The sequence below is a fragment of the Heterocephalus glaber genome, unplaced genomic scaffold (genome assembly GCF_053883595.1).
Source record: "Heterocephalus glaber isolate CG9 unplaced genomic scaffold, H.glaber_assembly_v1.0 deba00001472, whole genome shotgun sequence".
NCBI classification, from domain to species: Eukaryota; Metazoa; Chordata; class Mammalia; order Rodentia; family Bathyergidae; genus Heterocephalus; species Heterocephalus glaber.
This window is the reverse complement of record NW_028258315.1, coordinates 4,604,471-4,676,370: the sequence shown is the minus strand read 5'-3', so window position 1 is coordinate 4,676,370 and position 71,900 is coordinate 4,604,471. Positions and strand designations below refer to the sequence as shown.

The window sequence follows — 71,900 nt, the reverse complement described above, 5'->3', positions numbered from 1 at the left end:
AAAGAGAAAAAGAAAGGGAGGGAGGGGAGAGAGGGAGAGAGAGAGAGAGGAAAATGGAGGCCAAACATTGAAACTATATCTCCATCTCTCAGCCTGTACAAAAATCAAATCAAAATGGATTGAAGACTTTTGTTTAAGACCTGAAACTTTGAAACCTCTGAAAGAAAACAAGGGAAAGGCTTGAAGTCATAAGCCCATGCACAGACTTCCTAAATCAGACTCTAATCACGTAGGAAATAATACCAAGAATCAACTTAAAGGAAGAGAAGTTAACGATGGCTCAGGGTACAGTCCATGGCCAGCAGGCTCCAAAGCAGAAATAGCACACAGAGGGGCCTGGTGGAGCAAAAGCTACTCACGTCATGGTGGCCAGGAAGCAGAGAGTGAAAGAAGGAGCTAGGGAGGAGGTCAGGCCTCCAGGGGCCTTCCCCCAACCACGCTCCACCTCAGAGGCTCATCAGCTGTTAGCAGCCCATAATTCAGTCACCCTCCCAAAGCCCTGCCTCGGCCATGAGGCCCTGGGGGATGTTCTGTAAACCACGGGAGTATTCGATGATCACAGGGTTGGACTCTTACATCGGAAACCCCAGAGGTCAGTCCACTGTAAACCGACAATCATTGACCTAAATAAGTGGCACGAACCCTGTGGAGACCAGGAAGAAGCAGGGAAAATGGGCAGATCCTGCCCAGGTCTCTGCCGCGTGGGAATGAGGGCTGGCAAGTACCAGATCTTCAGATTCATTTTTAAGCTAGATTTGTATGTACAACTCTTTTAGTTTTTAAACTTTGTGTTTTTTTTTTAAGGCTCGTGCAAGACAAAAGCAAACCAACAAACCCTCTATGAGCCATCAGTTGATGACATCTCCATTTATGGTTCCCTTCTAACTCATATCCAATATCACCATGGCTCTATTTTCAGAAAAAAAAATACCTCTTTCAATCCATCCGCTCTCCATACTCAGATGCCTCATCCCAGAGTAGTTCTGTCTGTTTCTCTGTATAGAAGCCTCTCTCTCTGACAAGTGCTTGATTCAGTCTTCCCTGAGATTTGCCTTTCAAATCAGCTTTTTTGGCTTGGCCCACAGCGGTCTTTGGGTGGGTGACAATTCTACCTCTGTGTTTGACCTGGGTATCCACAGCATATGCTCCAGTGTGGGCCTGGAATCCCTTCCACTGCTGATATGAAGAGAGATTCTGTGCTCTGTGTGTGTACATGTATGTGTGTGTGCACACACATACGTGATTAGTATAAGAGTGCTAAATTGAATTGAAAGAAAAGCATTTGAAGTCCCAACATACAGATTAGTGTCTGGAGATTCTCTCTCTCTCTCTCTCTCTCTCTCTCTCAGAGAGATTAATAATAAGAATAGTGAACTGAATTGAGAAAAGGGGATTTGTCCCAACACACAAGGCAGGCTATGAATAACATGGGACCCTGAAGATTAGCATTTAGTAAATCAAGACTATGTTCTCAGTCATGCTGCTTGATAATCACGAGCAGTGGTTCTCGACCTTGGCTACACCATGATTCCCGAGGAAGGCTGTGCAGCACAGAGATGGTTGGGCGCCACCCCAGAGAGCCCAGGCCTTTCATCTGGATTATGCACTTTCGCAAAGTTCCCCAGGGATCTTAATATATGACAGGGTTACAGATCACTGAGAGGGAAAGACAGCAAGACCACAGGGCTTTTCCCGGATACAGTGAGACACCTGTCACCCCAGAGCTTGGGAAGCTGAGGAATGAGATTGCGAATTCCAGGCCAGCCTGGACAACATAGCAAGACCCTGACTCAAAAAACAAAACAATACTACAGCAAGAACACGGTCCAGGGAGTTAGCTGAGCTTCCGTTCCAGCTTCATCCCCTATTGCTGCGTGACACTCAGTGTGGCTCAGTGACTGCAGCTCCCTCCGCCTTAAAACACAGCAACATTCAATGCCTGTGTCTCGAGGCTGTGTGACAACTGAATGAAGCAGTGTTTGTAAAGTGCCTAGCAAGTATGGCATAAATGATGGCTTTTATTATTATCAGTAGGTGTGATGGAGAATTTGGTGGCCATTTATTATTTTAAAAGATTTTAAATAATCTTGTTATTTAAAAGTAATGCTTTAATCGTTCATTTTAAAATTCTACTAAATGTATTATTTATACATAAATGTGTTTATGTATAAATAATAAATTACATGCGGGCCAGGAATTTAGCTCAGTGGTTTTGCCACCTGCTGTGCAAGCTCAAGGACCAGAGTTCGATCCCTGGTACAAAAAAAAAAAAAATTACATGCACTTACATATTCATTTATACATCTAAATTAACTTTGTAAAATATGTACTCATTTAAAAATATTCTTCAGTAAATCACTTTGCCGATGACAGAGAAATTACAGTCACAGCAGCCCTTTGAGCACTGTGACACATAGATGCCCAGAGAGATTAATGTCATACATTTATGTAATACAGTTTGCTACTTTGACATCTGCTTCTAGGCCTGTCAAAAGTTTGAAGCCCAGTTTAAAACTCTGTCATCTAAGTTCTTCGATTCAAATAATTCTACTTCTAAAAGTTAATCCTGAAGGGAAAAGTCCAAATTACAATACATGAAGTGTTGTATAGAAGCATCTTTCTTGAAGTGATATTTAAAGTAACAGAAAGGTTGGAAAATAATTCTTTTTCTTTTTTTTATTTTGGTCCCAGGGATTGAGCTCAGAACTTTGCACTTGAGAGGCAGGCACCACTGAGCTAAATCCCCAGCCCCAAGGAAAATAATTTAAACAATCGATTACAATAGGCATAAACTATATGACATCCATATAATGGAATATTGCACAGCCATTAAAAATTATGCTCTCAAAGATTACTCAATGGCATAGAAAATGTTCACTAAAAAACTGTAAGAAATTCACATCTAAACAGAAAAAAATATTAAGGGAAAAATCCAAAATGTTAAGAATGATTAATTTTGAGTGGTGGTATTGGAAAAAATTCTACATTTTTTTCAAATTTCCTACAATTTCTTGTACTATTTTTAGAATAAGAAATATATGCCATAAACTTTTAAAATATAGCATCAAAAGATAGGAGAAAAGAGGGCCAGGGATTTAGCTCAGTGGTGCCGTCACCTGCCCCGCAAGTGCAAGGACCTGAGTTCGAACCCCAGTAAAAAAAAAGAAAAAAAGATAGGAGAAAAGAGTAAGTAACTGTCAAAAAGATCCTGTCTCAGTCAAGCTTGCTTGTGTCTTTAGGTGAATATCACAAGCAACTTCTACCCCAGATATCTTGGGACAATGAGAGAAACTCTTCCCAACAGCACTGAATTACCTGGAAAACCAAACCCTTCTCAAACAGCGCTCTTCCTAGGGAAAGGAGCAGGTGTGCGGGAGGGGGAGGTGTGGTAGGAAGGTCTGTCTTCGGTGCTCACAGGGCATCTGAGGAAGGGCGCGCAGTAGCAGCAGAAAACAGGGACCAAAGGTCACGAGAAAGGTTATGACTGGAAATATGATGCTAGGGCTTGAAGCCATAAGCATAAAACCAAAGGATGGGATGAGTTCACTCATACATAGAAAAGGAATAGCGTCAAGGACTGAAATCTGAGTTAAACCATATTTAAGAAATGGAAAGGCCAGGTGCGGTGGTGCACACCTGTTATCCCAGCACTTGGGAGGCTGAGGTAAGAGGATTCCATGGGTTTGAGGCCAACCTGAACTACATACCGAGACCCTGTCTCAAAAAACCAAAGGAAAGAAAGAAGGAAGGAAGGAAAGAAGGAAGGAAGGAAGGAAAAAGGAAAGAAGGAAAGAAAGAAAGAAAGAAAGAAAGAAAGAAAGAAAGAAAGAAAGAGAGAGAGAGAGAGAGAGGAGGGAGGGAGGGAGGGAGGAAAGAAAGAAGGAAGGAAAGAAAGAAAGAAGGAAAGAAAGAAAGAAAGAAAGAAAGAAAGAAAGAAAGAAAGAAGAAAAGAAATGGAAAATATTAACAGTGGTAGCAGCATATTTGTTAAATCTTGGCACCCTCCATAAAAGTAATAAAGTAGGGTGGAAAAACAAAAATCTCATGGACAATATCTATAGTATAAATAGGTTGACAAGATGTCCCATAGAGTCTGAAATCCAAGCAAGTATGTGGCAACCACTAGTGGATACAAGATCTGTTTTGCATCCTGTGTGCCAAGGAACACTGAGGGAAGCAGCAGGACACTCGGTGGACCACAAACTCTGAAGTAGTCTTCAGCAGCTCTCCTGAAGAGTGATGGAGGTGATGGCAGGAAGACTGGAAGGAAACTAGAAGAGGCTTGCACACTCCAATAGCAGTGGAGTTCAGGGGGCTCAAAGGGAGGTTTAAAGGGGCTGGAAGGGCCCATGAGCTCTCAAAACACAGGACAGAGCTCCTTGCAGGTCAGGTTCCCATTCTGAAGAAAAACTTCTGAGAACAGAATGCAAGCTGAGCAGAACATGGACAACAGACACAAAGAAAACAGAAGCTGCAGAGGTAGGGAGAGAACAGAACTAGAAAGTTTAAGGAAGCAAAAGTCTACACTTTTTAGGCCTAGGCAAAATTGATAGAAAAGAGGAGTCTGAGAAGTTAGAAATGCTCTCCTGAACCCTACCTCATCTGAAAAATTCAGAAAAACTAATTTCATATAAAAATGATCCATCGAAAATGATTGAGGTCAAACAGATAAAGAAGTAGAATAACAACCCTCAGAGAATCCCAGGTCCCAAAAAGACAGGAGAAAAATGTAGCCCATTATTTCAAAATGAGCAAATAGAAATAAGAAAATGTATAAAGGGAAAATATACATCAAAAATAGACAATCTCAGAAAGATAATAATAAAGCTCAGTAAAAGGACTAGAAATATTTTTTTAAAACCATCTCAGAAATATAGTTTAAACTATAAGGAACACATAAATAAACATAGGCAATGCTCTAAGAAAAATAAAATATTAAAATTAAAAAGGAAGGGAAAGATAAACTTAGAAGATGACAAATACAGAGACAGGTTTTAAAAATGCAATAAATAATAAGAGCCCTACAGAAGAAAAGTATAGCATGAAAAACAGAGCAAATACTCAAAATCATAATTCAGGAAACTTTCTTTCAGAAAAAGAAAATTTGATGCAACCTATATACTTATAGGGGTATCCCCCAGGCCTGAGAGAACTGACTTTGAATAATCAAGTCAAGTGCAAGATGTTCTTATCTTTCTCCCAGTCCTATTGCAAACCCCCTGTAACTATCCACTCCACCCTATCAGGCTGCTCTCCCTGAGTAGTAATTCCAATCAAAAGGGGAAGACAGGACTCAATACTGTCACCAAACCAGGTCCATTTTGCCTATGGCACAGTATGCCAATGACTGAAATGACAAATTTTGCAAAAAACAAGGAGTTCATTCTCCAGGTACCTGTCATGCCTCCCTGGGGGTAGGCTTAGCAATACTTATGGCTAAAGAAGCAAGGTTGTCTAAGCTGTGGGGAAAATCAATTAGGAGTGAGGTCCACAGTGGCCTGCACACATGTAATTGCATTTCATGGCTCTTCATGGGACACATGTTCAGAAAATGGTGGTGTTACCCTGCTCCAAGCATGGAGTTTTGGCCCTCTTAATATACAGAGTACAATTGGGATTATGGGGCCACTTCCCTCCACTCACCACTGGACCACTCCCCTCCACCTGAATCTGAGCAATGCCCCAGAGCCAACTCCCCAACCCTTGTCCTAGGGCTTGCTTCAAGGAGGCAGAGATAAGAAAACCAAAGATCCCTGAGCCTGCCTTGGAAAATTCCAAAATTCCAAACCAGGTGCACTAGATCTGCTGGCATGATCTGCTGTAAGTTTTCTTGGCCTGGAGCTCACTGAAAGTTCATGCATATGGACTGCATCTCATACATCCAACTATAACAGAGTGAAGTATGGGAAAGGACAGTTGCATTAGATGCAGCTGACATGACTCAGAACCCTGTCAATCACGTTTTCAGTCCTGCTCTGGAAGACCCAATGTGCGGTGCCCTAGACTCAGTGCAACATTTTAAACTGCTACACTTTACAGCCCCAGCCCTAGTGCCATTTTCCTTCTGCAAGGGTGAGCCCACTCTCTCTGAGTCTACTAATGATACAGGGGGAAGAAATGTAACTCCCAAACCTGCTAGGTATCCCAAACTCAAGTTTGAGTTCTCTAAAATCAAAGAATGAATTCTAGTAGCAATGGAGGTTAAGAGTAGGAAAAATTAGGGGCTGGGGATTTAGCTCAGTGATTCTGCCACCTGCCTCGAAAGCACAAGGTTCCGAGTTCAATCACCAGTACCAAAAAAAAAAGAGAGAGAGGGTAGGAAAAATTTATTGAGAGAAAGATAGCTTCTGTCTAAGAGAGACAGAAGAGGGACCAGAAAGTGGTCACTCACCCAATTTCTCAAAGGTGTTTTATGGGACAAAACCTTGAGGTGAGGCAGATTCAAGGTGGGACAAAACTGTAGTCAACTAGTGAGATTAGAAGTATAGTAGCTTAGGTAATATTGATCCAATGAGAAATCACAAGGTGGACAGAACTATGAACGACCAATAAGATTATGACGAGCACAGTCACTTAGGTAATACTGATTAAATGGGGATCCAATAAGATTATGACGAGTATAGTCACTTAGGTAATATTGATTAAATGGGGATCCAGTGGGGAAACCAGTGGTGCAGTGAGCATACAAGGAGGGAGCAAGGACTTTGGGTGGTAAGGGCGGTCAGGGATCTTTCCTGGAAGCCCTTGGCCCCCAGCCAGGTGATTGATACCTGTTTAGAATGTCAGTCACTGCTGTTCTTCCTACATGGGTGTGCTCATTTCTCTCCTTCTACAATGCTGGCCTTCAGGGAATGTGTCTTCACTCTCCTCCATGCTGGCTCCTCCTGGGCCGGCCCTGTCTAACTGCCTACGAGATATCTAATTAACCTACCTATCTACAATGCTATCGCCTTATTAAATTTTGCTGCTTTTTCCTTACTACTGCCTGCCACATCCAATGCTGTTTGTCAAGCACAAGAACCTGAGAACAGTCCTGACCCTAGCACCCGCGGTAACACTGCTACCCAGTGTGTCCCATCCCCTGGGAGACTTGCACTGGCCCAAGTGAAGAGCTCAATGGCTTCCACTGGTTTGAGCTACACAAAGCTATCTCCAAATTCCTGAAAAACATTTTAAACAGTCCTTACCTTAAGGACCCCCCTTCAGAGGTGTTATCTACACCAAAGCTAGGTGCTGTCTATTACTCTATTGTTTATCTAAGTGACTTCTAAAATCAGTGATGAAAACAAGTAACTAGAGGCAAACAAAGGCAGAGAGTTTACTTGGGTTTGCCCTCAGTTTCAGCACTCCTAAAAATCACACCAAATAAATAATTCCTCACCAGCTGCAACAAGCTATCACCCAAGCCAAGGAAAATCAGTATGCCTGTGTGCCAGTGATGTTTCTTAGCCACACATTTCCTATGTCTACCACCAGAAAACATAAACACATTGCCCCTTTATGGGTACAAGTCGATGATTGTCAGAAAACAGAACAAGTTACCTAACAAGGACTGAGGAGGGCCAGAGGGGACAGGCCCTGTGTTGTAACTGACACACAGAGCCAAGTTCTGTTTTCATGACCCCGGGCCCAGATATTGCTCCACAAACCTCGGGCAGAATCAGAATCCCAGCTGGCTGAGGGAAACAGGTTGAGGGTCAGACAAATTGCAGCAAATTCCAAATCCATTGCAGCCCTGGAGTACCTCACCCCTTCATTAGCACGTTGGACAGGTAATGAGGTTGGGCCTATTGAGTTTGAGTATTCTGAAATCTCTTCCCTCTCCGTTTATATTTAATCCATTTTCTACAAAGCTGAAAAATTTAAAAAGTGTGTGTGTGTGTGTGTGTGGAGAGAGAGAAAGAGGGAGAGAGAGAGACAAAAGTTGGAGGTCAAAGGTGCTGGAAATAGAGCAGCTGGATGTGTTGTTGCCCACCTGTGATCTCAGCTCTTGGAAGAAGCAGGAGGATTGACATGAGTTTTAGGCCAGCTTGGGGTACATAGTGAGTTCAAGATCAGCCTAAAGTATACAGTGAGATCCTGTCTCAAAAAGAAAGAAGAGGTGGTAGGAATAGTCTTCCTACTGGTTCTAAAATTTGGTTGCACAGTACAATCATTTGGTGAAACCATAAAAATCCCAGTGCCCAGGCTTCAGAAACCCATTTTAAGTTCAGCAGCAGCTCCAGCCGGTGGCAGAGAGCAGCGTTTACAACTCCCCTAGTGAACTGCCTTGTAACTAAGATTGTAAACCCCTGTCCTCTCCAGGGTCACCTAACCCTTGCTCTTGGGTAACCCCAAGACTGCAGACCCAGGCCCTCCGCTCTCCCACATTTCAAACTCCCCCTTTGGCCAGGGCTGAGAATCAGAGTTATAGATTCCATTCCCTGAAATCCACCCTGATATAGGATCTTGCTCTCCTCTCTGCTTATTTTAATATAATGGAGCATCCGACTTAAGAAGGGGCAGGGGGAGAAGGAGACCCGGGGAACTGGGCAGCCTCTGGCACAGCTGGTGGGTCCCACTCATTCTGCGCTTCCGTGTTCAGTCGTCCCGTGTGAACAGCCTCCCCTAAGAGGCTGCAAATTCCCGGAGGTGGGGCCTCACCTCCCAGCGCTTTGCAGGTGACTTGCACCCAGTAGTGCCCTGCTGTCTCCTGATTTTCCCAAGGCCCTTCACGCCCACGGACCAGCAACAGCTCCAGTCCGAAGCACGTTCTAAACCGAGCGTGCTTTCCTGCGGCCTCTGAGACCCTGTCATCCCCCCCACCCTCTCGGGGTGTTTGCCAGGCTTCCGAACTCAGCCTCTCAGCACCGGTTCCTCTAGGTTTGGTTTCCATGGAAACCTGTCTCTGGGGAGAAACGTGTTTGTCAAAGGAGCACCATCGAGGCCCGCTGCCTCCTGGTATAGAAAAGCCACCGACAGAGGTGCAGAGAGCGCCGGGCAGAGTCCTGCCAACTCCGGAGGAGGCTGACGCGGCCTGCGCCCGTCCAATCCGGTGTCGGCAAAGAGGATGTCGAAAAGCTCAAGGCAGAAACCAGTGACAGTCAGCTGGTCACATAGACTCGGGCATACTCCTTTGGCACACTCCTACCCAGGTCACTCCATCTCCAAGGGCTGAGGCCAGGAGGCGCCGGAAGGGGATTACGCCCAAGTTTGGGGTGAAGAACAGGTGACCAGCCCTAGGCACAGCGGCCGCGCTGTTAAGTGACAGAGGTTGGATGCGATCCCCAGGCTTGCCACAAGGGGTCACAGTGATTCGGCATAAGGCCATTTCTCACCGAGAAAAAAAGTGATCCTTTCTAGCTAGCAATATTCAGATTCAAAGGCACCCTCAGAGACGCCAAGAAAGTGGTTAACACAGTTGGCCCCACTGTTTAAGATGTAACACTGTAGAAGTGCTTTCTGTCGGGAGGAGGAATTGGCGAAGACACTGCAACAGCTGTCACAAATTTTAATGTTTCCATCTGTGAGGGGTTTTTTTGTTTGTTTTGCTGCGGTTGTTACTGGTTTGAGACTGGGTTTCACTATGTTCAAGGCTGGCCTCGAACTTATTATGTAGCCTAGGCTGGCCTTGAACTCTCAGCCCTCCTGCCTCCGCTTCCCAGAGTGTCATCTATGTTTTAAAATCTGTCTACAGATTTAATAACTATTCTTAAACTTAATAACTTGCTTTCAACTGGAAAGTCAAGAATATTTGGAAATAAACTGTCAGAGCGTGTGGAGGCAAAAGGACATGATCATCCCAGATCTGAAGCAGAAGAGCCCATCTCTGAGCCGTCCGGCTTCTCTGGCCCCGGTGTCAAAATGTTCCATGCACCAGCCCTGTCACACGGAGGGGCTCTTCTTCTCCCCTGTGATCGGCCATTTAATATGTGCCAGGCTTCCTCTTAACCATACCTGGAATGCAAGACCTTGAGGGGTCCAAGATACACAATACTGGAGACCTTAACCCGAAATCCGGGTGTGGAGATGGTTTATAACTGCACGGGGCAGTGGTTTGGGGACCACCAACTTTTGGGGTGATCTGCCTGTCTGCATGAGTCCTTCTGGGAGTGCTCAGTGCCTTTGAGCACTCAAATTTTCTTCCAAGCAGTCCACAAGGAGTGCCCCTAATTTGGGGGCAGACCCTTAGAAAGAAAGCACACTTGCCTTTAATTGATGCAAAGATTCATAGCTCTGCTCAGACAGGAAGTCTTGCGCTGTTCCCTCCAAGCTGTTGTTATTCTAACAGCGTCATTACAAGGGTCCATTGAGCAACCCAGGACTTAGCATCAGCAGACACCACATCTGTCAAGCCCCAGCCTTAAGTGCCAGGTACCATTTGAGGCCAAGGCACCTTAGCAAGTGTAGAAATTAAAATGCAATTTATTATGCATTATACTATGTAATCAACCAAAGAGGCCTCAGATTGACTCTAAATCTCTAACGCTCAAATTCCAAATCCTGGCGCTAGATTTTAATGCAACCAATTCTACCTCTTTTCTCAAACGTCTCTTCCTCCTCTCACTGTTGTATTGACATTCCTATTCCAAAGGTAACTGTGACTGTTTGTTTTAGTTTATTAGAATGCTGGCTCTTTCATTACCATCTCAGCACTTCACTGTTGAGATGTCTCCATGGTGATCCTAGGACTCATCCGCTGAGGGATTCGGTTTCAGTAAACTGCTACATTCTCAGCGTGCCACCTGCCGTAGGGCCTATTCTGTCTCTGAGCGCAGTAGGCATAGACAGCGGCCGTGCATCTTTTCATCTCCTACACATGTGTGGCTTATGAGTGAAGAAATGTTGAATCCATAGATTTGAGCTCAGAGCCATACATGGTGTGAGGGATACTAGAAATATTTGAAGATATCCTTGAAGACATTTTTTTATAATGAGCCTGACTGCTTAACATATTCACAATGGCTTCCAGTTATCATGGGGTTGAAAGATAGATAGTTCTTAGAATGACCTTGGGCAGTGTTACTCCAAAAGCCTCCAATTCAACACTTAAGAAAATTTATTGTGTGGGCCAGGGATTTAGCTCAGTGGTGCCGACACCTGCCTCGACGCCTTCCTTTAATTAATTTGCCTGTACCAAATTAATTAAAATTTTTTAAAAACGAAAATTTGTGGGGATTTTGGGGTTTTTTTCTTTTGGTACCGGGGATCGAACTTGGGTCCTTGGGCTTGCGAGGCAGGTGGCAGAACCACTGAACTAAATCCCCGGCCTGAAAATTTGTTTTTGCTGTCAGATGAGGTTGCCCAAAGACAAGAAGAGACTACTATGTGAAACCTGCTCCTGCCAAGAGTTCTGACCTCCTGAGATTCTTAGAAGAATTACACTTCCTAATTTGAAAGCAAAATTTCCTACAAATCATTCCCGTGGTGATAAGTAGAGCGAGTAAATAAGTACAAAGATAACACCATCCAGGCCTGGTGGTGCACACCTATCATCCCAGCCCTCTGGGAGGCTGCAGCAGAAGGATCACAAGTTTGAGCCCAGCCTGGGCAACTCAGTGACTTAGGGAGATACTGTCCTGAATCAAAAAGTTAAAAAGGCTAGGTAGGGAGTGTTGCTCAGTAAGAAGGTCCTGGGTTCAATACTTGTACTGCAAATAGTAATAATAATTACAATCATGCCAGAGCTCTCTCATTTGTCCAATTATGTTTATTGAAGGCCTACTGCACACCAGGCATGGGACAGCTACTGACGGGGGCGTGACTGTCATTTTTGGCTGATGAGAAGGTGGACAGCAGAAAGGCAATGACTGTTCAACCGGAGCACTTTGCAGGCTGCAGAGAGAAACCATAAGCAGAACCAAAGGTAAAAAGAAGGGTGAGAAGGGCTTAGGAAAGCTGTAACCCCATGGAGCATGGTACCATTGTCACCCACGAGTGTGCCCATGTGGCCAGGGGAGATGGGAGAAAACTGGGTAATTACAAAATGGTGGGGCGGGTGCTTACAGAGGCAGGAATAGGATAGTGCAGAAGCACAGAGAAGTTTCTTCCTCATTCTCAAGAAAAAGAAATTAAGATAGGACTGAGCTCTGTACATAATAGTGACTGACCCTGATGGCCCCCTGGAAACCCAGGAGACAAATGAAACGTGTTCTGAAAGCTGCGTAGGAACTGCAGCCTTGTGCAACGGCTGTATCCCTGGCAGAAATGACCCACACTGCCCCACTGAATGAATTAACAGCAAGTAGGAACCAAATTGCACCATAGGATAGGTCTGGGTTGCATCAATGGCCAACACCGGACTGGTAAATAGCCCTACAGAGATCCTCAGGTGAATGCCAGCTGATGGATTCACACTTGTATTGAAATTGCTCTTGCTTATCCAAGAAAGTACTGCCAGGCAAGGAGCATAGAGAGAAATGAACATACAACATGACCTTTCTGGTCTCTGCCACCACCTTTCAGTCATCTAACAAGAAAGGTCATGTTGTGTGCTCATTTCTCTCTATGCTTCTCTACCAGCCTATTCCTCCCTCTATAAATAGCACTCACCCCACCATTTTGTAATTACCTCAGAGCTTTTTGAAACAACACTGTCTCGCTTAGAACAGGGCCCTTCCTTGGGATGAAAATGTCATTAAAGCACCCAGAACAGGAAAGAGAGCTAAAAAGCAATGGGGCTGAAGCTGCTCCACATCTGGGATGGGACCGTGGCCGCACCCAGTCCTCCCTGCTGTGCCTGCCACCAAAAAGTTCTCCTCTGGTCCCAAGCCACCAGCTCCCTACAGAGGAAACTCTTCAGGTTAAATCTGACTAATGAGCCTGCTATCGGATGGGGAATCTTGGGGGAATTGTTCCCAAGTTCTTGGTCCCCTGAAAGAATAACTGAGCAAGACATTCATAAAGAGTAGCAAGAGTAAAATTTATTAAAAAGAGAACAAGAATAGGAGAAAGAAGTGAAGATCCACTGCACAGGGTGGGAGCAGGCCAATGAGAAGAGCCCACATAACAATAGGAGCCAGCTGGGGCTTTAAGGTCCTAGGAATATGGGAATGTCCATAGTTGGGGACTGATCAGAGTCATGGCCCGTGACACCCAATCAGCCTACCCATCCAGAGAGGGAGTTTCTAATCATACAAAATTTTTCCAGGAAGTGTCATGGCACCCAAAGCCCATTGGGTGTTGGGGTTAAAATTCCAATGCAAATAGGCTGGAACACAGGCCAAGACTATGTGTTTTGGGGTTCACGCGTGCCTGGGGGTCTTGCAGGGCAGAATGACTTTATCTGTCGCTGCTCTGATATTTTGACATGGTTGTCCTTGCTCTGTCCGGTTTCTCAATTCTTGTCCCAAGGCTGTCTGTTGTTTACTTGTCCTTGCTCACCATCCTGCTTCAGGTCAGCACCAATCAACTTGCTCTTTAGATTTAAACAATACTTCCAACACTGCAACAGAGCTCCAAGCAGGAATAAGTGAAAATCTTTTGAAAATCTCAAAAGGACTGTGGAAAACAAACTGGATTTGTAATCCCAGCAAAAGTTGGAAAACTAGAAAATCCATGTCTGACGGTGACCTTAGAAACACATAAAATAAGTTACATCCTGTTGTCTGCAGTCAAGGGTAATATTTGTCATATGTGACAACATAGACACCTGCAAACACAGGTAGCAGAGGCAGCAGCTGTGCTGGTGCTCGGCAGTTCTCATCACCGTCCTCTATGAAGGACCCTGCAGAACGGGTCCCAAACTTTGGCCTTGCTACAGGTCATTTTCATCCCCGGAAAGTGATCAGTACGAATGAGTGGATTTGCTAAGCTCAGGGTAAACCGATCTTACCATACGTGATTGTGTCACTAGTAATTAGTCAAATGGTAACAGCCAATACAACTCCTCCAACGTGTGATTTTTGACTTTACGGTCACGTGGAAGTAGAAGCTACATGTGGAACTGTGAATTTTGATCCTTCCCAGGCCAGCAGTGTGCCACACAGTCCTCCCACAGCCATGGGCAGCCACGGGAGCACAGCTCCGTCAGGCCCATAGTTATGGGGAAACAACCCAGCCCGTACGGAGCACTGTGTTGCTAAGCTTGGATGTTCCCTAGGTTAAGGATATTAAATGCATTTTCAACTTACAATATTTTCAACTTATAATGAGTTTACTGGGATGCACTCCTAAGTCAATGAGCATCTGTCATATTATATACAATTTTATTTTTTGACTAGATGTATAATTTAATTATATTTTTTAATTGATAAATCATAAGTATAATTTTTAAACTTTTGTGTTTTATACTTTTATTTATAGAAACAGAATCTTTATAAGATTGTGTAAAATTATTATAGTTTCTTCTTATCCTTATTTACGAGTAGGTAGACCATACCTGGGGAGCACAGAGCTTGGTCAGGAGGACTGGGGGCCAGCTGGGATTTAAACTGCAATGGGCTGTTCCCCCAAACCAGAGTCCCCTACTTTAAGCCAGGCTGCTCTGCAGAAAAAGCACTCAGAGACCATCCCAAAGTTCCAAACTTCTATCTCAGTTTCTTGCTACTCTATGTTCTTTTTTTAATTTGGGAGGCATGTATTGGAGGGAAAATGAAGGAGTGTGGCAAAATGTGTGAAGAGCTCCTAGGGACATGTCTCAGCTTAAATTGTGGCTGCTGTGATTATATCCATCGTGGGAGCTGGTCCTAAAATGATAATTTAGCAGTTAACATCTTAATTATCTGGGTGTGGCTTTTCTTCGGAATTCAGTTCCTCAGCCAAAGCAACTGTGCTACGGGCATCTCCCATAGCCAGGCAGGGCCACTGGTGCCCTGGGACGCTGGGCTCAGAAGAGGGCAAGGACAAGGACCTGGTCTGGACGCACCTGCATCTTAGAACCGAGCCCTGCTACGTGGATTAAATGACCCCAAGCCCATGGGCAAACACCTGAAAGAATAAGTGATTGTCTTCTAAACTTTGCCACTTTGGACAACTTTGGAGTGATCGGTTCTCTAGCTGCAGTGCAAAAGTAGATGACGGATACCAGAGAGAAGACAGCAGAAAGATCTGGACGTGTAAAGGCAGATGGGAAGTTCCACTTTGGTGACAGTGTAAGTCCAGACCAAATGCAAGTTCTAGGCTGAAAAATAAAGCAGCTGACATTTAAAATGCAACACATAGGTAGGAAAGAAGACCACTGAATTGAAAGAGAGGTCAATAGAAAAATATCAAAACCGAAGCAAAGAAAAAAGAAAAATACAGATAGTCCCCAACTGATGATGGTTTCACTGGGTGATTTTTCAACTTCATGATACTGCAAAAGCAACACACACTCAGTAGAAACCACACTTCAAATTTTGAGTGCTGACTTTTTCTCCTGGGCTTGTGCTGAGACAATAAGACGTGCCCTTGCATTACTGGGCGGAGGCAGCAAGCATGGTTCTGGGGAACCACGGATCACGCGGGGAAACGACCCACACCCAACAGCACTGTGCTCCTAAGCCAGGCTGTGTAAGTGCATTTTCCATGTGTGATATTTTTAACTTACAATAGGTTTATCAGGACATAACCCAAGCATAAGTCAAGGTGCATTTGTAAGGGACACGTGTATGAGACATGTGGGACACAGATAAACCGCCTAAAAATAGTGTGATCAAAATCTCGGCTGAAGAGAATAGCAGATGAGCAGAAAACAGATTTGAAGAGAATTTTTGCAAAATGGAACAAAAACATCATCCTCTTATTTAAGACAATCAGGAATGCCAAGCAGGATGAAGTCAAAGAGAAACTGCAAAGAAACACATGGAGATAACATGGCTAAAAACCCAAGAGGAGAGAAATCTAACTGGCAGCTGGGGCGGGGTGAAGCATGCCGGGAGCACATTGCTTTTCAGTCAGACTGTGAGCTGAGGCTTGTTTCTCAACACAAGTGCAGGAAGTAGAAAAAAAAAGTTTAAAACATTATCTGAAAGTATTTTGAATGAAAACGTTTGCCGAGTTTCAATTCTAAATTTGACTCCCCAAAATCCTTTACAAGTAAAGCAAAATAAACAAACACACATAATTCATCACCAGCTGGCCTGTGCTAAAAGAAAGCCTGAAGGGAATTCTTCATTCCAATGATCTTAGAAATGCAAAGCTGCAGGCAAGAATGGGGAATCCTGGAGATGGTTGGGCTTTTAAAGTATAAATGAATGCGGGCCATGTAAAGCAATGGTGGTTATGACTTTTGAAGTTTAAAATAGAGTAGATTAGCCTGCTAGGGCTAATAACACTGACTGAGTGGCTGAAACAGGACTTTATTTTTTCACAGTGCTAGAGGCTGGACATCCAAGATGAACCTGTCAGCAGGTTCGGTTCTGCCTTTCTGCCCGGTTTGGAGATGAACACCTTCCTGCTGCTTCCTCTCGGGTTCTTGTCTCTGTGCATTTCTCTCCCTGCTGCTTCTGTGTTTTCAGAAGGGCATTGCTCCAGTTGGATTTGGTTCTTTTATGACTTCTTTGAACCTCAGTAACCATTTTAATGGTCCTATCTCCCAGTATAGACACATCAGGGATTGGAAAGTCCAATCTGAATTTGGGGGGTACATAATTTAGTCCATGATACATATCTAGATTTAAAAATCAAAATGAAAGAAGGGCAAGGAATAAGTAGAGTTAAAATATATTCAAGTGCTAGCATAAGCAGGGAAAACATAAAAGTACTTGACTGCAATTAGTCACAAATATTTATTATCAACTAGTACAGCTACTAAAAGATGTATAATTCATAAATAAAAATAAAACAATAGAAAAATTAATTCATCAAAAAAGTAACATCACCATCATTGTCCTCTCCATATCCCAGCCAAGTGTGTATGCTTACGTGTGCTGCTGTGTCCTTACATACATGTGCTGCTGTGCTTTTACATACATGTCCCATTGTACAAGCTAATCCTCAACTTGGACGGATGGGATAGGTAAGTGTGGAAACTGAGGCTCAGAAAGGTTAAGAGCTGCTGTGGGAGCTCCAGTGGTGAACGGCATGGCCCAGGATTCCACTGCAGGTCTGATAACTTCTGTGCTCACCCAGCCACTCTGCTTGTGCCCACTTCCATTGAGAAGGGCAGCCTGGATCTCTGGTGGAAACTAGAGTGAGGTGGGATGGAGACTGTTCTGGGATCGATTGTGGATGTCTGCCATGGACAGGAGAGTGTGGAGCTGGGTTATGTGTGCTGGGCAGATGCCACCCAGTGGGCAGAGCTCTACACAGAGAGTCCAGAGTGTCAGGTAAAAGTGCCGAAGACCAAGACCAGACCAGGCCACAACAAGCCTTTATTAGGGGAATAGATCTGCCGGGCTGTCTCTGAACAAAGGAGAGACAAAAGCAATATGGCTGGGGCAGGGAGAGTCTTTTATAGAGACTGGGGTGGGGCTTGTAGGGGCTGAGGTGGGGTTGAGTGAGGTAGTGACTAGGGAATGGAGGAGCCGGTGACGTCACTAGGTGGTAGGAGGTGAGTGAGTATTAGGTTACTCTCTAGGTGGGACCAGGGGCATGCTGGGAGGAAGGGTTTATTCTTTGGTGGGAGCAACCATCTTGGCATGACATCACCCAGGGGAGGGGCAAGGCACGATAGGAAGAGGGCAGCTACTATACATAATAGCTGCTGAGGTAGTGGAAGACCTATCACAGAGAGCTGGTTCCAGGCCTGGCTGGGCTCAGCCATCTTTCTGTGAACCAATGGCCTCACTCATAAAACATAAAAAATGAAGAGACTTAAAGTAAAATAAAAAACAAAGAAAGAAATTTTTTAAAATTTAAATTCCTTCTATAGTTCCTGTAAAAAATAATTGAGTTGCTTCTCTCTCCTGAAGAACAATTTATAAATGTATAAATTTACATATTTTTATACAAAAAAGATATGTATAGGGGAAAAAATCTGAATACTTCCTCTTCCTCCTCCTCCTCTTCCCCCCTTCCCCCTCTTCCTCTTCCTCCTCCTCTTCCTCCTCCTCCTCTTCCTCTTCCTCCTCTTCCTCTTTCTTCTTCTTCTTCCTCTTCTTCTTCCTCTTCTTCTTCCTCCTCTTCCTCTTTCTTCTTCTTCCTCTTCTTCTTCCTCTTCTTCCTCTTCTTCTTCCTCCTCCTCCTCCTCCCCCTCCTCCTCCTCCTTCTCCTTCTTCTTCTTCTTCTTCCATACAGGGAATCAGACTCAGGGCCTTGTGCTTGCAAGGCAGGCATGGCACCACTGAGCTAAATTCCCTGCAAAAATCTGAATACTTCTATCTGAACAGAATTACCTAGAGAGGATGCAGGACCTTTTTCCCAAAAGATGCTGAGGTTTGTCCAATGGTGGGGTCCTAGGCAGGAGCTCTGGGAGCCCCACTGACACCCACCAGCCCCAGCAATGAGCTCTGCCTTCTTCGCTCTTCAGCATGGGGATGGATGGGCCCAGATGGGAAGCTGTGTTCATCTGAGCCATTCCATGGTGTTCATTTCACAGCGGGGCCACAGGACTGATGACTGTCTGGCCATGTCACAGTGGTGAAGCATTTTGTAATCCTTGAGGAAGACACCAGACACGTGTAAGATCATTGGCAACCTGACATACAACATCATCTCCCTCTCTCTCTCTTTCAGAACCTGCCAAAAAACTCTGAAAGAATTTCAAAGAGAAGCCATGGGAAAATCTCCCAACCTTTCCCCCTGCAATTCACCATCATTCTTATCATGAATGTGTTTTTGTGTCTTTAATGCCCACAGCTTGAGAGCTTTGGCCAGAATCTTGCCACCTGGAAGTCAGCATCTCCCCTACTCCGTGGGCACCTTTTGTTAAAAGGGCCATCACCGAAGGGGGGCAGCTTCTTCCAATCTCCCTCCCATTAGCTCACTCCAAGCAGACAATAAAGTGCAGGAGGCCCAGAGCTGAAGGAGCAGGAGGGTAGGGGGCCAGTGGCTCCACCTGCTCAGGCTTCTCCTGCATACACCTGAAGGCCAGCGCCAGCACTGCAGCCACAGTGACCAACACTGCGCCCTATGGGCACTGACCACGGCAATGAGAGCTACAGAGGGCCAGGTGACTTTGGAAAGGAAGAGCAAAGCTGGAGGATCAGCACCACCTGATCTCAAGACTTTTTCTGAATCTAAAATCATCAACGCCCTGTAAAGATGCACAAATGGAATAGGACAGAAAACTGCAGAGACAGATGTGCATGTAGGTCCTCCAGGGAGTAACTCAGTGGTGGGGCTCAGGCCACCGGTTCAGGCCTCACATGCAACAGCCAGTGGCGGGGGGAACCACTCATCTGTATCTACTCCTCTCTCTGCGTCTCTCTGTCCCTCTCTGTCCCTCCCTCCCTGCCTCTCTCTTTTTCCCCCACTACACACACACACACACACACACACACACACACACACACAAATTTTTATTCCCAAAGAAATTCAGTGGAGGAGGAATAATCCTTTCCACAAATGGTGCTAGAACAATTACATATTCATATGCAAAAGAGTCAACCTCCACCTTTACCTGACTCCTCATACAAAAACTAACTGGAAATGGATCATAGACCTAAAGATAAGGGTTAACTCTATAAAACTGCTAGACAAGGAACAAAGAGAAAATATTTCTGACCTTGGTTTTGGCAAAAATTTCTTAAATATGAAATGAAAGTACAAAGTACAAAAGAGAAAAAAAATTTGAGTTTATCAAAGCTAAAATTTTTACCCTTCAAAAGAAATGAATATGAAAATTAAAAAGATAGAGATGGTTAAAAAATACTTGAAAACATATGTGCAACAAAGGATTTTTATCTGATTACTTAAAGAACTCTAAGGAACCATTAATATATGTGCTACTGAAGCAAGCACTCTAAGGTTGCTCAGGTAATTGTTATACTATGTTGTTTTGGGAATTGCAACATGTAGTCATCCCTCCACATGTGTGGGCTCCACATCCACAGACTGAAAATACAAGAAAAGATATCATCTGCAGTGAATCTGTGTAGATATTCTTCTTGCACAGTTCTCAAAATGATATGGTATAGCAACTACTTGCATAGTGTTTACATGGTATTCAGCATTATAAGTAATCTAGAGATGATTAAATCTACACTGGAGGGTACAGATATGTTAAGGTTATACGTACAGTTCCATTTTATATATATATATATATATATATATATAAGTGTGGGAGGATGGGGGAATCCCGGAACCGACCCTCTATGATCCTCAGAGCTACATGTATAAATGTCAGTACACAGGTCTGTGTGAATGTTCATAGCAGCTTTATTTATAATAATAGCCCAAATTAAAAGAAACTGCTTTTAGCAGGTAGAAGGATAAAGAAGGGTGTGGCATTCATGCGATAAAAGTTATTCAGCAATAAAAAGCAGGGAACTATTGATACATGCAAAAACACAGGTGAACCTCAAAACCAATGTTGAGTGAGAGAAGCAAAGAAACAGGATGCATGCTGCTTTATTCCATTTACACAAAATTTGAGAAAATGCAAACCCATCCATAGAGACCAAAGGAAGATCAATGGTTGCTGGGGAAGAGCAAGATTTCCCAGTAGCTCAGGAAACGCCTGGGGCCGGTGGATGAGTTCTTTATCTCCATGTGGTGAAGGTTTCACAGGTGTTTACACGCTGGCAAAGCCCATCAGTCTGGACACTATACACATGTACCACTGACGGTACACTGCAGCTTACTGTAATACTCCTTCAGTTTCTTTCTCCCGATCTTCCTCCAACCTCAGCTCATCTTGTCTGAGGTGACATGGTTAAAATAGGCAGTTGTGGGCCAGGTGTGTAGCTAAATGGTAGAGTGCTTGCCTAGTGTGTACAAGGCCCCGGGTTCCACCTCCAGCACCACAAAATAAATAAGTAAACTATTTTTTTAAATAGCCAATTGTAGGACGGGGGATTTAGCTCAGTGGCACTGTACTTGCCTCAAAAGTGCAAGGTCCTGAGTTCGATCCCAGGTACTGAAGGTTAAAAAAAAAAAAAATAGCCAATTGTGCTCAGAAACAAAAACAGATAACAAAATAGGGACTGTAAAGAAGGTGTGGATCCACCCCATCTTTTGTGGAAAGGATGCTGGGGATTAACCCTAGTGTCTCACCCACGCTAGGCCAGATCTCCAGCAGTCAGCTCCACCCCAGCCTCTGTTTTACAGAGAAGGAGAAAGGCCTGGCTCCCCTCAGGCTGAGGACAGGTGGAAACACGGCGGTCAGCTGGAGCCCTGTCCTCAGCTCCTCGGCGTGTGGAGGGAACCTTGTAACTGGAAGTCTCCGAGCCTCACTGAATGGGAAGAGGAGGGCACGATGGACGCCGAGAGCCTCCCCTGCAAAGAACGGGACAGCAGTGAACCGGGGGCAGCAGAACGGAGTCAACAGCAGGGCCGACTGTACACCGCACGTGAATACAGGGCCGCAGTAGCCAGTGGGAATGAGCCTTTTCCCTCGGGCAGATCCGGGCAGCCAGGACTGTGTCCCAGGATGACAAAGGCCCCAAACTCGGCGCCGAGAGAAGGACCTGAGACCCCGCAGCCAGCAGAGCTCTGCAAACCCGGCCGCTCTGGCTCCTCCCTCCCTCGCCTGGGCAGGCAGAACGTCCTCTTTCTCCTGTTCCCTGACCTCACTCCATGCCGTTTCCCCCTGGCCTGCAGACGCTGTCCCCGGACTTGGACTTACCCAGAGGCTGCTCCAACCTAACCGTCTGCTACACCACGAGGCAGGCCCCAGGGCTCTTGTCCATTTCTCAAAAAAATCAATTGTTCAGAAACCGGTCCACCAAATGACTGAATTCGCCAAAAGCTCATGTGCTGCGCCGTTGACGGGGGCTCAGGAGTTGTTGAACGTCCAGCCAGCCCAGGCCGTGGGCTCCTCACAGAGTTGGGGGTGTGGGGAGATTCGGGCTGAACAGTAGATTCAGCCTTGGGCCTCAGGGTCTCCTCCCTGCATAATTCTGCCCGGAAGGCTGTGGATAGAGCTGGCTACTGACCCAGGGGTGCGGGGACCAAGAGTCTCCACTGTGGCCTCTCAGACTGTGGTGACTCTCATGTGATTTGTGGCAGGCCCTGCACCCCAGCACTGGAGACCAGGCCGGGGCTCCAGGCAGTAACCTGCTCTCTTGCGAGTTAACCCCGGGAGAAGCCTGCTCAGCGCCCTGCAGCCCCTAGGGGCCCCCGTCTGTCAGAGGTCTCAGCTCTGTTGCTGTCGCCCTGCACTTTACCCTCTGTCGGTCTAGGTATTGCCAGAGATATGCCTGCGTGCCATATCTTATTGCTTTTTGTACATGTGTGCTCTCCAGGCAGTTTACAGTCATCTTGGGAGTGGGTACTGATAGGTCTTCCACTACCTCAGCAGCTATTATGTATAGTAGCTGCCCTCTTCCTATGGTGCCTTGCCCCTCCCCTGGGTGATGTCATGCCAAGATGGTTGCTCCCACCAAAGAATAAACCCTTCCTCCCAGCATGCCCCTGGTCCCACCTAGAGAGTAACCTAATACTCGCTCACCCCCTACCACCTAGTGACGTCACCGGCTCCTCCACTCCCTGATCACTACCTCACTCAACCCCACCTCAGCCCCTACAAGCCCCACCCCAGTCTCTATAAAAGACTCTCCCTGCCCCAGCCATATTGCTTTTTGTCTCTCCTTTGTTCGGAGACAGCCCGGTAGATCTATTCCCCTAATAAAGGCTTGTTGTGGCCTGGTCTGGTCTTGGTCTTCGGCACTTTTACCTGACATTTCTGGTGCCGTGACTCGGATGGTAGATGGTCCATTAACGGACGATCCCCCGCAGGACGGGGTTGATTGGCCTTTTGGCCATCTCCATCGGACCAACCCTATCTGCCGTTGCCAGGACCTGCCGGGGCTTTCTACCTTTGCCATTGCTGACACTACACATCCACACCGGTCACCAATCTCTGGGTGAGTAGGCAGTTCAGCCTCCCTCTCGTTGGGTTCTCTGTCTCATTTTCTCTCCCTTTGGGGACTTCTCAGAAATCCAAGCGCTTGGTCAGAGAAACCCCCACGGGCCCTGGGCCCAGGACCGTGCCCCTGAGAGACGTCCCATCGGCCCGGCTCCTCTCGTTCTCTCCCTCTGGGAGACTAACTCGGAGATTGTCAAAGGAGACAAGGACGCTTCTCCCCTTTGTCCCTCTCCCAGGGGGCTATCTCCTCCTCACCCACCCTAACATGGGAGCCCAACAATCCAAACCCCTTCCCTCAACGCCTCTGGGCTGCCTCCTGGCACAACTTAAACCCCTTGGATTGTTGGGACCAGACTTTAAGCCAAAAAAACTTGTTTTCTATTGTAATCAGGTTTGGCCTCAGTATAAATTAGATAATGGGTTTCAATGGCCTGAAAATGGCACTTTTGATTTTAATATACTACAAAATTTACACAACTTCTGTCAGCGCAATGGCAAATGGTCAGAAATCCCCTACATACAAGCCTTTTTCTACCTACGCTCTCGGCCCTCCCTCTGTCAATCCTGTTCTCCTTCTCAAGTACTCCTAGCCCAAGCCTCACAGCCCATCCTTCCCGATTCCACTCTTTCTGATTCTGACTCATTTGATCCAGCTGATCACTCACCACTAACACTTCCCCCACCTTATAAACCCCCAAATTCTTCTTATGTCTCATCCCGTGCTTCTTCTCCTCCGCCATCTTGTACCTCTTCTTTGTCTCCTTTCACCTCACCGCATGGCCCTTCTCCTCCGCCATCTTGTACCTCTTCTTTGTCTCCTTTCACCTCACCACATGGCCCTTCTCCTCCGCCATCTTGTGACCCTCCTCCTCCGCCATCTTGTACCTCTCCTTTGTCTCCTTCTTCTCCCCCGCCATCTTGTGACCCTCCTCCGCCATCTTGTGACCCTCCTTTACCTCCTCCTACCCCATCCCCTACACCTCACATCTCCCCACCCCACACCCGTTCTTGCTATCCCGCCCTTCCACCTTTAGCCCTGGCCACACAGATGCCCCTCCGAGAGGTAGCCGGGACTGAGGGCATTGTTAGAGTACATGTTCCCTTCTCTTTCTCTGACCTTTCTCAAATTGAAAAACGCCTAGGCTCCTTTTTCTCTGATCCCGATGTTTATATCAAAGAATTTCGCTACCTTACTCAGTCTTATGATATGACCTGGCGAGATATTTATACAATTCTTTCAACTACTCTCTCCCCAGAGGAACGCCAGAGGGTCTGGAGGGCAGCCCAGGCAGCAGCAGATGATTTTCATGCCACAGATCCAACTAAACTAGTGGGTACCCAGGCAGTGCCAGATACTCAACCTGATTGGACTTACCAGGATGGAGACCCAGGCAGAGATCTCCGAGACTACATGATTGTTTGTCTCGGAGAAGGCTTAAAGAGAATTTCACAAAAGACAGTTAATTTTGATAAAATTAGGGAAATAACTCAGGGACCCCAAGAAAATCCAGCACAGTTTCTTTCTAGGTTGGCTGATGCTCTTCAAAAATATACCAAAATTGATCCCACCTCTCAGGCAGGCACGATTGTTATTAACACCCATTTTATTTCACAGTCTGCCCCTGACATCAGGAGAAAACTAAAAAGGGTTGAGGAGGGCCCCCAGGCCACACAAACTGAGCTCCTCAATGTTGCTTTTAAGGTGTTCAATCACCGTGAGGAACAAGCAAAACAACAAAAAGTGGCCAATTACCAGATGCTGGCAGCAGCCCTACAGGGTAAACCACCGTCCTGCAAAAGGACATTTACTCGTGATGGGCCTCCTGGGGCCTGTTTTAAGTGTAATCAGACTGGACACTGGGCTAGAGAATGTCCCAATCCCAAGCCACCGCCTGGCCCTTGTCCCGACTGCAAGCAGACGGGTCACTGGAGGGTTGACTGTCCCCTTCGCCAAAGAGGTAAGAGGCCATCCCCTCCTCAAACCCAGTCAGCAGGTGTGGAGACGTCTCTGTCAGAGCTCATCGGCCTGGCAACGGAGGATTGACGGTGCCCAGGGTCATCTACAGCCCCCACGGCCATCACTCTCAATGAGCCCAGGGTAACTGTCAGCGTCTCAGGTAGGCCTATTTCATTTTTACTTGATACGGGGGCTACCTATTCGGCCTTACCACAGTACTCAGGTCCTACACATCCCTCCACAGTAACTATTGTGGGAGTTCAGGGAATACACTCAAGCCCACTAAGTACACCACCCCTAGCTTGTTCTCTGCTGGGCAGTACATTTTCACATAGTTTCTTGGTTATTCCTAGCTGCCCTACCCCCATCTTGGGGAGAGATATTTTAACTAAATTTAGGGCTTCACTCACCCTTCACTCAGCCAATTTAGACCCTACCAGTATTCTGCTGCTCCTGGCTGCCCCCCTGACAGATTCAACTCCCAATCTAACTTCACCTTCTCCTAGGGAGCTTTATATTGACCCCTCAGTCTGGGACACCTCTACCCCTTCTGTGGCTAAACATCACCCTCCCATTCAGATCTCTCTCAAAGATATCACTCAATTTCCAAATGTTCCCCAATACCCTTTAACATTAAAACATTTAAAAAGATTAAAGTCTGTAATTACCAGTCTACTCAACAAGGGACTTCTCAGACCAACTCACTCCCCCTACAACACTCCTATCCTTCCAGTTTTAAAAACAAATGGTTCCTACAGATTAGTACAAGACTTAAGAGCCATCAATTCTGCCGTACTTCCTTTACACCCTGTTGTTCCCAACCCCTACACATTACTGTCCCATATCCCCTCTTCTTCACGTTATTTCACGGTTCTAGACCTCAAAGATGCCTTTTTCACCATCCCCCTACACCCCAACTCACAAAATCTTTTTGCTTTCACATGGACTGACCCTGATACAGGACACTCTCAACAACTTACTTGGACAGTTCTTCCACAGGGTTTCCGGGATAGTCCACACCTCTTTGGACAGGCCTTGGCTACTGACCTCTTAAAGTTAAACCTGTCTCCCTCTAAGCTGCTCCAATATGTAGATGACTTACTTTTGTGCAGCCCCACCTTCACACTCTCTCAACAACACACGGCCTCATTACTTAATTTCTTATATAAAAAGGGGTACCGAGTCTCTAGGGACAAGGCCCAACTCTCCCAACTCACAGTACAATACCTTGGGGTTAAGATCTCATATCAGCAACGAGAGATCACCTTGGACCGTAAACAACTTATTCGGGACCTCCCCATCCCCTCCTCCAAGGCTGAGATCCTGTCTTTCCTGGGGCTCGCAGGCTTTCTCCGCTTATGGATAGCAAACTTCAGTCTACTTGCTAAACCCCTGTATGATGCTTCCAAGGGAGACCCAAATGAACCTATAAATAATACTTCTATCAAGGGACCATTTCTCAGGCTTCAGGCTGCTATCCTCTCTGCCCCAGCACTGGCTCTCCCAGATCTTCAAAAGCCATTCATTCTGTATGTCACTGAACGAACAGGATTGGCTTTGGGAGTTCTGGGACAAAACATAGGATCACACTTTGTCCCAGTTGCTTACCTGTCTAAACAGCTTGATTACACAGTCCGAGGCTGGCCTACATGTTTACGTGCTCTGGCGGCTGCTTCCCTCTTAGCCCAAGAAAGTTCCAAACTTACCTTTGGCCAACCAACGACAGTGAAGTCACCCCACCGCCTACAGGACTTACTCACTCATTATAGCCTCTCACACCTGTCCCCCTCTAGGCTACAGCTCTTCCATACCACTTTTATAGAAAACCCATCTTTCTCTCTTCAGTCCTGCCCCTCCCTTAACCCAGCCACTCTCCTTCCTGAGCCTGTTCAGACACTCTCCCACTCGTGCACAGAAACAATTGAAAACCTCCTTCCCTCTCTCCCTAATGTCTCCTCAGAGGCTATCTCAGACCCAGAATTCACATGGTTTATTGATGGCAGCTCAATTTCCAGCCATGTGCCTGGCCAGAAGGGGGCAGGATATGCAATAGTTTCTTTCACACAGACCATTGAGGCTAACACACTCCCACACAACACTACCTCTCAACAAGCAGAATTAATTGCACTCATCCGAGCTCTTACTCTAGCTCACAACAGACGAGGCAATATTTATACTGACTCCAAATATGCATACCACATCCTACACTCTCATAACTCCACTTGGAGAGAAAGAGGCTTTATGACCACAAAAGGGACACCCATTATTAATGGACGTCTAATACATGCCCTTCTCCAAGCGGCCACCCTCCCAACACAAGTGGGGGTCATTCATTGTAAAGGACATCAATCATCTTCCTCTCCTATAGCTCAGGGAAACAACAGAGCAGATCAAACTGCCCGCAATATGGCACAACAATGTGTTCCCCAAAGCCAAAACCAGTTGTTAATCATTCCACCCTTAAAACCTAACTACTCTCCTCAGGAAAAGTCCAAATACATGAAAAAGGGTGCTACACTAAGAAATGATTGGCTTCTATATCGGGGACGCCATGTCATACCTGATGATCAAATAATTCCTCTCCTCACTGACATACATAACTCACTCCATATAGGAACCCAACCCCTCCTGCACCTTCTCAGGCCTTTTCTATACCACCCATCCTTAGCGTCACACACACAGACAATAACACAGGCCTGTCCCATTTGCTCAACCACCAGTCCCCAAGGTGGCTTTCAAACACGCACAAAGACTCACCAGTCCAGGGGACAACTACCAGGAGAAGATTGACAAATTGATTTCACACATATGCCACCTGTAAAAAAGGTTAAATATCTCCTAACCTTGGTAGATACTTTCACGGGGTGGATAGAGGCCTTTCCCTGCAGGTCAGAAGGAGCAGCTGCTGTAGTTCATGTGCTCCTAACAGAAATCATTCCTCGATTTGGCCTTCCACGTTCCATTCAATCAGACAATGGACCTGCCTTCATCTCTCAGATCACCCGACAGGTAACAGAGACACTCAATATACAGTGGAAACTACACATCCCATATCGACCTCAATCATCAGGCAAGGTAGAACGAGCCAATGGGTTAATTAAAATTCAGCTAACTAAACTCTCAATAGAGCTCAAACAAAATTGGATTACCCTCCTCCCTTTAGCTCTCATGAGGCTTCGCTCGACACCACGAAAACCATTAAATTTAACCCCCTTTGAGTTGATGTATGGACGACCTCTCTTGTTTTCTAACTTACCAGACCCATCACCAGCACTTGCTGATTATATCCCAACACTTAACTATGCCCGTCGTCTCCTTCAAACTCTGGCTAACCAAACTCTCCCCTTTCCGGACTCGTCAGGTATTCTACATCCTCCTCCTCTTTCTCCAGGTGACCAGGTATATCTCAAGACCCTGTCCCCAAGACCCCTCCAGCCACATTGGGAGAGACCTTTCACTGTTTCATTAATAACTCCTACTGCGGTAAAACTCCAGGAAAGAGTCCCCTGGTTCCATCTTTCCAGGATAAAAAAGGCTCCTCCAGATTCCCAGATAAAACAGCCTGAACAACAATCTAACACTGCCAGATACTCCTCTATTTTCACAGGACCTACTAAACTCAGATTATTCCGTACTCTCACACAGATTCCAGAGGAAAGTTAACCTCTCTCTCTCATTGACATCTCTAACTTTATCGGCTCAAAATCCAATTGACTTTCCTAGGTAATACGGATGCACATCCTCTTACAGCAGCAGTTTCGGGCCTTCCTTGAGTGTGCTCTGGAAAACGTCGCTTGGTACTCCCCACAGGACGACATCCCTGAGACAATCTTCCAGTGGGTAACAGACCTCTGGTTACAGGGAACACTAGCTGATTTTTCATGTTTTGAGATAGAGCTCTTTTCTTTTCTCCTCATTTGCTGTTTGTACACACACCTTCATCTGCCTCAAGACATTCCCCTTTGTTAGGGGACCCATGGGGTATTGTGATTCCATATACACAGGGTCACCTACAGATATCCTCAGCCTTCTCTTATTAATTCTTTCGGGCCTTCTCTTTGGGATTGGGCTCACTGCCACTGCCCCAAGAGACTGGAAAACCATAGACAAATGTATTCTGGCAGCAATATACTACCTCATCATTACCCTCATTAGTATTATTGGTTGTCTACAGTAATTTATCAAGGGTAACTAACAGCTGTCATTAGGGCTCCCTCACAAGTTTTTTTTTTTTCTCTCACGGTAACCTATTACCTAATTATCACCCTTCCCAGTATTATTTGTCCTCACAAATACACAAAATGTTTCTACACTCCTCTCTCCTTCCCTTTGACAAGACTCTTCACCATTCCATCATACACTACGGGGTCCACATCACAATTCTCCTAAGTGCCCTCATCTCCATCTTCCTCTTTCCTCTACATACAGTTTCCATGGCCCCACCCTTACCCGTCAACCCTACACACATATACAATGACCTCCAATTGACTCACTCCTCACTTCCACACTATCTAGATAACATGCTCCAGCTAACCCACTCTCTATTAAATCAATTCAACCCATCTCTAGCCAGTAACTGTTGGCTCTGTATGTCCCTATCCACTGCTTCTTATACAGCCATCCCGGTACCTGCAAAAGTCTGGGCTACAACCAGTCTTACTTACCATCCTCAATATAAGATGGGAAACCCTTTACAGTTATTTAATAAACAGTCCCTCACCAACTTTCGCATCACTGATATGACAAGAAGAACACAAACAGGTCGTGCAGCCCAACTCCTTCAATCGTACATGGCTAACCTGTCTCTATATGAGAGTAAGGAAAAGCCTATACTTGGACCTATAGCTGGTAACATCATCTTGAGCTTTCAGGCCCCACTTTGTTTTCAGCGTAACTTGTCCATGGGCTCCATGTTGGGACACCTTCCCTCTTGGAAGTGTAATTACACATTACAATTACAGGCCCCATCAGGTCATACTAACTACAAGGTCACCCAAAATGCCCCCTTTGTTCAGCCTGTCCGCTTCACTGGGGCTCCAAAAATTATGACACAGGGTCTTCTCAGCAAAGATTCTGGGTTTTGCAATGGTCGACATATGCCCTGCATGACTATACATCCCTGGACTCCTTGCAACACAGCCCCCTCAGTCTCAGAATGCCTCCTTATTCCAACATTTAACCATTCTCCAGAATGGCTTCTGGTAGATACCAGGAGATTCTTCCTCCAATGGGAAAATAAGACCAACAATGCCCAACAAATTTCACGCCAAAGACCTTTTCAACCCTTAACAGGTGCTGTGCTGGCAGGAACACTAGGAATATGGGAAATGGAGAATAACAAACTCACACATCTTTTCGACATACACAACCAATTCTGTTTACCCAGTCAAGGGATCTTCTTCCGTTGTGGAACTTCAGCCCACCTGTGCCTGCCAACTAACTGGACAGGGACTTGCACTCTAGTTTACCTCAGCCCGAACACTGATATAGCCCCCAATAATCAAACTTTATCAGTGCCAACAAAAACACAGGTCAGACACAAACGAGCTGTCCAATTAATACCCTTACTTGTAGGACTAGGCATCACTGCTGCTTTAGGGACAGGAGTAGGGGGCCTAGCTACCTCACTAACTCAATTCCAAACTCTCTCTAAAGAGCTAAGTGACAGCCTTAAAGAAATAGCTAGATCAATCACAACTTTACAGAACCAACTAGATTCCTTAGCGGCTGTCACTCTCCAAAATAGGAGGGGAATAGATCTCCTTACAGCAGAGAAGGGTGGTATATGTCTTTTCCTAGGAGAGGAATGTTGTTTTTATACAAATCAATCGGGTTTAGTACGAGATGCAGCAAAAAGGCTCACTGAAAGGGCCTCAAACATTGATCAACGCATGAACAATTGGGTAAATGAAAATCTCTTTTCCCTAAGTAGTTGGCTGCCCTGGCTCCTTCCTCTGATAGGACCATTGGTCACCATCTGCCTTATCTTACTCTTCGGACCCTGTCTGGTTCGCTGTTTTCAAAATTTCTTGCAGGAACGAATGAGGGCATTCACCAACCAGACAGTCACGGAATTCATCATGGCAGGGTACCAGCCAGTACGACAAATAGAAGAGGTCCCCACTTGCCATAGGCCTCATCAGATCCAGGTCTAGCCCCAATCTTCGCCCCTGGTCAGCAGGAAGCAGCTCCAGAAGAAGAGACCTTCGCCCAACTGTCATAAAACAAAAGCCTGGAATGATAGGTCTTCCACTACCTCAGCAGCTATTATGTATAGTAGCTGCCCTCTTCCTATGGTGCCTTGCCCCTCCCCTGGGTGATGTCATGCCAAGATGGTTGCTCCCACCAAAGAATAAACCCTTCCTCCCAGCATGCCCCTGGTCCCACCTAGAGAGTAACCTAATACTCGCTCACCCCCTACCACCTAGTGACGTCACCGGCTCCTCCACTCCCTGATCACTACCTCACTCAACCCCACCTCAGCCCCTACAAGCCCCACCCCAGTCTCTATAAAAGACTCTCCCTGCCCCAGCCATATTGCTTTTTGTCTCTCCTTTGTTCGGAGACAGCCCGGCAGATCTATTCCCCTAATAAAGGCTTGTTGTGGCCTGGTCTGGTCTTGGTCTTCGGCACTTTTACCTGACAGGTACCTGTACCTAATACAGCTTGATCCTTTTCTTTAGTCCCCTTTCCCTTCCTTCCCACCTCTCCCTCCTCCTCCAAATCCCCTTTCTCCGTTTTCATTTTTCTTGATATTCTTAATCTTATCTCTGGTTTACGAGATACAATGTTCACATTCGTTGAAGTTCGTGAACACAGCGTAGGTCTGTTCTACTAATTCCCTTCTCCTCCCCCTCTCCTCTAGCCTTGGGCTCCTTCCCATTTCCAAGAGCTCCTCTGTCCTGGAAAGATGTCCCACAGAATTTCTCACGCCCCTTTCTCTAATAGTTAGATGAGATTTCGGGGGGTGAGGGCCCCAGGAATCAAACTCAGGACCTTGCACTTGCTAGGCAGGCACGTTGCCACTGAGCTAAATCCCCGGCCCAGCCCGAGAGTCTGTCACTCAGAGCCGTCATATCCATAATGGACCAAGATGAGCAAGCTGCCTCCTCCAGCACAGGCTGCACAGGCCCACATTCCAGCTCCTCCTGCTTCGTCTGCAGACCCTTAGCTAGGGTCCACTCGCACCACCGTGGGGCTCCTGCATGGCGTTAAGAATCTGCTTCACTGTCTTGCCTGACAGATCAAGCATTGCTCAGCATCCTGGCCTTTTGCCATCTGTCCTTCCACCAGAGCTCTCGTCACTCAGGGCTCCATTCCACCTGAGGGTCCTCCTGGCTGTTGCAGTTCCCTCCTGCTCCTCCCAGCTGCTGCCTCTCTGCCACCCCAGAGCGTGGTCCTCTGAGGGCCCTTATCTAGGGGAGGCCAGCTTTCCTGCCTGCCTGCCTGTTCGCCTGGGCCTCTGTATTTCCAAGGTCTGCCATCAGCCATATTTTACCTCTGATCTCTCCAGATTTCCTACAGCAGGGAAAGAACAAACTTGGCAAGGTACTGGAATCAGAGGAGAGCGCGCACTTGGTGTTAGCCATTTTCCTATCCCTGGGATAAAACACCTGACACTCACAACTTAAGGGAGGAGTTTCCTTTGACCCGAGGGTCTCGAGGGTTCAGTCCATGGTTGGTTGGCTCCAAAGTAGAAACAGCACGGTGGAGAAAAGTTGCTCAACTCACAGCAGCAAGGCAGCACCGAGAGAGAAAGGAGGACCAGGGCACAAGAAGACCCGACCAGGCCCCACGTCCAGTGACTCAGCTCCCCCAACCAGCCCTTCCTCACAACTCACCAGTGATGAACCCCCGACCCTGCCACCTTCCAAGAGTCCCACCTCTGCACACAGGAGGCTTTTGGGGAGCACTCTAGGCCTAAACCGTAACATCCCTCCAGCTGGAAGAAAGCTGTTTGCATTTTCCTGCAAGCATGCCATGGCAGCGTACTTTAGCCAGAGGAATGTGAGCATTGAGTTCACCTTAGCACTTTGAAATGGAAGTGTCTCCAAGGCCAGCTGCTTCCCTGACCCTCTCAGAGGCCCTGAGAGGTTTCAGTGGGAGACCGAAGTGGAAGGACAAATCCAGTTGACGCTGGACTTGAACTTCATGCCCACCACAGAGACAGAGGGCAGGGCCTTCTCTGCCTTTGTCACCTACTGGGCTGAGCTCCCGTGTTGGGTGCTCATGATTTTTCAGGGAGAAATCTCAGAACAAGGACTGGTCTAACTCTAATTTCCCCAGACCACAGCATCTAGGGCCAAGAAAGGACTTGCATGACAATCCCACTGTGACCTGTCCCCGACAGCCATCCAGACTGTCACCTTACCCAGTTATTCTCCTCACGCTCAGGTGGGATTTTATTTTCGCCCCCTTGTGCCAAGGTCCTACTGCACATCTGATATTCCTAAAATAAGGACATTCCTTAGTCATTGCAGGTCTGTCAGCTAATGGGTTTCTTATCTTGAGCTTCCTTATGGCTCAAGGTGCCCTTGAAGTTTTCAGCATGGCTGTCAAAGGCCAACAGAGCCCAGAGTGGAGCCAATATGAGTGGGTGGAAGCCACGGGTAAGCACTGAGAAGCAAGCAGACAGCTCCATCTGGATGAGGCTGATGTGACAACCCAAAGCCCAGGGCAGTCTTAGACCAGAAGTCCCGAGGCTCAGGAAGAAGCAGGGGGGCGGGGGGCTTCCTAACGGCGGCCAGTGCACATGTGAAAGGCACAGGTGACGGGCCCCGGTGCCTGGCAGCCCGCTCTCCTGTGTGCAAGTAACCTACCGTGGATGACGACGGCTTCCTCTGATATTCTCAGTGGGCTCCGATGTCTCAGATCGGTAAATCCACCAGCTTAGAAACGGAAACATTAAGCCTCTGAGTTCGATCCTCGGTATTGCAGAAACATCAAGCATGTTGGGGCAGCTCCCCTCACGATGCAGCAAGGCATTTATGCTCCAGGGCTTACTAGCAAGTGACTGTGCCAGCGGTCAGGAAGCTGCATTTGTCAGGGCGGTTTTGGATTACAGATGACAGAAGCTCTATAGAGAGTAGTGTAGGCTGTTTCTCAGGAATTTTGTTATTTAGTATAAAATATTTCTTAGATAGTGAAAACTCATGTTTTAGAATACATGGTGCTTCCTAAAGGCTTGTGTGTTGGAAGCTTGGTGCTCGGTGTGGCCTCTAAGAGGTGAGGCCTGGTGGGGAGCTCTTAGGTCACTGGGGCGTGAGCTTGGGGGAAAGCACAGATCCCAGGGATGCCAGTCTCACTCTGGCTTCCTGTCTCATGATGTTCTCTCTCTCTCTCTCTCTCTCTCTCTCTCTCTCTCTCTCTCTCTCTCCTTCTCTCTCTCTCTCTCTCTCTCCTGCCATGATGCCATCCACCATCACGTGACAGCCAGGAGGGCCCTTCCCAGAGCCCTTGCTGTGCTGCTTGGATATTCAGCGTCCAAAACTATGAGCTACATAAACCCTTTTCTTCATAAGTCTTCCAGCTTCTGGCATTTTGTTAGGGGAAGAGGAAATGGGTGGATACATGACATGGGGCTGGGCCAACCAGCAAGTTATGAGAAGAACAGGATGTTTGTGTCTCAAGGACAGCCAGAGCCAGGGTGTGAATGGCCCAGGACTCTTCATCTCTCTCTGCTCCTCCCTGGGGAGCCTGATCTCTCCCTCTCTGCAGGGTGGACTTCCCCACAAGAGGCATGGAAGTCAGCTCTCTCTAACATCCAGGAAAAACTGATTCACTGACAAATCAAACATCCCGGGGTGGAGTCTACACACTCAGGGTGGCAGGGAGCCTGTCTCTCAGCCACACATGGACACTTGGCCCATCCACAACACCAGTGAACTGTGGGGATGGGGAGCTCCCCATGGACCCAGCAGCTCCCAGGAGAAACTTAGCTTGGAGCTGAAGTAGAGGAACAGCCACGGCAGGAAGGAGGGGTGGGGAGGTGTCCCACAGCACGGGTGCCCAGTGCCAGCTCGGAAAATCCTTTCTCTTCACATGGAAAATGCCCATTCCCCAAGTCTCGCCTCAGGCATCACCTCCACAAAATGCTTTCCCCAACCCCAGTCTGGATCAGGGGTCCTGCCTGTGTGTCCCTGAGCACCAGCACCTGCATTCACCTCTTCACTGCATTTCTGGTCAGTCGCCTGATCCCTTCTCCTACTCCCTGGCTGTACACTCCTTTGAAGAGCAACAGCAGCCAGGCATCTTTGCATTTCTAACCCCAGCTCAGAGCCTACGTTCAGTAAACATTTCTTGAATAATGCATCAAAGAAATGTTTTTTAAAAAAAAAAAAGAGTCCATACAGTGGTGACAAGAAAGAGACTACATACCCAGTAACTCTAATGTAGCTCTGGGGAGAGAGAGAAGGGAGGGAGGGAGGAAGAGAGAGAGAGAGAGACAGACAGAGAGACAGAGAGAGGTGGAGACAGAGATTGGGATTACATATGTAAGAGAAAGATCTTGTTTTTATAACAGAGCCACTCCCATGATAACTAGCTATATCCCTCAGCGTTCCTGTCCCTGGGACAAAATGCCTGACACCCACAGTTTAAAGGAGGAGAGGTTTTTTGGGCTCATGGTTTCAGAGGATTCAGTCCATGGTCAGCTGGCTCCAAGGCAGAAACAGCATGGCGGGAAAAAGGGCTTGGGTGGAGGAGAGCTGCTCACCCCACAGCAGCCAGGAAGCAGAGAGGAGAGGACCCAAGGAGGGAGGTGCAACCTCCCAAGGCCTAGCACCAGTGTTGCCCCTCTTCCACGTGGGCCCCACCTCCTGACCGCCCTCATCCATACATCAGTCCACTGATGAGTACAGCACCCCCAAACCAATCGCCTCCTGAAAGCCCCACCTCTGACACACATGAGCCTTTGGGGGGCCATATTAGATCTAAACCCTAAAACTAACCCTGTCCTTTGATAAGGACATTAACCTGTCGTGAGGGTGGAGCCCTCAGACCTCATCGCCTCCTAAAGGTCCCACCTTCCCAGATCCTTTCAGTGCAATTCATTTGCCTGTGAGTTTGTTGGGAACACACAGAGCACAGCAGCACCCCAGGCAGGAAATCTGGATGTTGCCCAAGCAGATCCCTTGCCCTGCTGAGCTGGGTGTCGGCCCCAGACTGGACATGCATGGACATGGGCCATGAGTCTGCAGGTCCCTGCTTCCAAGAAATGCTGGTGCTGAACTCTTCTTCCTGGGAAATGTTTGTGAAAACTCTCCTGAAATCATGGGCCGTGTTGTGAAAGAAGGCAAAGGTGCGCGGAGAAGGATTCCGAGGCAAGCATGCTCTCGGTCCTCGGCTTGTTTCTGTCTAACCTCAGGCACGCGGTTCACTGACAGCCCCTAAGCGGGTCTCCTAAGTGCTGCCCGGTACCTGGCCGGGACAGCTGACCTCACGTCAGCACACTGGGCTCCCGTACCCAGGTACTCGGCCACACACTATTCTGGGTGGTGAAACGCTGCTTCTGTGTGGTTGCTTTTTCATGGGGTTAGCACCTGATCAGCAGACTTAGGAAAGCAGGTCGCACTCTGTAACGCGGGGCGACCTCATCTGCAGGAGATCTTTGTCAACGAAGGTCAAGGAGGAGTCTGTGACCGGCTGATGTGAGAGACAGCTCTCCCTGGGTCTCCACCCGGGGTCCACCTGCGGCCCAGGCACTCACCAAGCTTCCGGAATCTCATGAGGCCGTTCCTCAAATCAGCCTTCTGTCTGTCTGTCTGTCTGTCTGTCTCTCCCCCCACCTTCCATCTGCCCTCTCTTCTCTTCCTGTCTCCCTCTCCTTTCTCCCCTCCCCTCCCCTCCCCCTCCGTCTTCTCCTCCTCTTCCTTTTCCTTCCCCTCATCTTTCGTTGGCGATGTGCAGGGACATGGGCCTGTCTGCACACACGTGGCCTCGTTTTTACAGACTGTTGTCAAGTGTAGCTTCTGTCTACCCCCTGAGTGGCTGGCAGAGATTTTGGGTTTTTGAAAGGGAAGAGAAATTCCCTGGGGTTTAGATCTTTTTTAAAAGGATGTGTGTAAAATTCTACCGAGTTTTTTAAAACTATGCTTTATTTCGCCAAAGTGGCGCATTCGAGGAGAAATTGCAAGCTCCATTTTAGAAAACGGTTCCAAACGGTTCGCCCTGTCGTCACTAGAGGGCAGCAGAGGGACTTCTGCGACTTCCGACCCCTGGTTTTTGCAGGGACGCGGAGGGGAGACAACGCAATCGCTTTATTTTGGTGGAGGTGACGGAGTTTTTCTCTTCAGCATGACCATGTCAAGCCACCATCGTAAGTACTGATAAGGGAAATCAGTGCCCTGCAGTGCGGAAACGATGTTAATACATTATCGTCAGCCGGGTGTGAGGGCAGGGCCCAGGAGGGCCAGGGCGGCGCAGGGGAGCCAGCCAGACCCCGGAGGCTCTCCATCCCACTTGTGCGCATCTCCTCGGTGTCCCTGACCCGCAGCGACCACTCAGTTTTTAAGCTGGTCGTGACTAAATGTCTATTTTCCTAGCCATACGGTCTCAGTCACCCTGATACAGAGAAAATATAACTCCCGACCTGTAAGATGTCACCCGTGCCGAATGTACGGTCTCACAACATCGAGAAGTCAGTCGAGGGCCAAGGGAGCAAGTCACGAGAGTCTTACTGGAAATAAAGGAAGGAGAAGGATAGCCCCGGATTTCCAGGAGGGGCCGCACGAGCAGGTGGCCACAAGACCCTTTGTCAGGATACCCTGACACCAAGTCACAACGTGGGGACAGTGTGGCCCGACTGCAGTCACCCTGCAGGATCGCAAGTCTGGCTGCTTAGCTAACACTGATCCACTCGGGAAACGGGTCACGCAGCAGGGTGCACGAAAAGAGGAGAACTCCTGGGAGGGGGCATCCTGGAGCACCGGTCACCCACCTATGCGGCTGATGCCTGCCCAGGCCGCTGGACCCGTGGTGCTGATTACAGGACAATCTCGAGGTGCGTTTATCTCGAAGGCCTGGCTATTGCTTCTCCGTCCCCAGGCCGGGCTGTCCTGTGCTGACTTCCCCGAGGCCCCAGTCTCCCTCTCTTAGTCTCTAACTAATTTAGCTGCCTAGAATGACCTGGAGGACGAGGATGACAGCTTGTCACTTCTCTCTCCCTGGGCTGTCTTGGTGCAGCCAGGCATGGCCCCCAGGAAGCCTTTCTAAAGGACGGGCAGTCATCCTCGGTATCTACGGGGGCCTGGTCCCCAAACCTGCCCAGGCCAAGTCGCTTACATGACACGCTATGTTTGTGTATAACCTGTGTGTGTCCCTTAAACCCCCCTAGGTGATCTGTAACCCCCAAAACGTAACTGTGGAAGCAGTTGTTAGGCTGTAAGGCACAGTATTTCCTAATGGGTTATGGAGCACACATTCACAATAGATGCAAATTGTTTTCCCAGATATCCCTTATCCCCGCTCGGTTGGACAGAGATGCAGAACCTACAGACAGGGAACGCCACAGTTCGACTTATTCCGTGGGTGTGGAAGTTGTTGGATAAACGCCCGGTCAGGTGCCCCAGAGACCACATCTCCTGCAGGGATGTAGACAGAGCAAACGGGACTCGGAGGGAGCGGAAGGCCTTCTAAATCTAGGGTTCCACTGCTCACGAGCCATGGCAATAATAACCCAGCGCCCCCCAGAGCCCGGGACACAACGAGCCCCGGGGGGCGGGTGCAGCTCAAGCAGCAGTGACAGTTGACAAACGCTGCCAAGGGCAGACACCGGGGCAGCATGCTCAGCACTGTGTTGGGACGTCGCACACATTCACAGCACAGTCATTGAGTGAATGTCCGCTTGGCTCCACGTGTGGACCCAGATGTATTCGTGAGCACGGCTCAGGGCCGGAAGCTGCTCCTGGCTCCCTGCGGCCCAGCTGGCAACTCTCGAGCAGCGCTCGAGCACACCCCTGGCAAAGGCAGCTCTTTCTGACTATCAAAGTGAATGGCTTCTCTTAACCCTGTTCTCGCTCATTCTTACGGCAGGTATCAGGTGGCTGCCTGGCTTCGGGACAGTTCATATAAAAAATAAACGCACACCTCTCTGTCTTCTAAGGTCTGCCAGAACACTGCCGCTCCTGTTCTGCTTCTGTAAACCCGAGATCAGTGATTTTTGCCACAAAGGATCTGACAGGCTCTTGCAGTCCCGAGACAGGCAGCAGGGCAGAGGCGCTGACCTCAGACCAGGTAGTGTGGGGGGAAATAGGCCACCCCAGGTAAGTCTGTGACCCAGCGTGACCTTCAGTGGGCTTCACCTCAGCTTCAGTTACCTCTTCTGTGAAAAGAGAGAAAAGAGATGGAGTGGGAAAGCATCTTCAGCCCCCTCTACTCCTGAAAGCTCTCTGATTGTGGCTGAGATATGGGTCACAAAAGCAACCACCCCTGCAGGTAAAGTGGCTCACCAAACCCACGCCTGCAAACACCAGCTTAGTCCTGCTTTAGGTGATGGTGCTCAGTTCCTGGATAGAAAACAGAGGAGGCTGCTACTCAGGTGTCTAAACTGCTCCCTAACACGAGTCTCTGAGAGACTCAGCAAGTGACTCCTCAGAAAGTCACTGCCCAGTGGACCTTTGCCATCTTTTCAGTCAGCACTCAGCTTTGAGCTCTCTCAGGCACTTCCAAGGGTCTGCCTGATAAGGAACAATGGACGGCTCTTTTCTGGAGGCCCATTCCTGGGATGTTTCCACACCCCCTACACAGAAAGTAACTTCCTGCTGCCTCTGCCTTGGATTAACCCCCAGCAGTCATCCTTTGCGGGTGTGCAGATGTTCTCTCTAAACCCGGGGGACCTCAGTATGTGCACCTTGCCGCAGTGCCGGCGGCTTCCTTGTCAGCACCTTTATTTACCTCTGCTGAGGTATCTGATGCCTCCATGTTCTGGTGTGCTGAGAGCTCTTCTGTGTGTCCTAGATCACTGATTCCCGCTCTATCCTTTGCCCCTCCTGTCTAATTTCCTTCTTTAAAGAAATTTATGGCCAGGTGTAGTGGTGCCCACCTGTAATCCCAGCCCTCAGGAAGAGGAGCCTGAGGCAGGAAGATTGCTGGAAGTTCGAGGCCAGCTTGGGCTACACAACCTCAAAAAAAGCAAAAAAAACCAAAAACAGAAAAAAGAAATTTGTAGAAATCTGTAACTCAGTAAAATCCTCTTTTTTCCCCAAGAGAAAAAATATTTTTATTTCTCCCATTTAATTATTAATCCATTTTAAGGGAATTTCTTGAGGGAGTAGAAATAAATATGTGTGGTCAATCAGTCATGTTGAGCTGCAAGTCCAAGTAGAAGCCTTGATATTAATAACGTTAATGGTAGTCAAGGTGCATTTAAGGCAAAATAATTATATGTGATGAAGCGGTCGTTTTAACGACAATGGTTTCTATCTTGTGTGGAAATGGATCATGTGTCTTTAGAATCTTGGTAACAACCATCAAAACTGCAGAAAGTACACAGAAAAATAGATCAAACTTTATGGTAGGAAAAGATGTTAACTTATATACTGCAGTGTATGACAAATTGTGTTTACTTAAAAAATTAGTTCTCAGATTTTCTCCAAAGCCTTACAAATTCAATACTCTCAGCTGCTGTAGAATGATATCCTGAGCATGCAAATCCAGTGATTATCAGTGTTCGGCCCAGGGACTCCAGCAAGTCTCCAAACCCTATTATGACCTTCTCATTTTAGGGTCCCCAAGAGGAGACCAAGGTTGGGTCAAGTCTAGTCAGTGCCTGGATATTTACATTGAATATAAATAGCATATAGTACGTTGATTTCCATCTGTCATTTTACTGTTTGTGCTTCTCCTCTGATGTGTATTCTACTTCCTCTTTCCAGCTTCTTGTATTATTTGAAGTTTAAAAAACTGTCTATCTTAATTCATTTTTATTTTAATTATATCTTTTTTATAGCCTTCTTAGTCATCACTTTGGGGATTAAAAAACACAAATTAGTTTCACATTACAATAGGAAAATACTTGACACAGGAAACTTAGGAGGGAAAGAGAGATTTATTTTGGCTCATGGTTCTTGAGATCCAGGTCCAAGATTGGGTAGCCCCAGTGGTTTGGACCTCCTATAAGGGAGGCACAGGATGGGAGAAGTGCAGGCAGGAGGGAGTGATTACCAGTGCTCAAGGGAGAGGAGGGGAGTGGAGCGGGGAGGAGAGGAGAGGTTGGGCCCCACCCTCCTTTGAGGCCATGCCCCTAATGACCTAAAGGCCTCCCAGGAGGCCCCGCCTCTGAAAGAGCCAAGGCCTTAACACAGAAACGGGCCTTTGGGAGCATCAAAGTACAAACCACAGCACCAATCTAGTCATTTCAAGGGCAATTTAGAATCTATATCTTACCGTTTTAACTGGAATGTAAAACATAGCATTGTATGGGTCTCTACCCGCCGCCCCCCCCGCCCCTTTACGTTTTCTATATTACAATTCCGTGCATTGAAAACTCCGTGAGGGAATGCTATATTCCACACATTCAACCATCCAACACGTACTGGAGCTCAGAAAGAGAGGAGTGTTTATCCGATTTGTCCAGACATTCACCGTTACCATCATTCCTCCTTGGTTTCTGAAGTCCCAAGTGTCCCTGGGATCGCTGCTTTCTGCTGAAGATCTTGTTTAGCTGTTCTCCTAACTAGATCTCCCAGTGGTGGCTTCCTAGTTTCCCTTTGTGTAAGAATGCTTTGATTTCCCAGAACTGAGTTTATGTTCAGCTCCTTCAGCACTTTAAAGTCTTATTCTATTTCCTCCTGGTCCCACGTTCTTCAGAAACCAGTAGTTACTGGAATTCAAGATCCTCTATTGGCACTGCCTTGCTTTTCTATGACTGCTTTCAAGATTTTTTCATAATCTTCATTTTTCCACAATTTTATTATGATGCATCTGGGCACAGATTTATTTGCATTCATCCTGTCGAGTTCGTTTGCTGTTGTAAATCAACAGGTATGTGCTTTGCTAAACTGGGATAGTTCTCTGCCATGACTAGTGTTATTATTGTTTTGGTTCTGGGGATGGAACCTGAGCCTTGCACACAACAAGCAGGTGTTCTCCCACTGTGCTACACCCAGCTCTCAGCCCAGAGGTTTGGACAGCCTCATTCCGCCCTGCATGCTGTCCTCTCTGCTCTAGACTCCAGCAGTGCAAGTATTAGACCTGTAATACTTGCTCTGGAGTGAAGCTCAGCCAGTCCCAGCACCTGGAAGGAAGCTCCCCTGCTGCCATCCCAAGCTTCTAGGGTAGAGAAGGTGAGCCGCATGGGCGCCAGAAGCACCCCCCCCCCCAGAAATGAGAAGACACATAAACAAGCCTCAAAAACAGACTTCCAGATCACCTACAGCAACCCCAAAGGGAAACGAGATGGAACAATCTGATACTCAACCACCTGGACTCTCTGAACTGGCAACAAAAGAGGATCTGGGAAAAATGAAATCAGAAATAATTACTCAGATAACAGCAAAGATTGTGCTCATGGTGCAAGACATGATTAATAAATCTAGAGAGGACACAGATAAAAAAATTAGAGGATCTGAGGAATATGATGGAATCCCAACATAGGAAACAAATGGAATCCATAAAACAGATATAAACAGATTTCCAAGAGATTAAAAACTCCATCAAAAGTCTGCACAGCAGAATGAACCAATGTGAGGATAGAATTTCAGATATAGAAGGTAAGATTGCAGTTAGTGAGGAGGAAAATAAAAATTGCTTTAAAATTGTAAGAGAACATGAGAAAGCAATCCAGCAGCTGCTAGATGATGCAAAGAAGAATAACATAAGACTGATTGGAGTCAATGAAGAAACAGGAGAGAGTGCAGATGACATAAAAAAACTCTTCACAGAAGTGATGGCAGAAAACTTCCCAAGGAGGGGAAAAGAACTTGACATACAGATAAGTGAGGCATATAGGACTCCAGCTAGCCTTGATCAAAACAAATCTACACATAGGCATATAATAGTTAGCATTCCAGAAATCCAACAGAAGAATAAAATTCTACAAGCAGTGAGAGAAAAGAAACAAATCACATACAAAGGAAAGCCCATCAGAATCACATCAGACTTCTCAATGCAAACCCTCAAGGCAAGAAGAGCTTGGAGGGATGTATTTCAAGCCCTAAAGGAAAACAGCCTCCAACCCAGATTGATGTACCCTGCAAAACTATCTTTCAAAATTGATGGAGAAATCAGATACTTTCATGATAAAGAGCACCTCAGGAACTTCATGAATATCAAACCAGCACTCAAAAAAATTTTAGACAATACCCTAGGAAAAGACAATGAGGATCACAACCCCAGGAAACCCAGCAGAATGAATCCATTGGGTGCGACAATCTTATTATTGTACTGATTAGTATTTTTCTGATTCTAGAGTTGCACACCATTCCTTGTGCTATACTGGGTATTTTATCATCTTATGTCTACATTTTAATTGGGTTGTCTATTAATGAGCTCTAAGAATTCTTTATATATTCTGCTCATAGGTTATATGCATTGTAAATATGGTCTGTTTAAGGACTACTTTTCATTTTAATGATGTCATTTAAAGTTCTAAATTTTGATGGGATCTCATTTATCAATTTTTTTCTTTTATACATCATGTCTTTTGTATCCTAGGTAGTTCTTGCCTACCCTGAATTCATAAACGTTTTCCCTTATAATTTCTTCTTAAAGTTTTATACTTTTAGGCTTTCTTATTTAGGTTCATAGATCCCTTCAAGTTATTTTAATGTATGGAAATAAAGGGTTGGGGTTAATTTTTTATATATGGATACCAGGGGTTCTAGTGCTGTTTGCTGAAGACACTATCTCTTCCTCGGCTCTTGAATCGAGTTTATATTCTATAAAATGCTAATGTTAAATAATCCTTCAAAACTCAGTGGACCATATATGTGTGGTTCTATTTCTAGATTCTCTGTTTTATTCCAATGATCTATATGTCTTTCCTTACACCAACACTGCCTTGATTACTTTAGCTTTAGAAGAAGTCTTAAAATCAGGTGCTAAACATCTTCCAACACTGTTTTTGTTTTTGTTTTTGGCTTTTCTGGGTCCTTTGTACTCCTACATAACTTTGAAATTTCAATATTGAGTTCTTCATTTATAGCAAGTATACACAGGCCTGAATTTTTATATATACCTTGTATTTTCTAATCCTGCTAAATTCAAGTACAAGTTCTAGGGGCTCCTAGAGATTTCTTAGTATTTTCTCTGTAGATGATCATTTCATCTACATATAAAGATTTTGCTTCTGCCATGCCAATCCTATCCTAGTTGTGTCATTTTACTGCCAGACTATTTTGGTGGGGACTAGGTTTCAAAGTTTAATGGACAGATAAAGCGTAAGCATATCTGCCCTTGTTCCCCACCTTAAGGAGAAAGCATTGTATCTTCTCCATTCATACAAGGTGTTCTTGCTGGAAGTATGGAGTACATGTCTTTAATCTGTTGAGAAGTTTCTGTTCTACTTCTAGTCTCCTGATAGCTTTTACCATGAACAGATGTAGAATTTCATCCAATACTTTTTCTCCAACTACTGACAGGATCATATGGCTTTTTCCTTTCCTCTGTTAAAATGATGACTTTTGGGGGTGGATCTTCCAATGCTGAACCAACTCTGCCATCCCTATAACAAAACCACTTTCTGCATCCTGCCAGATCTGACTTCTAATAGTTTGTTTTGTTAAACAAATTTCTATCTATGTTCATACTTTTTGCTTCTATTATCTTTATCCAATTTTAGGATTAGCACAATGTTGAGTTCCTACAATGAGGGGAGAAGTGTTCCTTCTTTTTTCTGCTTTAATTGTTTGATATAATTTATCAGTTAAAATGTTTATGAGCCTGCTGTTGTCCTGTAGGTAAGTTTTCAAGCTAGGAATATACTTTCTTGAATAGGTGCTATTCAAATTTTATATTTCCTCCAGAGTTAGTTTCATTAATTTGTTTTCTAAGTTACTTCTTAGAAGTTGTCAAATTTATTTCAAAAACGATTTTTGTAATATGCTTTCTATATCCTTTTAAATTCTGTAAAATCTGTGATAATGTCTCCTAGATCTTAATATTTTAATTTTAAAAATGTATAACTGATATTGTGTAACAGGAAGGAAAGGTCTAAAAGAGCAAGGGAATTGGGAGGGGTGGGGGAAGGGAAAAAAGGGAAAGGACAAAATATGAGAAGAGGAAAAAAATGGAAACAAGGTCTTTGCAAATAGGGAAGGGTGGAGGGGTGAAGGGAGGGCAAGGGAAGGGGAAGAAAATAAGAACCAAGAGACTCATGTAATGGTACAAGATCCCAATGATGAATGTAACTGTATTGTATACCTAAAATGTACCAATAAACTTAATGGGGAAAAAAAATAATAAAGAAAAAAAATATATATATATATATTTGAATTTTTTAAAAGATGGGCTTTATAGCAGAATGAAAATAACAAAGGAAGTCAGCAACAAATTTAAAAATTGATCAACATAAATTACACTGTCTGATGAATGGAAAGAAAAATGATTTCAAAAATAGAAAAACAGTAGGGCCAGGTAATATAGATAGGTAAGTTAATTAGATATCTTGTTGGCAGGTACACAGGGCCTCCCTTAAGGTGCCAGCCCTCCAGGAGCCAACACAGCAAGGAACCAACATGGAGAACAATTGAATCACATTCACTGGTTAGCATTATAAAAAGGAAAAGAAGTGTTATTATCCCTAGAGATAGATAGCAGTGATTGATATTTTAAATGGGAAATTCCTTGTATGTGACTTGTCTTTTTATTTGACCCCCATTTAATCAATATTACCTGGGTGACTGTACTTGTAATCTTATTGATTGGTCATGGTTTTGTCCCACCTCATGCCCACCTTGTAAATTTCCATTGGGTCTTATAATTTTCTCCCACTTTGTACCCGCCTCACCACATGGCTGTGCTGTATAAAACACCTTTGAAAAGTGGGGTGAATGGGCAACCCACTTTCTGGTCCCTCTTCTGTCTCTCTTAGGCAGAAGCTTTCTTTCTCCCAATAAATTTTTCCTACTGTTAACCTCCATTGTTCTTAGAATTCATTCTTCAATTTTGAAAAACACAAACTCATGTTTTGGATATCTAGTAGGTTTGGGAGTTACATCTTTTCCCCGTATATCATGGGGATTTAGCTCAGTGGAGCTGGCCTGCCTTGCAAAAGCGAGGTCCTGAGTTTGATCCCTGGTCCCCCCACCAACACCAACAAAGAAAGAAAAACAGCCGAGGGGGCTATAGGAAAATTTCATTGTTAAAGTCACTGAATAAATGAAGGACATTGGGACAGATAAGATATTCAAAGAAATAATGACTAAAATCGTCTCCAAGATGTAAATTAACAGCTTCAAGGAGTTCAGCAAACCCCAAACAAAATAAAGTCAAAGAAAACCATGTTTACATATATCAAAACAAAACTGCTGAAAAGCAAACATAAAGAAAAAAGTCTTGAAAGAAATGGGCAGCAAAATGACACATTTTTATAGAGTAAACAATAGTGGTAAATGCCACAGACCAGCTGCAGTTGATGTAGGGCAGGAAGGGGAGAGGTCCTGGGCCGGCGATGAGAAAAGAACCTTCACAAACAATGTTCAGGTTCCCTCTGAGAAGTCTCAGGGTCTGATTTATTTTTATATCTTTAAGCAATAGCTAAGAGGCATTGGGTGGAATACGTTTACATTTTTGGTTACCTTAGCAATATCTAGTGAGGTAAAGGTTATTTTTGCTAAACAGTGTATTTTTTCTAAGTTGATTCATTTCATAGAACATCATGAATACATTTCTTAAAAATTACAATTGTCCCCTTATTTCTCCATACCTAAGCAGAATAGAATGTAACTTAATTAAAATCTCCAGAGGGTAACTTAATCAAAATCCCTATATCAGCGGGGGTACAGGCAAGATTTAATTAATTAAATGTCAAACTTGTGGTCACCAGCTAGCCCTTGAGAAACTGCACAATGGTTAATATAGTTTGCTATTAGCTCTCTATTTTTCTGTACCTCTATTCATCTTACCTAAGTGTCATTTGGGTTCATAGTCCATGAGCAGGAGATATTTACAGCACTTTGTGAAATATTGAGTAACTTGCCCCCTTAATGTGTTTTCCTGTCTTAACTTTTTTCTATTTCCCATTTCCCACTATTTCTTACATCTAAAGTCTATCCTTCCAATCTCTTCAAAAGACCCCTTTAGTAAAAAGAATGTCAGCAATAAGAGAGGGAGTTATAGTAGTGGGATAACAGAGGGGGCGTTTTAGGAGAGGTTTCTTTAGAAGTAGATGAGGTAATAGAACTAAGAGAAACTGGAATTTGGGACTTTTGAGCCAGATCAGATTTCAATACATCATTGCCTATTTGCCTCATGGAGAGTTTGTTGTTAGTCACAAACACAGTGACTCCTGTGACCAGAGTAACAATTATAAACATTATGGCAAGAAAAAAATAAAACATGAGGGTACGATGTGTTCCACCCTTTCTTTCCCCCAGCTGGAACTTTCTCAAGCAGCATTGGAGGTCGGTTGGGCTTCGTCAGGTAAAACCACAGGTACTAGAGTATACTAACGATTCCTCATGAGAAATCATAAAGACAGTGGAACAAATCTTTAAAATACTGAAAGAAAAGAAGTGTCAACTCCAAATTCTAAGTTCATTGAGAAAGTACTTCAAGAATGAAGGTACAAAAGGGTATTCTCAGGTGAAGGAAAACCAGAAGAATTCACTGCTGATCTACCCATTGATAGATTTTCCTTACCCTAAAATGGCTACTATGTATAATAGCTGCCATTTTCCCATAATGCCCTGCTCTACCTCCCTACCTAAAGCCACCCCAAGATGGCTTCTCCCACCAAAGGACGACCTTCTTCCCAACATGCCTCTCTTCCCACCAAAAGGGTAACCTAATACTTGCTCTCCTTCTAGCAACTGGTGACATCACTGGCTCCTCCAGTCCCTAGCCACTACCTCACTCAACCCTACCCCAGCTCCTATAAGAAGCACCCCCTGTCCTGGCCATATTGTCTTTGTCTCATTTGTTCAGAGACAGCCCGGCAGATCGTCCCTGCAATAAAGGCATGTTGTGGCCTGGTCTGGTCTTGGTTTTCAGCTTTTTTACCTGACATCCATGTTAAGAGAAATTGCTAAAGGAATGTTCGTCCCTCCCACCTCAGGAAGGAAAATTGTGAAGCATGCATGGCTCCCACTGTTCAAATTCACTCTATCACCTCCCTCTCCTTACCTCTCCTGGTTCTCTCCTCTCATATAAATATTTCCCGGGCTCACTTCCCAAATAAACGTCTGCCTCAGGGTCTGCTTCTGGGGGAACCTAAGCTAAGACAGAGACACACAATTAATTTGTATTATTCATGGCAATTAGATTTTCCCAAATAGCGGGAACACTGGAAGTCAACACAGTGAGCCTCCCATACCCGTAAGTCATGTGTGTGCTGACTGAACCAATGTGGATCAAAACTATTCTACAATAAATAAATTAATTAAATAATCACACAATAAAAACTACCGCACATAAAAATAATAGGGCAGGGCCAGGGATTTAGCTCAGTAGCACCACGCCTGCCTCACAAATGCAAGGTCCTGAGTTTGATCTGTGGGACCAGAATGACTCCATTTTGTCCAAAATGGAACAGTCTCCTTTGTTCTCTCAAATTTGTGCTTGATCTGAGACAAAAGACATGATCTGTAACTCAAGATTCCTAAGCTCATGACTCAGCCATCTGTTTGCCCTAGAAACAAGTGTCCCGGGCCCACTATCTATAGGACAATCTGTTAAGGGGCTGACTATCCACACAAGGTGGTCATGACCATGAGTCAAGATGTCTGCTGACCATCAGTACGTGACAGTAGACCACTAACCTTTGTCCCCATTTTTCTTGTAAAAACCTATACGTAATCCCCTTCAACCCCCAATGAGCCTAGCCAATCAAAATTCTACACTTCATACTTGCTAAATGTTAACCAATCATATGGCTGCTAATGACTGAAGCTTGCTGTAACCTCTATAAAAACCCTGCTAATTTGGAACTCGGGGCTCTCAATCTTGATCCACTGTGTCGGTGACAATTGAGAGTCCCTGCTTAAGCTTAAATAAATGACCCTCGTGTGCTTACATCGGAAACGGCCTCCTGGTGGTCTTTGAGACTTCATAATCTAGACACAACAGATCCCCGGTGCCAAATAATAATAATAATAATAATAATAATAATAGGACATAATGATTTACACAGCATTTTCATATCATTAGATGTCATTATACTTTGAATTTCCTATTAGGACTTGTTCGTAGTACACAGTGATTACATTCATGGTGAAGGGTGGATACCCTTAATTCTCTTCATGTCCCCTTTCTGCCCCTCCCTCTCTTCACCTCTTAGTCCCCTCCCCTTTTGCAAAAGACCTGTCTCGCTGTTTCCTACTATCTACGTATTATTTGGTCTTTAATTTATTTATATATCGGGCTTGTCATGTACGAGAAACTGTGCGATATTGAAGCCTGTACATTTGACTTATTTCACTTAACATTATGGTATTTTAAGTAATCTAGAATGATTTAAAGTATATGTTGGTGTTCCTAGGTTATATACAAATGCTAGACCACTTTATATAAGAGATTTGAGCATCCTTAGATTTTGGAATTTGCAGTTTTTTCAGAAGGGGAAACACTCTGAGATTTTCAGCCACAGGTAAAAATCAAGGAGGAACGATGAGTACTGTCAAATTTGGAACTCGCCCATAGCATTATATGTCACCCCTGAACAAATTATTTAACAAGCACATTTTCTCCGTGAGGCACATCGCAGTCCTCCTGTGCTTAGGAACACAAGACAGCACTCGGCATTATGCTTGGGGGATATCTTAAACAGCAAAGTCACCAACAAAAGGCACAAACATATGAAACACAGCACCAGCTAAACTGCAAGGACAGCTGTTTATAGCCAGCAGTGGAAATAAGACAGACCTTCACTGTGCTCCACTCAGCTGTGGCTGCCTCCGACTGTGGGTGTGTCTACGAATGGCTGCCACGGCCCTGTGAGTGCCAATTGTGGGTTACAAATACATTTCAAAAGCATGAAGACTCATGACAATAGAATTCACAAATGAGAAACTGCTGTACCTTTGTGATAATTTTTAAACTCTTGAGGTGGTGCTTTGTGCATGGGATTCCTAACTTTCTTCTTTCCAGTACACGAGGGAAGGTGAGGTCACCTTTGTTTACCACAAGCATCTCACCTGCTCTCTCCTTCCCTGGGCCCTGTTCTGTAGCATCTCAGTCCTTCGATAAACACAAAGTGTATGACGTTGTGCTTGACACGTATTTGGTGATCTCTTTGTGTTTCTCCTGGGCTCTGTTGTAGCCATCATCCTTGTTCTATTCGACGCATTTGGACAGCTTGTAAGTTAATCGTTGGTGTAAACATGAAAAACTGGAGTGGATGGGAAAAAAACCAAGCATTTCTTACAGTCACATCAGTTCCACTCCTTCCCAGAGGAGGATATCTGAGAGAGATTCCTGTACTGCAGAAAAGTAGTTGAAAAGCATCAAGTACAAGTTTGGGTGAGTACTTGTGCAACGTACAAAAAGAGTGGATTAACAGGCTCTCCTGAAGGAACAAATCATGCAGGGGGTAGGACTTTAGGCAGAAGTGATAAAATGAGTCAAATGTTTGCTTCTGAAATGTCTTTCTATTCTAAATTATAGCTGGAAATAAAAAAGAACACTCAAACAGGTAGAGTTCCAGCAATATTATTTTTAATATCTGATATCAACATATGCGATTATACGGAAAGGTGATAGAAAACCTAGCTAGGGAAAAGGGAATTCTGTAAAGTAATGACACAGATTTAATCTATCTCAAGTACTGTCATCAAACTAAAGCAGGAAACAGTTATGATACAGAACATATACAGCAGACCCTCGAGTTACAGCCGGCCTGACATACAAAGAACTTGGGTTAATTAGGTTAATGAAAGATTCATCTGCCTCTTGTTATCTATAGCGTGTACTCAGGGAAACATGCAGATCTCAGCTGTACTGACTTACCACCAAAGTGAGTTACAACCAGCCCTCAGGAACTGATCGAGTTTGTTAGTCAAGGGTCTACTGTAGTATATACTAATAATCCTTCATGAGCAATAGAAGACTCTATAATTGATTCCACCTCCTCTGAAATTTATGGAGTTGAATGACACTGGTTTTCCTGGTACCACTTTTCCTAGTCCATCTGAACACAAGACGCTGCCAATGCTCAAATCCTACTGCCTTGAGTTACCACCTACTGACAAAGAAATCCTTCAAAGCACCAAAACACACAAGTTAACACCTTCTGACAATTTAATAAGAGGATAGCAATTCACCCAGAAGCTATTATCACATGTGGAACCACTCAGGCTAGACCAAAATCTTCCAACAGGCACTCGGGGAGTGTTTTCCATCAGTCTGCCAGAGATGGGAAGTGGCCTTTAATATAAGGTGGATGTCTTCCCGGGTGTGCCCTTAGGGGAGTAGTGAGAGAAATTATTAATCATAAGTGAACTCTGTGAGATAAATTCGTGAAGAATACAAGCCTGAGCGAGTATAGGACCTCAGGAGGAGAAAGTGTATCCACCGGGTGGGTCGGTCTTCCTGGGTCCACATGGAACATGGAGATTCTGAGAAGTCGAGCATCCCAAACTCATCTGAGAGGGAAAGTGCTGGTCACCTGGGGTTAGAGAGATGACTGGGCAAGAGGCAGGAGGCCCAATCCCCCAGGCCTTATACGCCAGGCTGAGAGGTTGAGATTTGTTCAGAAGGCAAAGGGAAACTCACTGTGAGATTTTTAGCCATGGGGAAAGATCAAGCAAGAATCACGAGTAGTGCCTGGGTCTCAGTCCATTTTATGTTGCTCTCACAGAATACCACAGACTGAGACAAGAGAAGTCAGCTCTCAGTTCCGGAAGCTGGTGGTCCAATATCAAGGTGCTTGCGTCCTGCCAGGCCCTTCCTAGGGCAGGATAACATGGCAGAGGGCATCACATGGCAGGACAGAGCAGCCAGGCTAGCTCAAGTCTCCTTTCCTCTTCCTACAAACCCACTATCCACCATGAGCCCCTACTCCTGTAACTTCTAATCCTAATCATCTCCAAAGGACTCAAGTCCTAATTGAGGGGTTAGGTACGTCTTTGACACATGCTCCTGTATTTTTTGAAGCTAAACTTTGAGTTAATTTCCCACATCCGAGGTATCTGTGTAGAACATGGTAGCTATGAGAATCTGCTTGCCTTGTGGAAAGCTTTACTAACCAAATATGCTTACCAATAAGGGATTTTAAAAATATTTCTATGAGACACAATTCATTGTCGGGAGAACAATGAATTTCTCAGTGTGTCCAACTTTCATTCCCTCATAGGGTCACCAAACCCAACTCTGTAGAACCTAACTCAGCTTGGTAGGGTGGTCAGGATCTTTGAGAGGCTGTGCTCAGCCAGCCAACTACCAGATTGTAGACTCTGGAGGAGAAGTGAAGAATAAGTCCAAGTTGTTCTCCTGGGCTTTCCACATCACCCCCACTCACACTATCACCCAGATCTACGTGGCCAACATCAAGCCCCACCCCCATGGAGTGATGAAGTTATGTAAGATTTGCACTCTGCCCATTTGCAGGTGAAATCTTTAGGCCAACGGTCAGGTACAAGAGAACAGCAAAACCTGGGACTGTGAGTAACTTGTTCTGTTAATGTTCTGCAAGATGAGTAAACATTACATTTTATCTTGATTTATGAGCAATGTCTTGCAATAGGAGTGGTAGGTGACACCTAATGTCACCTCTCTCTCCCTCCCTCCCTCCCTCTCTCTCTCTCTCTCTCCCAACAGCCAGAGGTTAAGGAGATCTCATCTGCAGAGGTAGAGGAGAAAAAGGTAGAGAAATGCCTCACTTCAAATGATTTTAGGGAGATGTGTAAAAGGTGAGAAACAATGCAAAATTTTACAGAAAAGCACCACCCCAAGAGGCTGTAGCCACGTAAGCAATGAATTTAATGACAAGGCAATGTCACATTTCCACGAAATCCTCAAAAGGAGGCAAAAGCCAGTGTCATTGGACAGGCTTCTTGTTAAAGTTGCATGAAAAGGAAAAGCTTCCATTCAGCCAATAGACAGCAGTGATTCCATTAGTGAGCTGGTGACTTCGAAAGTCCTACACAATAACCCTCCTCCCGTCTCCCTCACACCGGCCAGGCAAGTTTCCAAAGGCAAGTGCAGGTTAATGTGTTTACTTTTCTTTATTCCCTTATTATTTTACATTATATTACAGTATTGTAATCATCCCCATATGAGTATTTTGGGCTGTGGAACGAATCACCTGGGTTTCCATTATATCCTATGGGGAAATTTGCTTTGATATACAAGGGGTTTGGATTACAAGCCTGTTTCCGGAAGGAAGTATGCCGGCAGACCAAGGTTTTACTGTCATTGTCCCTGCAGGGCTGAAAGTATTACAATTAGCCTGGTAGGCTGCGAGTGTCCCTTGTCAACCTCAAATGCAGGCATGCCTGGAGCCCATACCTTCGGCAGCACTTCTAAGGTGCAGAAGTGACCATTCCTTTTTAAGAACTCTTGCCGTAGAAAACACTTTGTAAATTCTTCAGCAGAACTAAAAGTACCCACAGAGGATGACTGACATAAAGGCCCATTAAAATAGTCCAGAGACCACGCCCGGCCCCAGGGGCCTCCTGCCGGTCTGCAAACCTCCAGTCTTTCGGGGTGAATGTGGTGCTCTTTAACCACACATCCGGGACCCGATCGCACTTCCAGTCCTTCAGACCTCGGGGCTGCCGAGTCACCCCGCCCGGTCTGGAGTTGGGGTCCCGCGTGCTCAGCCCCTCCCGCCCCACGCTCGGCCTCCATCCGCGGCCCCGCCCCGGCCCTGACCACGCCTCCGCTCGCGCCCGTCCCCGCCAATCCGAGTCCTCGGCCGCCGGCGAGGGGTCGGCCACGCCGTGCGTCGTCGGTGCCCAAAGCCGAGGGACCTTCGGGCTCGGGCCGCAGAGGTCGTTGGTCGCCTGCCGCCGTGGCCTGGTAAGGACCCTCCTGTGGGGCCCGCGCCTCGGTCCGCCGGGTGCTTTCCCCGCAGTCCGGGCCTGGGTCCCGGCCGCCGCACAGTCCTCCGCTATCGGGGACGCCGTACTCGCTGCGTACACGGTGCGCGAGAGGCTCCCGCGTGGTCCGGGCCTGCGTGGGAATGGGTCACGGTCCCTCCGCCTAGGAGCGGGGCCCGAAACGGGCGGCCTCGAAGTGGGGGAGTCACCGGGTTTGAACCCGCAGCCTGTCGTGCTGTGGGCGAGCTACCGAACCGCAGGGGCGATGTGCTGGTCAGGGCGGGCCTCGCTTAGTACTCGGGGTGGTCGTGGTGGGGGCGTCCTGTTCGCTGGCTCTCGCGCACCCTCGTCGCCTCCACCCGCCCCCTGCAGGGCCCCGGGCCGCTGCTGCCCTCCGCCCCGGGTGAGGAGGCTGCGCGCGCCGCGATTCTCCCCACCTCCCCCAGTGCCTGGGCCCGGCCACTGCCCCTGTCCCACACGTTTCTGCGTCTCCATCCGCCCTCCTTCCTCCTGTGTGCGCCGGGTCCCGTTTTCCCCCGCAGAGAGGCAAGAATCGCCCTCCGGTAGTTGCGCCTGGTGAAGCTGAGCGCGAGGCTGCGTCAGGACGTGGAACTCGTGACCAAATTCTGTGCGCTTCCATCCCTTCCATCTTGCAGGCCCTTTATTTGCTCTCTGACAGAATTTCCATAGCGAAAATGTCCATGCTGGCTTTTATCTTTCATTTGAATTGCTTGCAAATGCCTCCCTCGATTATAACTTTTCCATTATTTAAAAATTATTACAGTTAGCTACAGTCTTGATTTAGCTAGGACTCTGTAGTGCTGTTCACAGCTGGCTTGCTGGGACAGTATGGAGATAATATTTACAGATAAATGTGACAGTTTGGTAAGGATGGAGAATAGTTAAAATTCAGGCTGCAAGGCAGGTGTGGTGACACATGCCTGTAATCCCAGCACTGCACTCCGGGAGGCTGAGGCAGGAGTTACAGGTTCAAGCCAAGCCTGGGCAACTTAAGTGACCTGGAAAGACTCTGTCTCAAAATAAAAAACAAAAGAGGCTGGAAAGGCAGCTCAATGCAAAGGCCCTTGGTTCAATCCTCATCCTGAAAAAAAAAATTGGGCTGCAGAAATAGAAGTGATTGTACAAATAGAAGTCTGTCTGCTTGTAGTCGTTCAGGTCATTCGTTTCCCAGCGGTTTGGCTGCACACGAGCTGAAGAGGCATGAGAGCCAGTCAGGAGGACTTTGACAGTGCAGTGGATCGGATGAAACTCTTGGAGGATCCAGACAGTGACACAAAGCTAAAACTGTATGCGCTGTATAAGCAGGTAAGAGTCCAAGGTTGTCAGCGACTGGAGTGGGTGCTTGGTTTGCTGATAATAGAGATTAAAACTAAAGTGACAGGACTGCAGCTCCAGAAGCCGCTGCAAGAGGCACCGAGGAGGAGGCTCCAACTGCCCCCCAAAGAGGCAAGGCCACTAGGGATTCGCCAAGGTGCCCGGCGTCTGCTCAGTCATTATCTTAGCCCGACTTTGGTGCTCACAGAGCAATTCTCGTGGCTTGAGGGGCGTTTTGTTCCCATGAAATGATTGCCTGTTGGTGGTGGTCTCAGGACCCAGGTGATTGCCCGTTCAGGATGACCTGGATGTGTAAGGCTGGTGATCCTACGTCCCTCTGAATCCTGGAAATCCTTTTAGTTGTGCTTATCTTGGTGTCTTCCGTCTTGAAGGGGAAATGGGCTAGGGTAGTAAATTTAGGGCTAATCTGAGGGGGACCCCGTCTCAGGGCCCTGTTGGGGGCGCCACCTGTAGGCGACCCACCAGCCAGCTTTGCTCCAGGGAGCTAGACAGCTACTCTGTTCTCCCTGAGCCATGGGTGAACAAGGAAGAATGACAGACACGGAGTCAGCTCAGCATGCGGGCAGCCGGGGATGCTCACCTCTAGTAGGCGGAGAAACCCGAGCCCCTGCCTCACCTGGCTTTTATTCACCCACTCGGGCGTGAGCAATCAGAGTAACACAAGAATCACCTGCTTTCCAGTATCCGCTAGCACATTCTCAGGTAAACAACCTAACCTCAGCTGTCTTAACCTTTCCCTAACGTGCACTATACGGTCCCCCAAGTGCAGCCTTCCTCCTTTGTGCTCACACGGGAGGCCAGTGAGGCCGCACTTCTCCGGTCCTGACGCTAATCAACTCTCTCCTGCAAGCTTTTAGACAGATGTTCTCCAAATGCCTATCATGGCCAAAGCTGAGAAGGGTTTAATCAGATTTAGGAAATGAAGCTTAAGCTGTGTTCTATTTTAGTTACATGTGGGGGATTAGTAGTCTCAAGTGAAGAGTCAAGGGTTTTAGCAAAAACTGGTTTTAAGTCCCTGATGGTCTCAGAAGAAAACTTAGTGTAACAAGGGCTGGCTTAGTCACTTTCTCATGAGTGAGACCAAACACCTGCAGCACAGAGGAGAGGTTTATTCCAGCTCACAGTTTAAGCCCGTGTTCAGCAGCACAACGCAGAAACCGCTCCGTGGAAGGGCCTGGCGGGGTGGGGGGGCCGGGGGAAGGGAGGAGATGGGGCGGGAGATGACCCCTCCCAGCCACGCCCAGTGACCCGGCTGTCACCAGCTCCACCTCCCAATACCAAGGCAGATGTAGCTCCCCCGGAACCCATTCATCTTCCAGGAGGCTTTGGGGGACAACTAGATCTAAACCGGAAGAAGGGCCCAGGAGTGATTTTTCCTTTGTCCCTTCGGTGGCAACTATGTTGTAACTATGTCAAGGTCTAATATTATTTAGAGACATTTTGAGCAAATACTATGTGTCTACTATGAAATACTATGTATCTACTAAAGTGCACCTTCAATATTTTGTATATATTTGCATATATTTGTATATATGCACATTGTGTTTTTGTTTTATATTGGCCTTGACATACTGTGAAGGCACAAAGTAACCCCTCAGGGTCATTCTCAAGTAAAAGAGACTTAAAAGATAATCACATTCAAATGTTTAGACATTGCTAGACTCCTGGTTAGGATAAATCAGTTGAAAAAGTATTCTAGGCAATTGGGAAGATATGAATGGGGGCTGAGTATTAGAAATTAGGAAATATTGTTAACGGTGTCACGCTTATATAGGATGAACTTTAAGAAATTTACACTAAGAATGTTTAAAAATTGTATACTAAGTATGTAGGAGTGAAATATGACATTGGAGTTCATGAGACAGAGAAGAAAAGCATGTTAGGCAGAATTTGGTAATTGTTCGTGTGAGTGACTGGGTATTGGGAACTCATTATAATGTTATACTTTGATGTAAGTTTGAAGTTTTTTATAACAAAATTGGAAACCAGCGCATTTAAGTTGTAATGCCAAAGACTTCCCTGGCACATCTGCCAAGCGGGACTCCTCTACTTTTCTGGTAGCTGAATATCATGAGCCACTCTTACTCTCTTGCGGGTGTATGTGGTAAAGAACTGAGCCTTGCCTGGAAGCCCTCGCCCTCAGGCTCTGTGAGATGAGCTCGCACTCTGGCTGTCTGCTGATAGCACCTGGTTTGCCCCGATCAATCAGATCGGATCGGATCATGGAATGGTGTGATTTATGGGGGCAGTGAGCCTCCTGCCCAGAAACAATGCAGGCTGCACGAGCCCTAGGAAAACCTTGGCCCTGAAGCGGGCGTGGGCTTGTGGGGGGCAGGACTCCCCGCGTCACCTTGTGAATCAGCCCGATTCTGGGAGCCTCACCGGGTCGTGACTCCGTGTGAAGAGGACAACAGCGGTGTCCCCGACTCTGCTTCTCCCTGACCTGTCTGCCCTGTGTGTTCTCTCCCTGGGCCAATTTTAATCTGTGCTCCTCCTATAAGAAACCATGACCCTGAGAAAAGCTTAGGGCTCTCAGTTGGTGGCAGGAGTGGGAGCAGCTGGAAGAAGGGGGAAGCCTGTCTCGTGGGCTGTTAGCGCTTGCCTGTGAGTGTCGGCAGAAAACCACGGTCTCCTTTACTGCCTTGATTTTTTAGAGCCGCCTCTCCTTTTTTCTGTTGGCTGACTGTGTACTACAAAATGCAGACTTTTTTCAGTGGAGTTTTAAATTGTCTTTCCTGAAAAGTGGCTCAGTGAGATATTTTACTCGAGACATCCATTCCACCCGCCCTCTAACAAGGACAGTTTGGTCCTTTTCGCTTTCGCGGACTTGTCCCTTAAATTTCCTGCCACCTGACATCCTAACAGCCCACCTCCTGCCGCTACAGCTGCTGTCCTGTGATCGGGTGACCACAGTCCAACCCCGGAGTAGTGCTGCTTTTCCTACCCGTGGGTCAGCTTTTGGAATCTGCTGTGGGTTTCTACATGTTTGTTAGCTGGTTCCTTTTGAAAACTGTTTGCTTAAATATTTTGATTGTGAAAAATGTGATCATTGATAATTAATGAACTCTTAGAATTTTAGAATGTACTTTTCCGAGCCTTTCTTTGGAGTTATTTCTATATTAAGGCAATTATAACTTATTTTAGCAACTGCTAGCCTATGGCATCCTTTGTCGCTCCAGTCTTTTTCTGTTTGTGCATTTCCAGCAACATCAGAGGACCTGGGAAAAGTTCAGATCATTCTAGGTACCCTGTGAAAGAATTGCCAGAAGGCATTTGTTCTAGTTTTGGATTTTATGGATCTTAAATAGTTAGGGCTTGGTCTGACATGGACATTTGACATTAATCTTAATTCTCTTCTCCACAGGCCACAGAAGGACCTTGTAATGTTCCCAGACCAGAGGTGTTGGACATCATCAGAAAGGCCAAGTGGGGTGCGTGGAATGCCCTTGGCAGTCTGCCCAAGGTCAATTTACTTGTTCCTGTGCTCATCTTTTATTTATTTACTTGCTAGAATTCTAAAGAGCTTGGTGTTTCTCCTCAAGCCCTTATCAGTGGAGCCGTTGAAATCCTGAAGCCTCGACTGAATCAACCCCTCTGTTGTTTTTTGCAAGGTGCTATTTATTAACATGGTGTATTTCTCAGAATGCTTATTCAGTGGTGATCGCTGAAGGTCCTTGTTGGCTGCTCCTCAGGAAGCTGCCCGGCAGAACTATGTGGATTTCGTGTCCAGCTTGACTCCTTCACTGGAATCCTCTAGCCAGGCAGGGCCTGGAGCCGGCAGGAGTCTGCCTGAGTCTGAACACGTGGTGATGACCTCTGAAGACAGCATCACGACGATCATGTTAAACCGACCAGCCAAAAAAAATGCCATCACCATTCAGGTAGTTACCTGTCCTGGGAGTGACTCTGGTTTTTCTTTTCTTTCTCTATTTCACTCCCAAAACTGTACCGTTTCAGCATTGTTCCTATTTTTGTGATACCTCTGGTTTGATTTGTGCAAGATGATTAGTAATCCTGGCCACTTTGTGTAACAATCAGGCATTCCCCATCCTGAATTTGTGAGTTTCAGCTAGGTTCTGCATATCCAAAATGTGCCGTGACTTTCCTACAAAGGAAACAAATCAGTTAATATAAGTGAAGTCTCTGTTAATAATAAGAGAATATGCAGAGAGGCCCTCTAAGATTGATAGAAGCTGTCAGTCACTCTTTTCTGCTCTCATAGTTTTATTTTGTACATGAGAGAAAAAGGAGCTAAGGATTTCATCTTTAATAGCACATAACCCAGCTCTACTTTGAATCAGCTGCTTCACAGTGCAGCATCAAATGAATGATGAAAACATAAGCACTTCCGCCCCTTCCCTTGAAGTGAATTGCAGGGAAATAATCAGAGCTGATGCTGAGCTGGGAGTCGAGTTCAAGATGACAGTGACAGCTGCATTTCTAATCTGGAGTGTAGAGGAAAAAGCGCTGTGACCTGAAATATTCTTAATTCAGAATTGCGTAAAGTCGGATGTGTGCCATCCAATTCGTAAAGCATTTAATTCCCTAGACTCTGTTGCTATTTGCTCTGACCCATTTCTGTATAACTGTGGCAATAATAGCTACCCTTTGTGTCAGGCCTGACTTAAGGGAGTCCTTCACAAACAGGGCAAAGCAATCAGGCTGCTTTCCGCAAACAGCAGCAGCTCCTCAGTAAATAGGACAGATGGACTCCAAAGGAAGTACACAACCCCCGGCGCCGAGAAAGCCCGTGATTTTCTACACACCTGAGCAGACCGTCCTGGGCATCCGAGTCATAAACATTGTACCCCAGATTCCTTGGCCTCTTCAGTACCACAGAAGCCTAATTCCTTTCCCAGTGAGCTGCTGATAGCTCTCTGCTGGTATTAGTCCAGCCACCCTCGGATGAAATCTCTCCCAGCCAGCTGCTATTTCCCAGTGTCAGAGGTGATAAAGGGCTTTTCCCATCCAGCTGCCAAAATCTCCTGATTTTAGTCGCTGATAACTGGAATTAACTTTGCTTTCAAAGGCCTAGTTTTGACAAGTGGATTCTTTATGACACTTCACAGGGTGCCTAATAAATGTCAGTGCTTTCTGCACAGAGGTTTAATTTTTACAAGAACCCTGTTATTATTGTTTAACAGTAAAATAGGTTAAGAAGTAACTGGCTCAAACTCACATAGCAAATAAATTTGAAAACCTAGATCAAAACTCTGACACATCCACTGCTAATCCTGACTCTTGCCAGTCAGCTTGCCATGCTGTATCGTTATTACTGTAATAACAGTGGAATTACATCCTGGATGGAAATGATTACATCTTTATTCATATATTATGTAAAGTCCATACTTTCATTTCCTTACTTTATTTCCTTCTTTACATCCGTACATATCAGCCCTCTTCATCGTTCTTTCCTGCATGGAAATCTCACCCCAAGGTAGGAACTGCCTATTTTAAAAGCATTAAAAGCTGTAGGACATGTCCAAGAGTGTCAGAAGTGTTGCTCATTTAACATTTGGAAGCCTCTACCCCTGAATGTCACCACAGCACTTCGGAAATCCCAGCCTTTGGGCTTAACTCTTCCCAGACTTCCTGGGACACTGCTTCTTTCTTGAGGGCAGACTGAGCTAGATATTGCTTCCTGGAAAGTTTTCCTTGGCCACCTCCTATCCCACCTGCCCTAGAAATCCTCAGCACCTCCCATGATCTCGTGCTGCTTCATGTTTTTTACCCCAGCCCCACATTTGAGCATAATCTCTCTTGTTTCTGAAAGTTCAAAGACCATTTGTTTTTCACTCACTTGTGGAAGAAAGCAGTTACTGCTCCTCTGCTCTTACCAAAGCACCTGGTACGTGATGTGCAGAGTAACTTTAGAGGGAATAAAAGTGCTTTCAGGTGTCTTGAGCTACCATTTGGTTATTTAAGTACAAGTGACATGTTTGCCAGACTGAGGTGACAGTTCTTATTTTCCTTGTTCTTTTCTTTTCTTCCTCTTCCTGTTCATATAGATGTATCAAGACATTATACTTGCACTTAAAGCTGCAGGCAAGGATAACTCAGCCATAACTGTTTTTACAGGTAAGACATTTTTCTTGGATGTCTTCAATTCCTATTTTGGGGATTCTCGTATTAGATAGGGAATTGAGTGGAAAAGTTTGGAGATCTTTTCCAGTATGGCATGCTTTAATTTATAAATGTGCAATAGTATAATAAACACAGAATGGCCACTCTGTGATTATTACCCAAGGTAAAGCGTAAATTCCCAAAGTTAGACTTACACTAGAACAGTCATGGTGGCTTGATTCTTAATAGCCAAAACAGAAAACAAGACAAATGGATGAAGAAAGAAATTGTTGGCTGTTCATGCAGTAGAATACTACTGAGCAATAAAAAGGAACAGCTAACTGATACACACAAGAACGTGGATGAATCTTTAAGACATGGTTCAGCAAAGTAAGTCGAACACAAGGGCTCCATATCGTATGACTCAGTCCGTGTAAAGTTCTGTAATGGGCAAAAGTTCTACTTTGTGGAAGTCTGCAAGTGACGGTCTTGGGGCAGGTAGGGAAATGGCTAGAAGAGAGCCTCGGGTTGTGCCAGGACGGAAGACCTGCTCTGTCCAGGAGCTGCCCTTATCAGGGGTTTGGTTTCAGTTAAAAGTGGGCAACCTTGGTCAGAAAATGTTCAGTGGAAAATTCCAGAAAAGAAACAGTTCGTAAAGTTCTAAATAACTTTTGTCATTGAATAGCTTTTTAAATTTTATTATTGTTGCTCTTACCTGATGTATAAATTAAACTTTGTTAAAGGTGTGTATGAGTAGTTGCCTCTGCGTTCCAGGTCGCCCAGAGACTGAAACCCACTGACGCCCAAGTCTCTTATATAAAAGGGCGTGATATTTGCATGGATATTGCACTGTCGATGTGTCTTGCATAGTTGGGAAATGGTGATAAGGAAAAAAGTTTCTTTAGTACAGATACAATTTTTTTTTTCCAAATATTTTTGGTTTGCTGAGTCCATGAATACAAAACTTAAGGATATAGAGTACCAGCTCTGTAAGAAAACACAGTGTATCCTGAGGCTCTGGGTACTACTCTCAGGTTTCAGGCATCTATGGAAGGTCTTGGTCGGACCCCTCAGGATAAGGGGGACCCCTTGCTCTGGATGGTGATCATGCAGGTGTTTACAGTGATCAGAATTCATTAAAGGGAACATTTAAGAACTGGTAGCTTCATTGCATGTAAATTATCCTTTAATAACCCCCCCCCATGGCTTCACTGGCTCTTAAAGATATAACATTTTCTTTTGATAGTTCTGTTTTGTTCTGTCTGCTGAGACAGGACCTGGCCAGCTGGTAGGTTGCTGTGTAGCCCAGGCTGGACTCCGGTTCCGTCTGATGGGTGCTGGGGTCGCAGATGCGCCATCACACCTGATGAAGGCGAAACTTCTTGGTGGGGTCTAGAAAGCCCCATGTGGCCAATGCTTCCCATCCTCATTCTGCACCACCTGGCTTTATGCACCAGCTGTATGGCTCTTCTTTCAGTCAGTCGAACACGCTGGGGGGGTCCCCTCCATGGAACCTTGGTCTGTGCTGTTCTCCTGACACGGATAATTCTTCCCACCTCTCCTTTTCCGGACAGCTGTAGTCCTTCAGCTCTCAGCACAATTGTCCCTTCTTCAGCAGAGTTCATCCCGAGCTTCCAGACTAAACCAGATCCCTGTTATATACCCATACCTTCGTGCACCCCTCTTTTGGGTCACAGTTACATCCTCTACACTGATTGGATGTTTTAAAATCAGTATGAAGTGCTGGGGTATAGCTCAGTGGTAGAGCACTTGCTTAGTATGTGCAAGGCCTTGGGGAGAAAAATAGAAGGTGTTGGGGGGAGACAGGAGGAAGGGGGAGAAGTGGGCGGAGGGGAGGGGAGGAGGAGGGTCACTCCAGGAAATCAGGGTCTAGCTGGCTAATTTGCCGGTCTGTAAGTTAGGCCAAGAGCCATGGTTGATTCACCTGTGTATTTCAGGTGCCCACATAGAGCCGGGCACAGAGCAGACACTTGGTAGTCACAGAATCAGCGAGAACTGAGGAGTGAGTGGTGGATCTGGTCGTTTATTTTTGACAGGAAGCGGTGACTATTATAGCAGTGGGAATGATCTGACTAACTTCGTTAGTTTTGCCTCTGGTGATTTAGAGAAGATATCTGAAGAGAGTGCCAATACACTGAGGTAAGACCGACATTTGTCAGATCCCTGTGGGCTTGTTCTTATGCATCCAGGTCATATTTAGTTGAGCAAAAGTAGAATAGCTGTTCTCTGCATTGATGAAGTTCCTTAGGACCTTGGCCAACCGTATTTCTCCAGACTCCGTCAGTAAGGGGACCTTCGTTTAAGACGCCAGCTTCTATTACTGTTCATCCTGCCACCCTCCGTGAGATCGTGTAGCAGGCATAGGTGAACCAGAGGTGTCAATAAAATCTGTTGAGACAGAGGAAATTCGAAAATTCTCTTCCAGTCAGGAGAACAGATGACCTCAGTGAATGGGGTCATAGGAAATTGAAGTAGTCTTGAAAAACCCAGAAGGACATCGGGAAGGGTCTGCTCTGGTGAGCTTGGTGACCCCACCAAGTCTCTCAATCCCCCTGTACTGTGAGGGCTCTGTCACCCACCCCAGTCTTTGAGGCCGCGGCCGGCGGGCAGCCCTGAACTCACTTCCCAGAAGGCAGGGTACAAACCTTGCCCTGTAGGACTCAGGGCATGGCCTTCCAACCAGGGCCGTTCAGCGGGTGTCGCGGATGGACTGGGTTGAAGGCGGCCAGGACTCCTCGGGTCCGTCCTGACCGCCTTGCACATCAGGGACACAGCTTGGGACAGGTAATGGATTTCTGTTTCCTTTTCTGTAGGAATGTTGTAGACACTTTCATAGATTTCCCTAAGCCTCTGGTTGCGGCAGTGAATGGTCCAGCTGTGGGGATCTCTGTCACCCTCCTTGGGCTGTTTGACACTGTGTATGCGTCTGACAGGGTAAGCTCGCTCCCAGAACCGGAAGAGACCAGGCAAACAGAGTGCAAATGGATTCTCCCTTACTGTTGCTAGGAGTAAATGGACTACATGTGGTTTGTTGTGAAATGGACTCTAGTTAGAGTTTTCTCAAAGAATTAGCCCAATTTGACAGACTTTATTTTTCCTTTCATTGTTAACTAGAATTTTCCTGTACACCAAGACTGTGGATCCTATCCTAGCTCTGATCATTGTATATTCTAATCAAGGATAGTTGCTCAGTTTTCAGTTTTTACAGTATTCAAAAACACTCAAGAGACACTCGAAAGCTTTTTATGGGAGAGGAGATCGCGTCTTTGCAGGTTATGTAAGTGGATTATTTGATCATTTCTTCCTCAGTCGAGAATAAGGGGCTATGATCATCACCCCCACTGCCTCCTTTGCAGATAAGAAAACTGAAGCTCTGAGAAATTCCTTGCCCACAACACAGTTGCAGCCATATGCTCACCACTGGATTATGTTGATTTTTATTCTTACGGCAGTATGTCTCTTGGCATAGCAGAAAATAAAATTTTGAAAAATATGGAAGACTACAAAGAAAAAAAATTTAAAGATTGCTGCATGGTAGGCTGCAGCTCAGTGTTAGGGGGCTTCCCGCATGTGCAAGGTCTGGGTTCTGACTCCAGCACCACCATCCCCAAAATCACTCCATGGTGAGGGACAGGGTACAGGCAGAGGTGGGTTAGGTGGTACAAAGTAGTAGTATGTGAGTTTGAAGGACCCAGTGTACAGTATGAAGACTGAAGTTACCACTGTGTGGGGTTCAGGGTTTTTAGCAGTGCTTGTAGGGGTCTGATGGTAACTACGCGAGATGATAGATACGTTCAATCCTCCACGATGTCAACTGTTTTATTATATCTTATGTTGTATACTTTAGATGTACAGAGTAAAATGTATCTTTGTAAAATTACTCCTTATTTCAGCACTCAGGGACAACCATTACACTAGTGTTTGGTGTATAGAGCTGCTCTAACTTAGCCAGTGCTGACTGCTGGAACACAAAGCTATTTGCAGTTTTTGTCAACTAGAAGCAAAGTCATGATGAACAAACATTTGTCTTAGAGTTTTGCCCTTAGAACATTTGCCACAGACCTAACAACCACCTCTGGGGTTGTTGGATTCTCCAGGTGACTTTTGTTCAGGTAGTGGTAAAATTTGTTAATCTTCAACCCTCTGAGAAACGTTTGTTTGTTTGTTTGTTTGTTTAACATTGAAGAGATTCCTAGGACTTATCACTATTGATTTCACAAATAAATACCATATTAAATCATAGGTTCATATTTAATCCACATAATGAAAACACTAGTGCATTCTACCCATCCTTTGTTATGAGCTGTGGCTAACAATAGGCATTGTTAGCTTCCTGTCCCGAATGGTACTTTTCTCCATGAGTCTTTACAAGGTAGGAAATATAAACATATATACTCTCATGATTACTGTACACTAGGTCCTGCTAATACATGTCACACACACACACATATTCTCGTAATGCACGCAACAGCCCTACGAGATAGGTACTCAGACCCATTTCACAGATGAGGGTAAGACACTCTCCCCAAGTCCCGAAGGACTGAAGCCAGGGCCTGAACCCACTCACTGCTCGGTTCCTGAAAGTAAATATGTTACGTTCTGCTCCTTGTCATCTTTGTGTATATACCTGTCTGAGGCCTCCGACTATGGTTGACATTCCTTCTTCATTTTCTGGTTATATTCCTTAGGCTTTGTCTTCTCACCATATTTTCCTGAATAAGCTCTCTTTGGGGGGAAAAATATAACATTAATGGGAACATTTTATTTTGTATTTTTATTTACATGCTGCATACATTATATATTTCTACCTTTTAACAAATAGCAGTTTTTGGGCTGGGGATTTAGCTCAGTGGTTCTGCTGCCTGCCTCACAAGCACAAGGTCCCAAGTTCGATCCGCAGTACCAAAAAAAACAAAAAAACCCAAAACAAATAGCAATAACACAATGTCTATAGTAAATGAAATCTGAATAGTGTTTTATGTATTATTAGTGGTAATTGTCTTTCATAAGAATTTATCATTCATCAAAACACACAAAAATATATCTTAAACCAAATGAGAAATTATTATAGCCTAAATAACCAGTATCAAAATTGATTCTAGTATCTCAAGCCAGTCAAAATGTCTTTAGAGCAAAATCAAGCCAAAAGATTGAGGAAACAGTTTTTCAACTCATAGAACATAGGTGAATCTCCCTAAAATATTTTAAAGCATAGCTACAGAGCAATAGATTCACAACCTAATATGGAGGTGAGCAGTGGAGAAGAATACATAGCCTACAGAAAAGAAAGTATAGTAGATCTTAAAACCATGTAAGAAGCCGGGCATGGTGATTGTATTAGTCACTGTCCTGATACTGGGACAAAATACCTGATTCCCACAGTTTAAAAGAGGAGAGCTTTATTTTGGCTCATGGTTTCAGAGGTTCAGGCCGTGGTTGGCCAACTGTAAGGCAGAAGTGGGAGGGTAGGAGGCATGGCAGAGGAAAGCTGCCCACCCATGGCAGCCAGGAGACGGGGAGGAGCTGGGGACAGGGGCGCACCCTCCGGCCACTGTGGAACGGCCACCCCCTCAGGCCGGGCTCCAGCTCTCCACAGCACGTTCGGCTTGAACTCGCCGGTGGCCAGGCCGCTGACTAGCACCCCCATGACCCAGTCACCTTTCCGGAGCGTCATTTCTGAGCACCTGAGACATTGAGGGGGACATCTGAGATCTAAACCATAACGGGTTGCACACCTGTAATCTCAGCACTCAGAAGGCTGAGACAGGAAGACCACAAGTTTGAGGCCAGGCTCAAAAACCCCGAGGGCTAGAGAACGTAGGGTTCCACTTGTAGAACATTCTAGAACAGGTGGACTACAGGGGTGACGAGTCGACAGCTGATAGCACAGGGACGGTGGGAGGGAGGGTTAGCACAGACCGTAAGAGGGGAGCGGCCTGGAGTGATGGGAATGCTCTCCGGGTGCTGGCAGCGGCTGCATAAGCACAGCTGTCAGAACTCAGTGAGCGCACACTTTAAAGGGGGAGCTTTGTACGCATGTTACACCACATAATCTCCATTAAGTGTTGTGGAGTTACCATCAGATGGTGATTTTCACAAACCACACACTGAAATTGGCTTTCTTTTCTTTCCCACCCCAAACAGGCAACGCTTCACACTCCATTTACTAGTCTCGGCCAAACCCCAGAAGGATGCTCCTCTTACACTTTCCCGAAGATAATGGGCCCAGCCAAGGTAACTGACTGGAAGCTGAAAAAGTAAAATGAACACCTCATCTCTCGTTGAAATGCACCCCCATGCCCTCTCTTCCTTGTCCTGCTAAGATGGACGAAAAGAGAAGCTATTTGGTCTCCACACTAAGAGTTTTATGTACGGAGAAACTGGGCCACGGGAAGTGTCTGGTCTGTGGGAAAATTGGAAATTCTGAGTCCCCACACCACAGTGCGGCTCCTTCTGCTGGGTGTCTGGTGCTCCCTGCACTGCGAGAAGCAAGGCCCATGGCTGAGAGGCATGAGTCGCCTAAGTGCAGGTCCTTCGTGGTGAGCCAGAGACTGAAAATGCTGCGCATCTTAGCCCTAGCCCTCACCCCCGTGTGTCCCCCTTTCCCTCCTGTCAGTTACATACTTAAAACCACGGCTGCGGTGGGTGCCAGTCCTGTCTCCTCCCCAGGCTTCCCGTTCTTGCTTTGCCAACATAGACCTGACAGAAGCAGCTGCCCTTCCAGCCCTTCCAAGATGCTGGAGCCTGGGATGGGCTCAGCAGTTTGAAAACAGTTCATTGAGCTCATCAGCTGCTCCTTAGAATGAAATACAAGCAACCTCAAAGACTCCAAGCAGATCTCTCTGTCTCCAGAAAGCAGTCAACTCTGGAATTAACAGAAGCTTTCTTTTGTGCAGTTAATGCCTTAACCCTGCTTTTTCTTTTCAGGCAGCTGAGATGCTTATCTTTGGGAAGAAGATAACAGCAAGAGAGGCCTGTGCTCAAGGCCTTGTTACTGAAGTTTTTCCCGACCGCACTTTCCAGAGAGAGGTTTGGACCAGGTTGAGAGAATATGCCAAGAACTCTCCAAATGTTAGTAGAGTGTTGACCTTTTCCTGTGGAAATAATTTCCTACGGGGCAAGTGTATTCGCCTTAGGAGAATAAGTCATAAAAAGAGACAAGACAAGCTGGACATGGTGGTGCGCACCCATAATCCCAGCACTGGGGGGGCTGAGAGGCAGGAGGATCACCGCGTGAGTTCAAGACCAGCCCAAACTACATAGTGAGACCCTGTCTCAAAAAGATATATTCTAGCACATCTAAATATGAGATTAAAAAGAACCATTATAGTGGCTGGGGATTTAGCTCAGTGGTTTCACCGCCTGCTGCACAAGCGCAAGGACCCGAGTTTGATCCCTGGTACCAAAAAAAATAATAAAGAAAATAACCATGATAACATTGGGAATACTGATAATATAATACTTTTTATAATACTTATAAAACTTATCAAATGGACATTTGTGTCTATCCTAGCAAGGCAGAGGGCAGTGCTTTATGGGGGTAACTTGTAGAGGACAATTGGCAGTGTTTGCCAAGTGTTTGTGCTTTGAAATCAGCTGAAAAGCTCCACGGGTTGGCTGTGCGTGAGAGTCTGTCTGGGTAGCACTTTTGTTTTATATGTGGTCATTAGAGGCTGGTTGCTCTTAGGCACATATCCTTAGTATTCAAAACACGGTCCTGGAGCCAGAAGCCTGGGGGTCACCTGGGATTTTAGAGGTATGTAGTCACAGGTCTGCCCTGCCTATTCTGAGGTGATTCGTATGTACATCAGCGGCCAAGAAGCCCTCTTAAATCACATACATCTTAAGAATTAATGGGTTTGGACTGGGGCTTGTGCCTGCCTGGCAAGTGCAAGGTCCTGAGTTCAATCCCTGGTACTGGGGGGGAAAAAATAAAGAAGAGATCTCAAAGAATTAGCAGGTTAAGTTCTGTGAGCATTGGAGAAACGAGTCAGAATGTGAGGAACCATGCTGCTGTAGAATCACCCTGTTGTTGGTTGTGTCTTGCCAGGCAATGAGAATTGGAAAGCAGTTACTCAGAAGCAGTGAGAAGGAAAAGCTGCATGCTGTCAACGCTGAAGAGTGCAGAGTGGGGCGGGAAAGGTGGCTGTCGGAGGAGTGTGCTGCGGCCGTGCAGAGCTTCCTCTCCAGAAAGGCAAGGCTGTGAGGAAGTGGCAGCCCGAGTGGCCGGTCCTGCTAACTCTGGGCTCCAGCCCTTAGCACGGTCAACCTCACTGTGCCTTTTCAACGCTCCCACACCAATTGTATTCTATCGCACTTACAGTCCTCATGGATACAAACATTTCTGAAAGAATTCGCATAGCTTTTTGGTGAAAGAAAATCTCACATCCTTTGCCATGAATCGATGTTGCCAGGAGCACTGGAGCCCGGTGCCAGGGATGTTGCTATGAAAAGCGCTCACAGCTTTGCAAGCCGAGTTGATGTCACTGAACCCCACGAGGGCACTGTGGCATCCACAAGCGCTGACCGACTGCATCGGGCCGAACACTGACAGCTGATCCGTCACCGACTTGAGATCCTCAGGGGGTTGGAGGTTCTTCGTGAGCCATCTGGCAAAGGAGCAAATGGAAGCAACACATTACTAGGAAGCAATGTTAATTTTTCTTTTTTCACAATTTTAATAAATGTGAAAGGAAAAAGGGTCATTTCATTGGAAAGCCATGTGCCTCGTTACAGAAAGACCTCGTTGTCGTATGATGGGGTATTTTCCAAGAGGCATAACTGCATGCTGCCTTTTCTGTCTGTGACTTCCTGTTCTGATTATTCCCGTAGGTGTCACTTGACAAGAACCAGGATGCAATTCCAAGGGCTATGAAGGTGGTGTGGAATATTTTGCTTTTCTAAATAGTGTTCCTTTTTTCTTTTTTAATAGTGTTGGGTATTGAACTGAGGGCCTTCACATCAGACTACATCCCCACCCTTTATTTTTTAAATTTTGAGACTGGATCTTGCTAAATTGCTGAGGCCGGGTGTGAATTTGTGATCCTCCTGCTTCAGGCTTGCAGAGTGCTTGGACTACAGGCCTGCACCACCACTGCTGGCAAAATGCTGCTGTTTTCTGATTTCACCTTCAAGAATGAGCTTCCAAGTAACTCATCAAACTCTTAGCATTTTAGTTCTTACTTTATTCTGGTAATCGTAATCAAAATAGTCCATCTTACAGGAAATGTATGAATGGAATTAACCATGCAAGTTTATTGAACACTTGCTATTTCTAGGTTAATGCCCATAACTATATTTTTACCCCACAAAATATGCTGCCAGAAATGGCAAATGAGGTAGGTACTGTTGCTTTTACAAGTTGGGATCCTAAGACAAAGAAATTGAAGTGAATCTACAAATGGAAACAGAGACCCCGGAAGAGAGGGGATAGATTAAGTTTAACTTGATTCATGCATTAATAATGTACACGGTGTATTGAAGCCTCACTTGCCGCCCCATTAATATGTACATTCTTGTATATACCAGTTTAAAACAAATTTTATTTTTAAAACCCAGTTTGAGTCCAGCAGGACTCACTTCAGTGACTGGCAAGGATGGGGAGGGCAGTCCCGGCTAGATGACAGGGCCCTCTCAGAGCACCCGAAGGAGCCAGCGGCATCTGCACTCTGAGCTACCTCAGGAAGCAGAACTGTGGAGCACGTAGTGTTGGCTGCACCCCAAGAGGCCTCCTCTACCCCTGGCCGTCAGGACCTTTTCCTGAAGCACATAACCTGGCCCCAGCTGGAGGCATCATTACAGTGGCAACACATCAAGGTCGCAGAAGCCTGCCCATGACAAAACTTCCTTAATTTTTTGTCCTTCAAATCAAGAAGTCCATCCCCAGTTTTAGTCAACTTCACTGGCTGCAAAAATTGCAAGACATTGGGAGTGTCTAACACCACCACCTTTCAGGGCTGTGTATTTCTTAATATTTATTGGATTTGTAGCCTGTATGATTCGCATCTTCAAGAAATGTCTAATCATGGAGACTAGACCTACCCAGATGGAGGCATCATAAAACAGCTATATAGCTCTGGATAAATGAAAATAAAGACCATTTTGAACAAATGCTTCCATGTTGTGTCGTGCCATGTATTCCTCTCATTTCCAGTTCTAGTCTTCCATGGCCAATATATTTACCTTTGTCAATACCGTGTTTTTAATCTGTTATTTTTTCCCAAGAACAGATGGGAGCAGCTATGCCTAGGCCAGGGCACTGTCCTGGTGGCTGGGTGACTCCCCAGGCTCCCGGGGCTGCAGACCCTTACTAACTAAACTGATCCCACAGCGCAGCAGTTGTGCGTTGTTTTTCCAGTTAGCCTGATCTCTTATGCATAACTAAATGGCAATTCCTCCCTCCCTCCCTCCACCCCCCCAGAAGGCTCTTGTGTCTCCTGAGCTCCTCACCCTCACCCCTGGCCACAGTGCCAACCACAAGGTCAGCTGGCTTCCGGAAGGC

At 46.0% G+C, this 71,900-nt stretch overlaps 1 protein-coding gene across 2 annotated transcripts; it reads left to right on the top strand.

Annotated features, from left to right (window-relative positions):
* Positions 1-53,809: 53,809 nt before the first annotated feature.
* Positions 53,810-71,509, top strand: Eci2 (enoyl-CoA delta isomerase 2). 2 transcript variants are annotated; one of them, XM_004847757.4, is made up of 10 exons: positions 53,810-53,939; positions 55,128-55,285; positions 58,680-58,746; positions 59,008-59,196; positions 61,324-61,393; positions 63,436-63,538; positions 64,213-64,333; positions 67,544-67,633; positions 68,327-68,470; positions 69,450-71,509. In XM_004847757.4, the coding sequence occupies exons 2-10, from the start codon at positions 55,269-55,271 to the stop codon at positions 69,603-69,605; spliced, it is 957 nt and encodes a 318-aa protein (XP_004847814.2). In that variant the 5' UTR covers positions 53,810-53,939; positions 55,128-55,268; the 3' UTR covers positions 69,606-71,509. The 2 variants fall into 2 exon arrangements, with proteins under 2 accessions (XP_004847814.2, XP_004847813.1); XM_004847756.4 differs by having other exon boundaries at positions 58,680-58,778.
* The last annotated feature ends 391 nt before the right edge of the window (positions 71,510-71,900 follow it).

Bases quoted from the DNA above. Each gene is read 5' to 3' on its own strand.
- Eci2 (XM_004847756.4), top strand. From the start codon at position 55,181: ATGAGAGCCAGTCAGGAGGACTTTGACAGTGCAGTGGATCGGATGAAA. The intron at 58,779-59,007 runs GTCAATTTACTT...GCTGCTCCTCAG, and splicing joins CCCTTGGCAGTCTGCCCAAG to GAAGCTGCCCGGCAGAACTA. The intron at 68,471-69,449 runs GTTAGTAGAGTG...GTGTCTTGCCAG, and splicing joins ATGCCAAGAACTCTCCAAAT to GCAATGAGAATTGGAAAGCA.